The 72,089-nt window shown below is 41.6% G+C and overlaps 2 protein-coding genes across 15 annotated transcripts in view; both read right to left on the reverse strand.

Moving 5' to 3' along the window:
* Positions 1 to 12,057: 12,057 nt before the first annotated feature.
* Positions 12,058 to 55,823, reverse strand: asph (aspartate beta-hydroxylase). 14 transcript variants are annotated; one of them, XM_083782483.1, is made up of 13 exons: positions 42,372 to 42,686; positions 40,976 to 41,137; positions 39,171 to 39,215; positions 38,452 to 38,520; positions 27,376 to 27,456; positions 25,531 to 25,599; positions 24,526 to 24,608; positions 23,920 to 24,024; positions 23,704 to 23,883; positions 19,722 to 20,253; positions 18,949 to 18,990; positions 18,793 to 18,822; positions 12,058 to 16,253 (listed from the first exon to the last, which is right to left on the reverse strand). In XM_083782483.1, the coding sequence occupies exons 1-13, from the start codon at positions 42,457 to 42,459 to the stop codon at positions 16,246 to 16,248; spliced, it is 1,494 nt and encodes a 497-aa protein (XP_083638609.1). In that variant the 5' UTR covers positions 42,460 to 42,686; the 3' UTR covers positions 12,058 to 16,245. The 14 variants fall into 14 exon arrangements, with proteins under 14 accessions (XP_083638609.1, XP_083638610.1, XP_083638602.1 ...); XM_083782484.1 differs by having other exon boundaries at positions 23,704 to 23,805; positions 23,845 to 24,024; XM_083782476.1 differs by having other exon boundaries at positions 23,704 to 23,832; positions 42,372 to 42,685.
* Positions 55,824 to 69,063: 13,240 nt separating this feature from the next.
* Positions 69,064 to 72,089, reverse strand: part of ttpa (tocopherol (alpha) transfer protein) — a gene marked incomplete at both ends in the record, with an annotated part of 6,778 nt that continues 3,752 nt past the window's right edge. Inside the window, 3 exons of the mRNA XM_083781720.1 lie at positions 69,064 to 69,612; positions 70,179 to 70,289; positions 71,558 to 71,751. Coding sequence (XP_083637846.1) covers positions 69,064 to 69,612; positions 70,179 to 70,289; positions 71,558 to 71,751 — 854 coding nt within the window. The remainder of the gene's footprint in view (positions 69,613 to 70,178; positions 70,290 to 71,557; positions 71,752 to 72,089) is intronic.

Raw genomic sequence — 72,089 nt, forward strand, 5'->3', positions numbered from 1 at the left:
CAAATCCTCAAAAATGATGAAAAACGGCGTTCCATAGTATGCCGTACGGTAGGGGCTATAGCCCATGTTCAAAAACGATGAAAAACGAGGATAATTTTTTTTTCAAAACTTCTAAAAACGATGGGCTATAACCCATGTTTTTTGAAATTTTTAATTTTTTTCAAATCCTCAAAAATGATGAAAAACGGCGTGCTATAGTATGCCGTACGGTAGGGGCTATAGCCCATGTTCAAAAACGATGAAAAACGAGGATAACATTTTTTTCAAAAATTAAAAAAACAATGGGCTATAACCCTTTTATTTATTTATATATATATTATTTTTAATCCTCAAAAATGATGAAAAACGGCGTGCTATAGTATGCCGTACGGTAGGGGCTATAGCCCATGTTCAGAAATGATGAAAAACGAGGATAACATTTTTTCCAAAATAAAAAAAACGATGGGCTATAACCCATGTTTTTTTTAATTTTGATTTCTTTTTTCAAATCCTCAAAAATGATGAAAAACGGCGTGCTATAGTATGCCGTACGGTAGGGGCTATAGCCCATGTTCAAAAACGATGAAAAACGAGGATAACATTTTTTTCAAAAATTCAAAAAACGATGGGCTATAACCCATGTTTTTTTAAATTTAGATTTTTTTTCAAATCCTCAAAAATGATGAAAAACGGCGTTCCATAGTATGCCGTACGGTAGGGGCTATAGCCCATGTTCAAAAACGATGAAAAACGAGGATAACATTTTTTTCAAAACTTCTAAAAACGATGGGCTATAACCCATGTTTTTTGAAATTTTGATTTTTTTTCAAATCCTCAAAAATGATGAAAAACGGCGTGCTATAGTATGCCGTACGGTAGGGGCTATAGCCCATGTTCAAAAACGATGAAAAACGAGGATAACATTTTTTTCAAAAATTAAAAAAACGATGGGCTATAACCCTTTTATTTATTTATATATATATATATTTTTTAATCCTCAAAAATGATGAAAAACGGCGTGCTATAGTATGCCGTACGGTAGGGGCTATAGCCCATGTTCAAAAATGATGAAAAACGAGGATAACATTTTTTTCAAAAATTAAAAAAACGATGGGCTATAACCCATGTTTTTTTTTATTTTGATTTCTTTTTTCAAATCCTCAAAAATGATGAAAAACGGCGTGCTATAGTATGCCGTACGGTAGGGGCTATAGCCCATGTTCAAAAACGATGAAAAACGAGGATAACATTTTTTTCAAAAATTCAAAAAACGATGGGCTATAACCCATGTTTTTTATTTTTTTTATTTTTTTTCAAATCCTCAAAAATGATGAAAAACGGCGTGCTATAGTATGCCGTACGGTAGGGGCTATAGCCCATGTTAAAAAATGATGAAAAACGAGGATAACATTTTTTTCAAAAATTCAAAAAACGATGGGCTATAACCCATGTTTTTTTTATTTTGATTTTTTTTTCAAATCCTCAAAAATGATGAAAAACGGCGTGCTATAGTATGCAGTACGGTAGGGGCTATAGTCCATGTTCAAAAACGATGAAAAACGAGGATAATTAATTTTTTCAAAAATTCAAAAAACGATGGGCTATAACCCATGTTTTTTTTTATTTAGATTTTTTTTCAAATCCTCAAAAATGATGAAAAACGGCGTGCTATAGTATGCCGTACGGTAGGGGCTATAGCCCATGTTCAAAAATGATGAAAAACGAGGATAACATTTTTTCCAAAATAAAAAAAACGATGGGCTATAACCCATGTTTTTTTTTATTTTGATTTCTTTTTTCAAATCCTCAAAAATGATGAAAAACGGCGTGCTATAGTATGCCGTACGGTAGGGGCTATAGCCCATGTTCAAAAACGATGAAAAACAAGGATAACATTTTTTTTTCAAAAATTCAAAAAACGATGGGCTATAACCCATGTTTTTTGAAATTTAGAATTTTTTTCAAATCCTCAAAAATGATGAAAAACGGCGTTCCATAGTATGCCGTACGGTAGGGGCTATAGCCCATGTTCAAAAACGATGAAAAACGAGGATAACATTTTTTTCAAAACTTCTAAAAACGATGGGCTATAACCCATGTTTTTTGAATTTTTTAATTTTTTTCAAATCCTCAAAAATGATGAAAAACGGCGTGCTATAGTATGCCGTACGGTAGGGGCTATAGCCCATGTTAAAAAATGATGAAAAACGAGGATAACATTTTTTTCAAAAATTCAAAAAACGATGGGCTATAACCCATGTTTTTTTTATTTTGATTTTTTTTTCAAATCCTCAAAAATGATGAAAAACGGCGTGCTATAGTATGCCGTACGGTAGGGGCTATAGTCCATGTTCAAAAACGATGAAAAACGAGGATAATTAATTTTTTCAAAAATTCAAAAAACGATGGGCTATAACCCATGTTTTTTTTTATTTAGATTTTTTTTCAAATCCTCAAAAATGATGAAAAACGGCGTGCTATAGTATGCCGTACGGTAGGGGCTATAGCCCATGTTCAAAAATGATGAAAAACGAGGATAACATTTTTTCCAAAATAAAAAAAACGATGGGCTATAACCCATGTTTTTTTAAATTTTGATTTCTTTTTTCAAATCCTCAAAAATGATGAAAAACGGCGTGCTATAGTATGCCGTACGGTAGGGGCTATAGCCCATGTTCAAAAATGATGAAAAACGAGGATAACATTTTTTTTTTCAAAAATTCAAAAAACGATGGGCTATAACCCATGTTTTTTTTAATTTAGAATTTTTTTCAAATCCTCAAAAATGATGAAAAACGGCGTTCCATAGTATGCCGTACGGTAGGGGCTATAGCCCATGTTCAAAAACGATGAAAAACGAGGATAACATTTTTTTCAAAACTTCTAAAAACGATGGGCTATAACCCATGTTTTTTGAAATTTTGAATTTTTTTCAAATCCTCAAAAATGATGAAAAACGGCGTGCTATAGTATGCCGTACGGTAGGGGCTATAGCCCATGTTCAAAAACGATGAAAAACGAGGATAACATTTTTTTCAAAAATTAAAAAAACGATGGGCTATAACCCTTTTATTTATTTATATATATATTATTTTTAATCCTCAAAAATGATGAAAAACGGCGTGCTATAGTATGCCGTACGGTAGGGGCTCTAGCCCATGTTCAAAAATGATGAAAAACGAGGATAACATTTTTTCCAAAATAAAAAAAACGATGGGCTATAACCCATGTTTTTTTAAATTTTGATTTCTTTTTTCAAATCCTCAAAAATTATGAAAAACGGCGTGCTATAGTATGCCGTACGGTAGGGGCTATAGCCCATGTTCAAAAACGATGAAAAACGAGGATAACATTTTTTTTTCAAAAATTCAAAAAACGATGGGCTATAACCCATGTTTTTTGAAATTTAGAATTTTTTTCAAATCCTCAAAAATGATGAAAAACGGCGTTCCATAGTATGCCGTACGGTAGGGGCTATAGCCCATGTTCAAAAACGATGAAAAACGAGGATAACATTTTTTTCAAAACTTCTAAAAACGATGGGCAATAACCCATGTTTTTTGAAATTTTGATTTTTTTTCAAATCCTCAAAAATGATGAAAAACGGCGTGCTATAGTATGCCGTACGGTAGGGGCTATAGCCCATGTTCAAAAACGATGAAAAACGAGGATAACATTTTTTTCAAAAATTAAAAAAACGATGGGCTATAACCCTTTTATTTATTTATATATATATATATTTTTTAATCCTAAAAAATGATGAAAAACGGCGTGCTATAGTATGCCGTACGGTAGGGGCTATAGCCCATGTTCAAAAATGATGAAAAACGAGGATAACATTTTTTTCAAAAATTAAAAAAACGATGGGCTATAACCCATGTTTTTTTTTATTTTGATTTCTTTTTTCAAATCCTCAAAAATGATGAAAAACGGCGTGCTATAGTATGCCGTACGGTAGGGGCTATAACCCATGTTCAAAAACGATGAAAAACGAGGATAACATTTTTTTTCAAAAATTCTAAAAACGATGGGCTATAACCCATGTTTTTTTTAATTTTGATTTCTTTTTTCAAATCCTCAAAAATGATGAAAAACGGCGTGCTATAGTATGCCGTACGGTAGGGGCTATAGCCCATGTTCAAAAATGATGAAAAACGAGGATAACATTTTTTTTTCAAAAATTCAAAAAACGATGGGCTATAACCCATGTTTTTTGAAATTTTGAATTTTTTTCAAATCCTCAAAAATGATGAAAAACGGCGTTCCATAGTATGCCGTACGGTAGGGGCTATAGCCCATGTTCAAAAACGATGAAAAACGAGGATAACATTTTTTTCAAAACTTCTAAAAACGATGGGCTATAACCCATGTTTTTTGAAAATTTGATTTTTTTTCAAATCCTCAAAAATGATGAAAAACGGCGTGCTATAGTATGCCGTACGGTAGGGGCTATAGCCCATGTTCAAAAACGATGAAAAACGAGGATAACATTTTTTTCAAAAATTAAAAAAACGATGGGCTATAACCCTTTTATTTATTTATATATATATATTTTTTTTAATCCTCAAAAATGATGAAAAACGGCGTGCTATATTATGCCGTACGGTAGGGGCTATAGCCCATGTTCAAAAATGATGAAAAACGAGGATAACATTTTTTTCAAAAATTAAAAAAACGATGGGCTATAACCCATGTTTTTTTTTTTTTTGATTTATTTTTTCAAATCCTCAAAAATGATGAAAAACGGCGTGCTATAGTATGCCGTACGGTAGGGGCTATAACCCATGTTCAAAAACGATGAAAAACGAGGATAACATTTTTTTTCAAAAATTCAAAAAACGATGGGCTATAACCCATGTTTTTTGAAATTTAGATTTTTTTTCAAATCCTCAAAAATGATGAAAAACGGCGTGCTATAGTATGCCGTACGGTAGGGGCTATAGCCCATGTTCAAAAACGATGAAAAACGAGGATAACATTTTTTTCAAAAATTAAAAAACGATGGGCTATAACCCATGTTTTTTGAAATTTTGAATTTTTTTCAAATCCTCAAAAATGATGAAAAACTGCGTTCTATAGTATGCCGTACGGTAGGGGCTATAGCCCATGTTCAAAAACGATGAAAAACGAGGATAACATTTTTTTCAAAAAATCTAAAAACGATGGGCTATAACCCATGTTTTTTGAAATTTTGAATTTTTTTCAAATCCTCAAAAATGATGAAAAACGGCGTGCTATAGTATGCCGTACGGTAGGGGCTATAGCCCATGTTCAAAAACGATGAAAAACGAGGATAACATTTTTTCAAAAGTTCAAAAAATGATGGGCTATAACCCATGTTTTTTTTTTTTTTTTTTTTTTTTTAATCCTCAAAAATGATGAAAAACGGCGTGCTATAGTATGCCGTACGGTAGGGGCTATAGCCCATGTTCAAAAATGATGAAAAACGAGGATAACACTTTTTTTCAAAAATTCAAAAAACGATGGGCTATAACCCATGTTTTTTTAAATTTAGATTTTTTTTTCAAATCCTCAAAAATGATGAAAAACGGCGTGCTATAGTATGCCGTACGGTAGGGGCTATAGCCCATGTTCAAAAACGATGAAAAACGAGGATAACATTTTTTTTCAAAATTTCAAAAAACGATTAACCCATGTTTTTTGAATTTTTTAATTTTTTTCAAATCCTCAAAAATGATGAAAAACGGCGTGTTATAGTATGCCGTACGGTAGGGGCTATAGACCATGTTCAAAAACGATGAAAAACGAGGATAACATTTTTTTCAAAAATTCAAAAAACGATGGGCTATAACCCATGTTTTTTAGAATTTAGAATTTTTTTCAAATCCTCAAAAATGATGAAAACGATGAAAAACGAGGATAACATTTTTTTCAAAATTTCAAAAAACGATGGGCTATAACCCATGTTTTTTGAATTTTTTAATTTTTTTCAAATCCTCAAAAATGATGAAAAACGGAGTGCTATAGTATGCCGTACGGTAGGGGCTATAGCCCATGTTCAAAAACGATGAAAAACGAGGATAACATTTTTTTCAAAAATTCAAAAAACGATGGGCTACCCATGTTTTTTGAAATTTTGAATTTTTTTCAAATCCTCAAAAATGATGAAAAACGGCGTGCTATAGTATGCCGTACGGTAGGGGCTATAGCCCATGTTCAAAAACGATGAAAAACGAGGATAATTTTTTTTTCAAAAATTTAAAAAACGATGGGCTATAACCCATGTTTTTTTTTAATGAATTTTCAGGGCAAGACCTCGACCTCGCGCGTGCAGACTCGGCCCCCAGCCTGGTACGCTAGTCAAACACTTTCAGTCATAGGTCTGATCTTCTGTGGTGCGTGGAGGCGGAGACCCATCAACCTGTCTGGCCCCCTCGTCACCAGGAGCCAATCCGCGCTCGGAGGACAGACCTGGGAAGACTACTTAGCAGCACCTGTGACAAGCAATCATTGGCAGTGTCTCTCAGTTTCCCCATACTGAGAGCACACTGTCCAGAGGAGCTAGGGAATGCTCAAAGTTTCAGAACTGTGTATAAGCGTAGGCCAGGGGCTAGACCTGTGTGGAGCCCCTGAGCTGATTCTGTGATTCCGTAGGCCAGGGGGCGGGCTATATCTGTGTGGAGCCCCTGAGCTGATTCTGTGACTCTGTTATTTGTGATGCTGAGCTAAAGTTACAATTGATTATAATTATATATATGTAGAGATATATAATATAATGTATGGCGTATGGGAGCGTACTTGTTGTAACTCTTTGTTAGGCAGTAGTTAGTGTAGGCAGCTTAGATAGTTTTGAACTTGTGTAACCCCTCTTTTCCTTTTGTTGGTTAGAGTTAGGTTAGAGGGTTATGTGACACTTTAGCATAGGGCTAGATAGTTTTGATTGTTTCATTTAAGTTGCCCCATACAGCCTGTCTTTCGTTTTGTATTGGAGTTTTGTAATCACTATTCTTTATTATTATATACCTTATCATTCTACCGTTGAATAAACAATTCTCGGTCCAGCCGTGTTGGATCCTCTTCTTATACCCCTAGACATACAAAGGGGAATGTAACACATGGGTTATAGCCCATCGTTTTTTGAAAATTTGAAAAAATTAATTAACCTCGTTTTTCATCTTTTTTTAACATGGGCTATAGCCCATACCGTACGGCATACTATAGCACGCCGTTTTTCATCATTTTTGAGGATTTGAAAAAAATGAGAAAAAAAAAACATGGGTTATAGCCCATCGTTTTTTGAAATTTTGAAAAAGAAATTAACCTTGTTTTTCATCATTTTTGAACATGGGCTATAGCCCATACCGAACGGCATACTATAGCACGCCGTTTTTCATCATTTTTGAGGATTTGAAAAAAATGAGAAAAAAGAAACATGGGTTATAGCCCATCGTTTTTTGAAAATTTGAAAAAAAAAGATTAACCTCGTTTTTCATCATTTTTTAACATGGGCTATAGCATAGCCCATACCGTACGGGATACTATAGCACGCCGTTTTTCATAATTTTTGAGGATTAAAAAAAAAAGAAAAAAAAAAAAACATGGGTTATAGTCCATCATTTTCTGAAATTTTGGAAAAAAAAATTACCTCGTTTTTCAACATTTTTGAACATGGGCTATAGCCCATACCGTACGGCATACTATAGCACGCCATTTTTCATCATTTTTGAGGATTTGAAAAAAAAAAAAAAAAAAAAACATGGGTTATAGCCCATCGTTTTTTGAATTAAAAATAATAATAATTACCTCGTTTTTCATCATTTTTGAACATGGGCTATAGCCCATACCGTACGGCATATTATAGCACGCGGTTTTTCATCATTTTTGAGGATTTGAAAAAAATGAGAAAAAAAAATACATGGGTTATAGCCCATCGTTTTTTGAAATTTTGGAAAAATAAATGTACCTTGTTTTTCATCATTTTTGAACATGGGCTATAGCCCATACCGTACGGCATACTATAGTACGCCGTTTTTCATCATTTTTGAGGATTTGAAAAAAAAAAAAAAAAAAAACATGGGTTATAGCCCATCGTTTTTTGAATTTTTGAAAAAAGAATTAACCTCGTTTTTCATCATTTTTGAGGATTTGAAAAAAATTAGAAAAAAAAACCATGGGTTATAGCCCATACCGTACGGCATACTATAGCACGCCGTTTTTCATCATTTTTGAGGATTTGAAAAAAAAAAACAAAAAAAAAACATGGGTTATAGCCCATCGTTTTTTGAATTTTTGAAAAAAGAATTAACCTCGTTTTTCATCATTTTTGAACATGGGCTATAGCCCATACCGGCGTACGGCATACTATAGCACGTGGTTTTTCATCATTTTTGACGATTTAAAAAAATGAGAAAAAAAAAAACATGGGTTATAGCCCATCGTTTTTTGAAATTTTGAAAAAGAAAATAACCTCGTTTTTCATCATTTTTGAACATGGGCTATAGCCCATACCGAACGGCATACTATAGCACGCCGTTTTTCATCGTTTTTTTTAATTAACCTCGTTTGAAAAGTTGTGCCAAAACGCTGTTCAATTAATTGCCTCTTCTGCTACATTACTAAACATTAAACGTTACTTATACCTGTTATTGAGACTCCTATAGAGCATGTTGACATGGATATCTTGGCTAGTAGTATCTCTGTTAGTTAATGCAGTTTGATTGATTAAATGAATAGCCTATTTTATTAGACAAAAATGTAGAACAGTAGTACAAGTACCGTCAAAACGAAATAATTCACATGCAAGTAAAGGCATGGTGTTGCAAAGCAAAAAAAGGACTGGTACAGTAATAAGTACTATCCAAGCTTCTGCCTGGATATAGGGTCCGAAGCCCTACAGCGCTGTGACCTGCTGACTGCCTCACCTTAGTCCTGTTGTATGTTTACATTAAGTATGCAATGCACTATTTCACTAGAGTGTAAAGACGCTGTGTTCAGATTACCACACCTGAAACCCACTTTATTGTCTACCATACAACAGTAATACAACATCATCATTTGTGAGGTCTCACATTTGTGGGGTCTCACAGACAGTGTGGGGTCTCACAGACAGTGTGGGGTCTCACAGACAGTGTGGGGTCTCACAGACAGTGTGGGGTCTCACAGTCAGTGTCCACTGTGGGGTGGATCCACTACAGACTGTGGAACACGTGATGACCTGCTGCCGCCCCCAAATACCGGCCATCGAATGGGGATCGTGGCTTAATTGACCGTCCTAGACGATGACACACTGGACCGGCTTGCTGCAACGGAGCTGAAGGAAGAAGAAGACTCGGAGTGATTTTCATCTTTTTTTCAAATCCTCGTTTCTCATCCTTTTTGACCATGGGGCTAGCCCATAGCCCATGGTCTCGGACGGCATACTATAGCATGCCGTTTCCGTTTTTCATCATTTTTGAGGATTTGAAAAAAAGACGAAAATCACCCCGAGTCCATGGTCGCGGAGTGATTTTAATATTTCTTTCAAATCCTCGTTTTTCATCCTTTTTGACCATGGGCTGTATATGATCCTCAGGTTGTGGGTTCAAATCCAGACAAGGCTGTTCTATCTGAATCATAGATGGGGGTCTGTGGCCAAATACCTACCTAATATATATCATTTGGGTGTCTTTGACATGAAGATGTTTGAGAATCAGTGTCGATAAGAACCATGGGGAACATATGACCCCATAGCACCAGCATGAGGCTGATTTGAGAAGTTTCAAGTGGCATTTGTTCCTCTGCAATCTGCGGGAATGTGCATTCAAAATGTCACGGAAATATAGAGTAATATAGAGAGTAGACTGTGTACCAATTTGCATGTTTGGACAAAATCTCTAGAGCGTAATGTAAAAAAATGTGTTTTGCAAATATCGGCCTCCTGGTGGCGCTATAACAAGCCCATGTGAAAGATTTGAGGCAGAGGTTCAGCTCTGGCATCCAGCCAGGGAATGTGTGGGCATGGGTTTGGCTGCGATTAAGCCAACAGTGCCAGACATCTTTTTACACCTCTGTCGCTGCTAGTTACTATGCTAAAGTAAAGTTACTATGCTAAAGTATATTTATTTTATGTTTTCAAACCTGGATGGAATAACATAGCCAGTATACTGTCTAAAATATTGTAAAGGATTCTGTTGGACAAGATAAACGAGTACATTGGATCCACAGACAGTTTGGATTCAAACCCAAGCATGGCACTGATCTTTGTATATGCTTTGAAAGTAACTGTAAACAAATATAGAGGGCAAAACTCAACAGTCCTTTTATTGATGAGTCATAGAAAGCTTTTTTATTAAACTAAGCCTAAGAGGGCAGCCTGGGGACATACCGGTAGTTAGGATCTTGGCCTAGAGCGTCGCAGTCCCGCCCCCTACCAGGGCCCAGGACATGATTCTCCGTTCATTTTCCTCATAGACATTTCAAAAAGTATTTATTTAAAGACCTTTTAAGCCTCGTACAAAGCCAACTCTTGTCGTAACAAATCATGACAACAAACATAATTTTTCGGGCTGAACAAATAATTAGAAAGAAGAAACCGGCAGGTTACAACACTTTTTTTATTGTTTTTCTTCTTTGTAATTATTTGTTATTTGTTTGTCGTCATGATTTGTCACGACAAGAGTTGGCTTTGTACGACGCTTATAAGGTCTTTGAATAAATACGTTTTGAAATGTCTATGGGAAAAATGCATTGGGAACTATTTCCTGGGCCTGGCCAAGGACTGTCTAAAGAGGACGGGACGCGAAGACCGTAAGGGAGCCGCCATGTTTCTCACATGGTGCTCCATGGAAGGAAAGAAACATGCGCAGTTGAGACCAAGGAAGCTGAACGCGGAAGTGTTGGCTGCATGTAGCCCACTGCGCATGTTTCTTTCCTTCCATGGAGCAACATGGCGGCGCCCTTACAGTCTTCACGTCTTGTCCTCTTTAGACAGTCCTTGGGCCTGGCGTCGTCATGAAAGGGGGCGGGACTGCAGCTCTCTATTGGTATGCCAACCAGACCATGAGAGTCAAGTGAGGCAATAGTGAATCAGGGCCATTTGGGGTCACCAATGGGGTCAGATAGGGAGGAATTTTGTCGCCTATTATTTTTAATTTATATATGGATGATCTGTCGAAACAGTTGAATGATTGCAACACTGGTTGTATGCTGGGTAATGATCTTGTCAATCATTTGATGTATGCAGATGATTTAGTCATACTGAGCCCAAGTAGCGCTGGACTACACCAGCTGCTCGACATATGTACCGATTATTATTTGTAGAACAAAAGTCAAACATTTCCTGATTTTAAACGATCTTTTAACACGGTGTCTGTAGTAAAGTCAAATATCTTGGACATTTTCTTACAGAACAGTTAACAGATGATGATATACCGACGTATGCACGTAGGATGTATGCACAGGAGAACACCCTCGCAGTTCAGTATGTGTTCAGAAGGAGTTAAGATTTCTCTATTTAGAGCGTACTGTACGCCACTCTACACTGCCCACTTGTGGTCAAGCTACAAAAAAGCAAGTATTCAGAAACTTCAAGTAGCGTATAATGATGCCATGAGAATTTTACTCGAAAAGTCTAGAACTGTAGATGGTGCAGTGCAAGTGAAATGTTTGTGGCTGCAAGAGTCAATACTTTTCAAGCTGTTCTCCGGAACTTAATGCATAGATTCATGTGTTGCTTGGATGAGGTCTGTGAATAGCATCGTCGTCAGTATAAATAATCCTGTCAAAAGTTGCACTAGATAGCCTACTCCTCTAGCCTTAGAAGACATTGGCTTAAAAGCCTTTATTCATAACTGTCACAAATGCCTGTCTAACATGTACACTTGGACTGTTTTTTATTGGATGTATATTGTATTCGTTTTTCTATTCTATGGACCCCGAGTCTGAAATAAAAGGCATTCATTCAAACCCTTCGAGTTAAACTTAAACGTTTGGTCTTTCCTCATTTCCCTTTATCATGTTTAAATTGCTGCACAAAGTCAGTCGGTGCAAAAAAAAGTACTCCCAGTCAACCACCATAAAGAAAAACACAATAGATATAGCTAAAATGACAACAAGGAAAGAAATGGCGGGAGTCGTTGCTGTGTTGTCCCAAACCTTTATTGCAGCTCACAGAACAGAACATTTACAGAGAACTGTGACGGTCCAAATCTCCTCCACAGAATCCATATTACCATTTTCATAATAATTTAATCACCTGCAATATGCCTGTAGACCTTTAAAGGCCATGATACACAGTCAACACTGTAACTCTCTCTCTGGAGACGGGCAGCTTCCAGCGACAGAAGAAAAAAAACAAAACAGCACTTTCAAATTGTTTCCTAAGTTCCTTCCCAATTGGCCATGCACTGACCAGTCAATTTACATTAATTTAGTTACCATGACAACAATTCTTGCCGAGACAGTAGACACTTTTGATGTTGTATGACATTCTGTATGTTGGTTAACCCAGTGGTTCCCAAAGTGGGGTCCTTGAGGGAGTTCCAGGGGGTTCCCAGCTAAATGATAGTTTGGACCCTTATGGGTCTGTAACTGTCAAGAGTTAAATTAACTTAGATTGTACCACATAAATTGGGGTCCCAGAGATAGAAATGCCGTTAAACTGGCCGGGCGGCTGTACCTTAATGCATGTCAAACTGGGGGTCCTTGAAATTTAAACGGTTGAAAGTGACTGCTAGAGCCGTACAAATGGGGGCTAATAAATGTCAATTTGGGGGTCCTTGACATGAAAAGGTTTGGGAACCACTGGGCTAACCGCCATCTCCTTTGGAAGTAACATTGCCCATGTGTATCATGGCCCTTTACAGCATGTAAACGACTTCTGTTCAAAGATGAACCTCATTAACAACGAAAAACAACAAGAACAATCACCTGTCTGTACAGGTTGTGGTGTGGTTGATTTGATCTGTCATTTTATTGCTAGTTATGTTGCATTTCTTTCTTCTTACACAACAAAATTAGCACAGCCGCATGGAAAAAAAACAACTGCCTGTTCACAAACAGCACAGTATATGGCTTTGAAAATAAAATAACTTCTTTTAAAGAATTTTCAGAAAAAGAAATATTAATGTTTTCTTCTAAAATGTTTTTTCTTTTCTTCCCGAAACCTTATTTCTTCCTTTAAAAAAACGAAAAAAAAAAAAAATCTAGAAGATTTCTTCTTTGTAAAGGCTGTAATCTGTAAAATTAACAAGGTTTTAAAATTCACATTGACATAGAAAGTAGTTAGGGAGTAGAAAATAGCGACTAGTAGTGTTTTAGAAAAAGGACAGTAATCTTACTTAATAAATCTACTGCACACCACTGGAATGTGTCACATCCATAGAAATAACCATTTGTTGCGTGGGGGACTGGGGGCAATTCAGCTCACTGGGTCAATAACTCCATGACAACAATTCTGCCACCCGAAATCTTATTAGGGGAGATGCAAAATGGCTGCCATACAACAGGGTTATGATGATCAAGAGAAAGCTGCATGTTCAGAATGTATTCTTTTACAACATTCAAAAATAAAAGACCAAGGAACCTTTAAAAGAAAGAAAAAAGGTTCCATATATTCAACTAATAAAACACACAGACTAAACTATCCAACCATGAACTGACCCCAACCCCGTTGTTTGTGTTCTATCCCTTGAAGTAGTTTTGTGTTGCAGAAAATACCTACAGTATCACGACTCTATCGGTGCAGCCCGTCAGGTCCCCCGATAGAACCACACTATAGAGAACATTAGGCCCTTTTGCCCAAAGCCATCTTAGCAGGAAGACCATCGCCTCTCTCCGTTGCCGAACAACGAGGGATTCACGAGGGATCAGGAAACCTCGTGTTTGTCGTGTCCATCGTTAAATTAAGCCAAAGAGGCCCAAGATGATGTTCGTGCTAAGATGTTAGGGCATCTTGGGAGCCTGCTACCATGGAAAAGATTAAAAGCGGAAATCACACACATATATATATATATAAAAAATTAGAATCCACAAAGAGGAAAGGGAACACAAACTATAAAACAAAACACGTCACTGAGTTTCCTTCGGAGAAAGAAGAAAATATGCCTATCCCTTTCTCTTTTTTTTCTCGAGTGGAAAGAACAAGCCAGTGCAGCTTCACCCTCAACGTTAAAACAACCCTGACAACAAAACAACAACAGCAATAGTAAAAAACAGTCCAAGTGGTGAGTTAGCTGTACGTGTATTCATGACCATTTTAGAACTGACCAACGGGATGGTTAAGCGGCAGGCCTACAGTTAACGGTTAACAAGTTATGGCTGGGTTAGAGACAGGATGTTATGCTAAAACTATCTGAGCCATATCGGGACATTTTGTCCATGTTGAACCAGCACCTGCAATAGATCAGAACTGGATGACTTGGGGTTAAAAGGCCATGTTTTCTGGAAGAGTGGGTAATTTTAGCTTGCTTGGTTAGGGCCAGATAGGGCTGCCACGTCAGTCAGTCAGCTAGGCGTGAATACACAAGACTAATATTGCTGGTGTGCTTGAAAAGGGACTTTAAAACCATAGCGGGGACAGTGGTGCACAGGCAATGGCTTCCATTACATCACAGTACAAGTGTGAGAAATCATATCTTACAAAGTCAAAGTATGAAACAAAGTTTAGACATGAAACTTCACGCAGAAAGCTAATTATGTGGCCCTGGTCACTGTTAAAGGAATTAGACAAAACAAGAGTTCTACAGCACACTAAAACAGAGAAGCTTCTAGGACAGTTGGAGAGGTTCTATAGAACTATGGCAGTCAGAGGTACTGAGAAGTATGAGGTCGCAGATGTTAAAAAAAGGAAAAGGATTGAATCTCCAAAACGTCAAAGAGATGAAATCTACAGCTCCTAGAAGGGACTGATTTGTGAAGCGATATGTCTACGAAGCAGCCTCGCACACATTGCTCTCTCATGTACACAAACTGATGGGAAAAGTGGGCAAATGCGTACTGAAGTCTCACAGTCTGCCTTCCCTCTGAATCTACATGCTAGCACATGGCTCCGTCCTTGCAGAGGTTGGAGTCAACATATACCGATAAGTAAATTGCAGTCGCAAGGTATCACACCAGCTTTGCATACTACCTACAACACTGGAACAGAACAAAACAGAACAGGGCTGAACGGATTTCCACTCCAATGTTTCCTAAAGTCATCTCGGCACCAAGAAAATTGTCTCTTCCCTCAACTTCATTACCCAACATCTATAATATGATGTCTGCCTACTAGTGAGTTGCAAACAACAATTCAAAATCATTTCAGCGTCAAGATGGTGTTGGAAACCACGCAGCCCTGAGTGGAACCGGTCTATGAAGTTCTGAGCAGAATGTCTGGGTTTGGAATGGAAGCTCCGGTCGAGTAGCGATTACGAACGCGACGAGAGGACAGTGGAGCAACAAAGCAACATGTTCGCACCTGAATCTAGCTGGTGGTTGCACACAGGAAAAGGAGAGAGGAAACCAGCGTGTTAAAAGGTAACCTCACTGACCCGGGACTTGTAACCTTCTATCTGAAAGAGTTCTACCAGTGGAACTGCCAAAAAAAGGATACCTGCCAGTTGTTTCCGAATACAATGTTCAATAGCCTTACATTGCTTGGCAACAAACTACAATACCAGCTCAGTGAGCAAAGTCTAGAGACTAACATTACCTTGCAACAAAGTTTAGAACTGAGAATAGAGGAGGAACAATTAACTGGAGGCATTTTTAGACATCCCAGGCTGAATCTTTGCAACTCTTTCAGATACAAGTGTCTGGTCTGGTAATGACCACAGAAGTACAGCATATAGAGAGATTCCATGGCCTGAGTATGTGGCGAAAGACAATACATTTCTATACCACCTAAAAAAAGGAATAGCAGAGGGAAAGAAAGTTAGAATGAATTATCCATTTTCAGAAAACTAAAAATATATAAAATCCAAACTAAACTAAAAGAAAAAAAAAAGAAAAAAAAAATGGGGGAGATTTTGAGCAAAAACAAATGATAGGGAAACAAAAGAGGTCATGTTATTCATAAAGCAAACAATCCATCACTCGTACACAAAACGTACACTAGAAAAGAAAGGGTGTGGAAAGGGTGTGTGTGTGTGTGTGTGTGGGGGGGGTGTATTTTTCATGGAGAATGAGTGTGAAAACAGGGGGGGGGGGGGGAGGGGGAGGGAGACGGCTGTCGTCATGACCACTGCCGCTTCACGGGAGGTGGAGGCGCATCGCTCTGAGCTCACTCGGGGGGTGATGGTGCGATGCCGGTCGGTACTTGCTCCGTCACCGCAATGACTGCAGGCTCTACGTTTCTGTTGGAAAACAAACACACACACACACACACGATGATGATGCCGTTTATCTCACCAATTGCCTAAATTAGTTAATATAAAACACAATAATTGCCATTAAAAAGGCATCAGGCTGCATATAGGACCACCACTGCTGGAAGCCACAGAGAATGGCAGATGGCACATTGCATCTCTACACTTCACCACTAGAGGGAGGCAACTGCTTTGGTTTCAGCATATGGCTTCTAACTTTTTGCGTATACAAACTTAACAAGTAATGAATGCATTAACGGACCTCTAATCAGCATTTATTTTGGGTGATGTAGATCTGTGGTTCTCAAAGTGGGGCCCGTGGACGCCCTGGGGAGTTCCAGGGGTCCCCAGCTAAATGATAGTTAGGAACCAAATGGATCCGACCTTATGGGACTATACCTCTGAGTGTACAAATGGAACCAAATGGACCCCAACAGGTCCATTTGTACACTCTTAAGAGTGCAATTAACATTGACTTTACCATATAAATTGGGGTCCCAGTGATAGAAATGCCATTAAGTTGGGGTCCTTGAAATTAAAATGGTTGAGAGTCACCGCTACAGCTGTAAAAAATCTTCTCTTATGGGGGGCCCTGGCATAGCTTTTCAAATGGGGGGTCCGTGGGCTAATTAGAGTCAATTTGGGGGTCCTTGACATGAAACAGCATTGAGAACCACTGCTGTAGATGGCAATATTAAACTGACCAATGTGCCTCAACAGTAGTGCCTCAAGAGCCTCCCCCAACATTCACATTTCATTTCACAGCATAATTGCATGTCTTGTCATTCAAATGCACAGTGTGGTGTTTAAAAGCAAGCAAACAAAAATGTGCCAGTTGGTACTGGTATGTTGCAGTATTCACAATAGTATGCATTCATGTAGTATTCTTTCAACATTGTCTGCAATCTGTGGTAACAATAACGAATAAAATACATACTTAAAAGTATTAAAGTCTATAAAGTAACGCACTTAGTATTTTTAAGTCACCGTGGATTAACATGTTGTTGCAAAAGTTCTATATAAAAGAAATGGACGTTTGTGGAACAAAACTGCCTTCACAAAAGTTCTATATAAAAAAGGGACGTTTGTGGAACAAAACTGCCTTCACAGACAGAGAGCCTTTTCATTGCACTGAATGACACGCATGTTAAAGAAGCACACGTCAGCCTTAGCACACACGTGCTCGGGGCGTGTTTGTGTGCGTGCGTGTGTGTGCGTGCTCGGGGCATGTTAACCACTGACTGCTCCCTGCTGCAGCAGCAAAGTACACGTCGTCAAGACTAGAGCGGGTGGTTCTCAAAGTGGGGTCCAGGGACCCCCACGGGGTCCTTGAGGGAGTTCCAGGAGGTCCCCAGCTAATTGGACCCTTATGTGTCTGTAATTCTGAGAGCGTACAAATGGAACCAAATGGACCAATGATAGTTAGGAACCAAATGGACCATTATGTATCTGTAACTCAGAGTGTACAAATGGAACCAAATAGACCCATTTGGACAGTTAAATGAACATTGATCTAACAATATAAATTAGGGTCCCAGAGATAGATATGCCATTAAATGGAAGTCTGTAGACTAATGCTAACTAATGTTAAACTGGGGACGGGTCAAATGGGGGTCCGTAGGCTAATAAGTGGGGGTCCTTGACACCACTGATATCATTTTTCCAGACAACTGTTTTAGTTTAGAAGACATTTTGTAGAGTCGGCTTCAGGTCTAAATGGGTGCACAGGTACGATGTAGCAGCCAGAGGTCTCAAAGGTGGTGTATCTTATCAGCGATAGCGGTTTCTACAGAACATGGCTAGCAGAACATACAGAGCAGACCAGCAGGTCTTCCCATGCCTGTCTGAACACATGGAAGCCATATGTAATCTAACCCGAGTCTCTGTTTATTCAGCCATCACAAGATAAGATCTTCTACCGCTGAGTAAATGCAGCCAAAGTACGACTGACAATCGGCGACATGTAGACTTTAACAGCTGGCAATCTTTATTGCAAAACGCTGTACTGTACCGACACAGTATTATGTAATATGAAGGTTGTCGAAGCCCCAAAGGCATGACAAAGTAATTAAAAAATGAATATCTGCATGAATTCTAAGTTCTAACCAAGTTGTTGAAGTCGACTCACTACTACCATGTTACGTTAAAACAAATATATATATATTATGTACAAAAACAATAAGTGCACCATCCTGACATTACATTTCACTGCTTTTTCCAAAGGCTTTGATTCATTTCCTCGCCTTCATGAGGAATGAAAATGACTTAAACCAAATGTGGCAACCAAGTCTTTACCCAAGTCTAGTCTATTTAATGAAAAACACGCTTTTCCCAATACCTTATGCATTCAGTTAAAATGTACTAATATCTTATAAAACAATGTAGAACTTTGCTTGTTTTAACAGAGAACAATTACTTAAATTGTCAATGCATAATGTGTTTGGTATTGCCAGCACCAGTGCGAAGCAATGCCTTCATTTTACAATCTGCTCTCTGCAGCATTATAATAATGAAAATATATAATTACCTGTTGGCTCATCCTGAATCTGTTCCTCTGCTTTGCGTGCACACACATCGACAGAAACGCAAACAGAAAATAGAATTAGAAGATGTTTTGCTCAACACCCTCACAAATGAAAGTGAATATATGGGCCATTGTTACAGTTCTATGTGAGTTACCCACCTGCTTCTGGGATCTCCTCTACCTCATCTGCTACAGTTTCTGCTGTGAATGAAGAACAAAAAAAGAAACGGGTTTAAACAACACACCTGCTACACATGCTGCTGAATTTAGGCCATTCTTTTTTCAGTAATCAATATAATTTTGAAATCTATTAACATTATTGATGAACACACATTAAATCATATACACAGTATTACATACATATCTTTGTAGTGGTTCTCAAAGTGAGGTATACAGGGTTCCAAAAGACACTCACAGGTCTGTTAACTCAAAGAGTGTACAAATGGAATCAAATGGACCCTTATGGCTCAAACCAAATGGACCCTTATGGCTCAATTTGACACTGACAATGTAGATAAAACCGGTTCCAGAAACGATTCAAAATGTGATGGAACCGATTGCGGTTCCTCCGGTTGGAGACCCAGCCCTAGAGAGCACATGCCCCCGTTGACAGCCATGGGACTGCAGGGTGGAGAGGTTCCATGTGGAGTGGACTGCTGTGAAAACCTCTATGGGTGCATGATTTATTTTAGAGGATCCCGATTGGCTGCATGCTAGTGCCATTTGCACTGCTTTTTGTGTGTGCGCCATGGAGACTTTTCACTGCCTACAATAGGGTTTTCACAGTGAGTGTACTCGTAGATCCAAGTGACAACAAACTCTCTGCTCTCTGGTATTGTGCAAGAGACAATGTGAAACCGTTGAACCCATTCATGGTGTACCACAGGTTCTTCTTGTTGTTACACGCACTGCTTTGCTACGCTGCCTCTTACCTTCTACTGGCTCCTCCACGGCCTCCTCCTCAACAGCTTCTTCTGAGGGAGCAGCTTCCTCCTCCACTTCTGCGACAGCCTCCTCTACCGCCTCCTCCTCGACTTCTGGTGCAGCCTCCTCTTCAACAGCTTCTTCTGCAGGGGCAGCTTCCTCCTCGGCCAGGGCCTCCTCCTCCTCTGCAGGGGCAGCCTCCTCTACAACCTCCTCCACGGCCTCTTCTGAGGGAGCGTCCTCCTCTACTGCCTCCTCAACGGCTTCTTCTGAAAGGGCAGCCAGTACTTCCACCTCGACCTCCTCGACAGCGGCCTCCTCCTCAACAGCGAGCTCCTCGACAGCCTCTTCCAAAGGAGCGGCCTCCTCGACTGCCTCCTCGACTGCCTCCTCCAAAGGAGCGGCCTCCTCCTCCTCTACGGCCGCCAATGGCTCCTCCACAACCTCTTCCACAGCCTCCTCAACAGCCTCTTCCAAAGGAGCAGCCTCCTCAACCACCTCCTCCTCCTCCTCCGCTGCTGGCGCCTCCTCAACTGCAGCCTGAATGTTGTAGGATATAATAGATGAGACATTCTGTCCATTTCCTCCTTACACCTGCATGGCAGCAAGCGGCCCACTAAACATAGGTTTGTCAAAATGTGCTAAACAGCTTTTCAAGTCATTTGTAATTCAAGTAATTAACAGTGGATTGTGCCTTCTACCTGCACTATTCATATGTTTCATTTGTCATTTTAATGCCAATAGAAAAATCCGTGACATACAGACTACATCTCATTTTAACACGGCAATCCTATAGTATAACTATATTATAGTCCTGATGGTGGTGGTAACGTCACCATTATGCTGATTTTGACCTAATAGAGCGAATCTGGCGATGTTACTTCCGGTTTAACGAACCATGACATCCGGTAGTAGCTTTGGACTGTGCAGCACTATCAGATGTCCGGGATGCTAAGCGATCATCGTTGATTTTAATAACCAAGTCAAATTAAGCTCTAATCAAGCCCAACATATCGCATTTTACGCAGCGATGCACATAAAGACCGCGTGCGCGCCTGCGAGAGAGTGCACGTGCGGATTTCGGCCAGTTTTAGGTAGATTACATCGGCCGTTAGCCAAACAAGCTAAAAGTTACTATAAGCCCCCGATTACAGGGAATTAAATGATTACGTCAATTAAGTCAGTGGCCATAAGGGATTTATTGATTCATTACGTCAAGGGCCATAGGGGGGTTAAGAGCCATTTTGAGGAAGGCTAATGGAGTGTTTCATGAGTAAAAGTGTCAAACAATGTCACCTGATTAATATCTAGTGAAACGGATATAAAAATGTGTGTCTTGTACCTACTGGCTACTAATCAAAAAGCTGTAAGGTCGCCAACATTCATCATTAGTTGTCGTCTTACATTTTCTTAGGTCTTTTTGACCAACGTATGCCCTTGCCATGGTGATGGGAACTCTTGTCAGTTGAGGGATGAGCATTATCCTTACGCCTATTTTTCAAATTGTATGAGCCATCATATGGCTCTTTTGAAGGATGTCTCGACAGTAAATTACTGTATTTCTGTGTACGACACATGGAATTTACAGTTTTGCTAAGTATAACCTTTAATAGCAGTAGTAAAAGGGTACCAGCTCACTGCCATAAGATTCAGTCATCTCTCTTTTACCAATATTAAATGGGATGATATGTCACAAGTTGCAACTGGCTAGCAAGCCATAAGGCCTCATGCACACGTACCAAACACCACCAATCTAGCATTGTTTGGTCGTTTTTGTTTTTTTGGGCCACCACAATGCTTTTCCAATGGGAGTCATATGGTTTGATCAAACATTTGTGTTGCTGGTGGTGTTCTGCCCCTCCCCCTCAAACAAAAATGTTTGGTCAAACCATGTGACTCCCATTGGAAAAGCATTGTAGTGGCCCCAAAAAAACAACCAAACATTTGCTTGATTGGTGTTTGGTACGTGTGAATGAGGCCTATAAGGCTAAGCAACAGATTGAGGGATGACTAGCTACTAAACGCAGCTGCCTGCTACTAGCCAACTACATTGCAAAGCAAAAGCAAACTAAGCAAACCTCTGAAATACAATTAAACTGTGCGTCACTAACTGCATTTCATTTTCACACAAAACCTACTAACCTCAGTAACAAACACACTGTTAAGCCGTAGCCAAATGTCCTCCAGCATTGAGTGCCAGCTGTTGCATAACTTTTTAAAAGAAACCAATTACTACAGGGGAATTGGGGGGGGGGGGGGGGGGGGGGAGACTAATATTTAGACTAAAATGTTAAGGAGGGACTAGTGGACAAGGGATCAAGTTTCATGCTAGGTTTCATGCTGAAAATAGCAGATCTACAAGCTTGTAGATCTGCTATTTTCAACATGCAACCAAAGTGTAAAATCTGCCATTACAACGATATCAAGGCCTGTCAAAGCACATTTTAGTCGACTGTACCTTTACTGTGCCGTTTTCCTTTTTATATTGTCTAATAAAATATTCAATCAATCAATCAAAAGCCTACTAAAGACAAATGCACTCCCTAGGCACGACGCCACCGACAGTACAGTACTCTAGTAGCTAGTCCACCACTAGCTGTGTCATCCATTGAACAATCAGTGGGCCAACATTGAGTTATACAAAAAGGAACACTGCTTGCTAGCTACCTAGCTACCTACCCACCCATCTTGGTTTTTTTTACATGGACACTTGCTCAAGTGGGAACATGATGTAAACGACACCAAACCGACCCACCCACCCATGCATACACTACGATACAATGCTGCGAAGAATACGTGCACGTGAACTAAACAAGGAGGAGCATGTCTACCTTCTGCACGGTGGAAAGCAGGGGCTCGCAACTCACTTTATGATGCTCCAAACTTTATTTAGCGACAGGCAGGCAAAAAGTACAACATTTCGACCTTACGGTCTTTGTCAAGTATATGTGTATATGTATGTTGTCAAGTATGTGTATATGTATGTTGTCAAGTATATGTGTATGCATGTTGTCAAGTATATGTGTATATGTATGTTGTCAAGTATATTCAAATAAAGTTTGGAGCATCATAAAGTGAGTTGCGAAGCCCCTGCTTTTCTTTCCACCGTGCAGAAGGTAGACATGATCCTCCTTGTTAAGTTCGCGTGCACGTATTCTTCGCAGCATTGTTCACCGTTTCTACAGTTTTGGCTCAGCACCAACGGAGGATGTGCGTTACTTTTCGTACCATGTGCACGGTGCCATTTTCATTTTTAAATCACGCATTCGCCATACATTTGATTTGACTGTGCCCTCCGGTTAGTTGACCTGTACAGCAGGGTTCCCCAATAAATTTTCCTCAAGGGCCATATTTTGACTAGCGTACCAGGCTGGGGGCCGAGTCTGCACGCGCGAGGTCGAGGTCTTGCCCTGAAAATTCATTTTCAGGGCAAGACCCCATTTGAAAAGGATGCCCAGTTTGACATGCATAGGCTACTGACCCCCATTTAATGCCATTTATATCTGGGACCCTTAAAAAAAAAGAAAAAACATTAATTTTTTTCTTTTTGAAATTCTTTCATGGGCCACAAGGGGGCCCTCTGTGGGCCGCAAATGGCCCGCGGGCCGCCTATTGGGGAACCCTGCTGTACAGGGTATCCCTCTTCGACAACATTGGTAACATTAACCCATTTAGGACGGGAACGTTGCTTTAGCGTGTAACCACTTTAACAATTATTTTAAAACTTTAGCTGTTGAAAAATAGCAGATCTACAAGCTCATAGCGAGTGCTGCACTATGAGCTTTATCGTGAAAATGTGGCACCGAATCTTTGAATATATATTATTTCACAGCGAAATACAGATAATATTTGGGGTCCTTGACATGAAATAGTTTGCGAAACACTGACATAGAAACATAGGAGTTTTTCAGAAAACTGTCATACAAAGACATTTTGTAGAATCTGGTCTCAGGTCCAAATGCATTAAAGCAGATTATGAATCACACACACCTCCTCCACTGCCTCCTCCACAACCTCCACCTCCTCAATGGCCTCCTCAATGGCCTCCTCAAAGGCCTCCTCAATGGCCTCCTCAATGGCCTCCTCAACGGCCTCCTCAATGGCCTCGGGCTCGGCCACCTCGGCCTCGACCACCTCGGGCTCGGCCTCGACCGCCTCGGGCTCGGCCGCCTCGGGCTCGGCCTCGACCAACTCGGGCTCGGCCACCTCGGGCTCGGCCTCGACCACCTCGGGCTCGGCCTCGATCACCTCAGGCTCGGCCTCCTCCTCCTCGAACACCTCCTCCAGAACCTCGGGCTCCTCCTCAATAATCTGGACATTTATGTGTATGTATATGTACGTTTATTATTATTATTATGGCTGTCAAAATACGTAAAATTGAAAAGTGAAAGTGAAAAAGTGAAAGTGAAATTGAAAAGTGAAATTGAAAAGTGAAATTGAAAAGTGAAAGTGGAAATTAATTATATAAAACTTTTTAACTAAATTAATGCATGCATGATTTGGACATAGATTGAATGGTGATGAATCATGATTAAATTATTTTTTAAAGCTGTAATGGTTTGACAGCCCTATTTTCTTTTTAACTACATAAGAGAGGATGATTTTCATCGATTGATTGATTGATTGATTGATTCCATTCATTCTACAACATGCCATGCTGCGACTGGAGAGTCGGGACGGGCCTCATGCAGAAACACAACCCTGATTGATTGATTGATTTCATTCATTCATTCTACAACATTCCCTCCATGCTGCGACTGGGCACGGGCCTCATGCAGAAAACGGAACCCAGCCCCGCTCGTCTCTACTGACCTCCTCAGGCTCTGGTTCAGGTTCTGGCTCGTCCTCCGGCTCGAGTTCGGGTTCCGCCTCAAGAAGTTCCTCAAGCTCAGGTTCTAGGAGAGAGACAGAGAACATCAGTGGACTGTGAGTAGGGGGGAGAGATGTGAGCGAGGGGGGGGGGGGGTTGAGAGAGACAGAGCTACGTATGTAAGGCAGGGGTGGTACACTTTGAAGATTGAGAGGGCCACTATATTTCCACATATTTGCTACAGTATATTTGAATTGAAATCGTGAATTATATATTATTTTTATTTTATTTCAAATGCATTTAGTTATACTTATGTTAACTGAAGTAATTCCAGCGAGTCATGTTTGGAATTGTAACAGCTGAAATCAGTAATATATCAGTATTCCGATATTAACCTGAGGGCCACATTAAGTGAAGGTGAGGGCCGCACGTGGCCCCCAGTTGCCCATGCATGAAACAAGGAGCAGAATTAAATGGTATGGCAATGGACGCCCATTTGAAAGGATTTTGTGACAGGGACCCCCATAAGAGAACAATAATTTTGTTGGTCAAATGTTTTCCAACAATGATTCTGAAATTCGCAAGAAAAACAGTTTCAAAGTAGTAGATCTACCATCTCACAACGCATGAAAAATAAATAAAACAAGTGTTTTAACTGTTCCTCATTTAGCTGGGAACCTCTTCAAGTATGCTTTATCCCTTTGTTTGGGAATCAGAGGTAAGCTGGATGATGAAAATGTTATTTATTTATACATCATTGTGCTGTAAAAGTCAAAGGGCCCCATGCGGGTCACCAGACTCCAGTTTGAGAACCAGTGCTGTAAAACATTATTGCTGGTTATTACATTTAGTTTTACTTTATTCATATATTAGATGATTTTTAACTGGACGGGACATAAAGGGCAGATGGAACAATATCCATCTGTTGGCATTATTTATGGCCAATTTGTTTTATATTTGCACATGCACGCAGGCACGCACAGTCGCACACAGACACACACCCCTACCTGGCGGCGGTGCAACCTCCTCCTCTTCGAAAGCAGCTTCAATCACTTCCTCAAGCACTGGCTCCGGTTCTAGAGAAGGTTAGGACGAGACAGAGAGGAAGCCAAGGATTTCATATCACAGTAGTGGCAATAATATACTGACACTGTTACCTCTGGAATGTGATCAAACAAAAGGATACTGTGCATGTTGTGTACTAGTAGAGGTGTCTGTTTTGGGGGTGGGTGTAATTTAAAGTTGTGAGATTTTGGCCTGGGCCGGCTTAGCGGTACAGGCACCTTGGCTGGTAATCCAGCATGACAGTGTGTTGCGGGTTTGAGTCCTGACAAACTTTGCTGTGTCTACCTACTGTAAATCTATCAATAAAAGCAAAAAAAGCCCCAGAAATATCTTTAAAAAAAGAATAGTGACTGAGATTTTTCATCTGAAGGGCCTCGGCGGCTGATGGATCGTTACATTTCCACCAAGCTGACATTCAGGACGTCATGGAAACTCTTTTCCACGTCCACGTTTAGACTAACCAATGAGACTTCCGGTTATTTTGGGCTCGTGTTATAACCGCTATATTTTTGCTGAAATATCAATCACTAAGATGTTATTTTATTTGTTTAACCTATTTTGATTATAGGGTTCCTTGAATTGAAATGGGTAAGATGTTGCTAGTTAGTCCAATAATTTAAGCAGAACAGAACAGAACAGAACAAAGCCTGAAAAAGAATATATGTGTGTTGTTTTACAACAGCCAAAAACCTTCTTTTTTTTTGCACGTGCCATATGCTGCACTGTTGCACAATACCTGGTCACTGTTGTACTTTACCTGTCAAAATGTACTCTGCATGTAATATTTAACTAAGGACACCAGATAGCTGCACTATACAGAATGGATAACATATAGCCCCAGCCCCACTAAGTGACCATATGCGTGCACATACTCATGTACTGTATAATGTCTTGGACCGGCTCCGATGATAAGACGACTCATTTGTGGAAAGTAACATTGAATGACAAATAGTCTAGTCCCCGATTATAATACAACCCTGATATTTCCATTTTGAAAGAAAGAAAAAAAACTTAGTCTTATATTCAGACCAATGGGGGGGGGGGGGGGGGGGTGGGTGTGTGTGTGTGTGTGTGTGTGTGTGTGTGTGTGTGTGACTGTGTATATGTTTTTTTACGATAAAAATAAGTTACTTTTTCAGTCACAAAACTTCTGAACCTTTATCTTCAGAAGTCACACGACTGAGGAAATGTTTTGCCAGCTAATATGAGGCAGAGGTTGATGTGTTGTGGAGGGAGGGAGGGGGGGACCCCCATTCACACAAGAATGCATAATATATCTGAGTATATATATGAGTAATATAGAGTATATCTGCATGTGCCCATATACGCTTGCATGTCATGAATATATAATCTGTATTGACATCACATGTACAACTTTCTTTTAACTTGTGCATGTCAGTGTTGATTTTGACAGCAAATTTAGATTTTTAGTCAAGAGTCTCTTGAATAGTTCATCTAGTGTTAGTGACATTTTAGTCACCTAAAATGTGTTAGTGTGTTACACTTGCTGAATAGCCGATCTACAAGCTCACAACGAGTCATACCGTGACGCGTTGTGAGCTTGTAGATGTGCCATTTTCAGCATGCAACGCAAGTGTAAAATGACTTATACTGGATCTCTTGTCCACTGTCCACTAGTCTAGTTTTTATTTGTTGATGAAATTGTCAATATATTTAGTCATCCTAGTTTTGTCAGTGAAAAAAGGTAGTCTCGTCATAGTATTAGTCGACGGAATAAACACTGGTGCACGTACGTACATGTTCATCTGCATGAATGAGTGTCATACCTTCAAATGCAGGTGCTTCGACGGGGATGGCGCTCTCTGGCATGGGAGGTGGCACGACAACGGTGGCCTTCTCTTTGAGTCCTACATGATGGGACGATGCATAGGCGTGTTGGCATGACAACGAAACAGTGAGCGGAATCCACCGTGCCGCCTTGGTGACCAACAAGGCCTGGTGGCACCAAGGAATTACGTGGCTTATGATGATACACGAAAACACTGTACACATTACATTACACATGTAACACTGACGCAACATCCACAGCTAATAATAGCACAGAGAGTGTGTGAGTGTACAGTACGGATGTGCCATTTCCAACTCTTCACGCTTTCCTGATCTTTCCCTGAAGATTATCTTTCTGGTTTAATTCACCAATTAGCCTAATGCTAATTCTACTGCTTTGCTACTGAGAAGAAGTGTCCAACAGATTAACTCTTATCAATTCAGGGAAATCTGAATAGAATGAACAATGAACACCTTTTATAACATGATTTTGTGTATGCAGTGACATTCAATCTATTGAATTGTTCTGTTTCTGTCAATGGAGTGACATTCAATATATTTAATTGTTCTGTTTCTGTCAATGCAGTGACATTCAATATATTTAATTGTTCTGTTTCTGTCACTGCAGTGACATTCAATCTATTGAATTGTTATTTTTCTGTCAATGCAATGACATTCAATATATTTAATTGTTCCGTTTCTGTCAATGCAGCAGTGACATTCAATCTATTTAATTGCCAATGGCAAGACAATTGTGAAGTTCTCAAATGGCACATCTGCACATGTCAGAGTACATGTCAGATCATATTTAAGACACTCATAACAATATATGAAAAAATAAAGGCATTTTTATATAGGTGAAAAAGACATGGGTTTTCTGTTGCTGTTGACTCTTGGAGGTTGCACACCTGCGGTTGTCATGGTTTGATTGGCTAGGGTCTGACTGAATTAACAAATAGAACGATTTGCCTGCCCTGAACACTTTCTTTTTAACCAGATCTGATGGCATGTCCATGTTTAAGCAATTACATGTTCTGATCTTGCTCACATATGGTTATAATTAGAAACTGATTTTATGCTCCTGCTGTGTAAATGCAACCTTTGTTCGACTTGGTTTGGAGCCCTAAAGGCCAATGACAAGGTCTGCTGGACAGAGGTCAGTGAAGATAGAAGAAGTGCAAAGTGGAAAAGAGATCAATTACAGCCTGTACAAGTGTAGTAATGTTAAAAAGGTGCCTGTTTTTCCTTCCCATTAATTTCCCCAAGATCCACCTATTGAAAGTCATACAGTGTTTAATTAATCAAAACATGGCTGTATGCACTCCCCTTTCGCTCGCACCAACACACATTCAATCACACGCAACGCAATTCCCATCGCTTTCAACTTCACAACCTGATGGACCCAGTCAATGTAAATTATCCAACAACACACACACCAACAAAAAACTGGAAAACCAATCACTTTATTGACAATGAAGAAAATGCATTTACAGTGCAGGCAAAATTTCAACCATGAACCACGTCTGACAAAGTTTCAAAAGCAACCAACTCGTCACATCATGTGGAGACATGAACGCTGAACTGTATTCATTCCTTCCGTCTCCTGGTTCATTATTAAACCCCTCCCTCTGTTCCAATCCTTTCTCCTCTCATCCTCCCCTCGGCTGGCTTCTTTCCCCCAACTCATGTTGCTTATTTGAGAGGAAAAAGGGTATGTTTATGTCTGACGGGCGAGGATTGGCTAAAAACATTATGGGCTTCATGCACATGGATGTTTTTCCACCTCATATTAGCCATGGGTGGTGGTTCCCCTTGGCTGGGCTCCACATACGCACACCACACCAGTGTAAAAATGTACCATTACAGGTCTATTTTGACACGGACTCAAATTAAAACCGAAGAGGTTTCAGTGCACTGGGGAAATGTGACTTCCTGTGTGAGGAGTCATTATATAAACTACAGATCGAACTCCCTGCAACTTCATTTCTTGCCCCCTTTGCCCTTTTTTGTTTTCTCTTTGTCAGGCTCTTTCCCTTTACTCCTGTCCTCCTTCTCGGCTTTCTTCCCCTCCCCCTCTCCCTTCTTCTCCTCCTTCTCGCCGCCCTTCTTTGATTTCTTCCCTCCCTCCTCCTCCTCCTGCCCCTTCTCCTCCTCTCCCTTCTTCTTCTTCTCCTCCTCTTCCTCCTCGGCCCTGGCTTTCACCAGAGCTTTCTCCAACTCCTCCTCCCTGGCTTTCACCAGAGCTTTCTCCATCTCCTCCCTCACCATTTTCTCCTCCTCTTCCAGCAACCGGGCGGCTACTCGCTCCTTGGCCTTGGCCGCTATCTCCTCCCTCCTCAGCCCCAGCACCATCTGCGCATCCTCCTTGGCGAGGATCTTCCTGACCTCGGCCAGGGCCATCTTGGCGAGTTTCTTGGCCTCCACGCGTTCGTGGATGACGACTAGCTGCTGCCTCAGGGCCTCTCTGAGCTTCACGCCCGTGTCCCTGATCAGAGTGTTCTCTGAGGTGGACGTATAGGGACAACAGCGGTGGTTTTAGACGGGTTTACAAGTCGTACATCTAGTTATGGGAAGCAGGCCAGGCTGTTATTGTTCGTCGCTAGTCATCCACGGCAGGGAAGGGCAAAGCTTAGTACTGGTATTTCAAGATACCGGGAGGCCTGTTAAAGCCCTGCTGGCTGTTGAGTCAGGTTCAGTGTCAATGGGAGGAAGGCCATGCTACGCTATAGGCTCTGAAGAGCATTAGAGCAATGAGAGCAGGCTACAAAAAAGAAAATCCAGACTAGTTCAGGCCTCGGATCAGTTTGTGTAGATAAGGCTAGACAGAAGTCATGCCATTCTCAACATTAGCTAAGTTTAATCAATTGCTGCCACACAGCAAAGTCCATTAGTACCATATTAACCACGTAAGACACATTTTATACATGGGATATTTTCAAAAAAAACTTTTGAAAATGCTTCCCCAATATAGTCACGCTAGGGTTAAAGTGGTTAAAGTCTCCAGTGTCATGAAACCAAACCCTCATGCCAACAGCACTCCTCAGTCAACCTTGTAAATATGTACGGCAAGATTCATCTCCTACAGTACATTAAAGGCTCGCCAGATATTTTCTCAACATCATTCAACAAGTTAATGTTGACTCGCTCTTATTAGTTGAGCTGTAAAATGTTAAAAACAGCAGTCCACTCAGATGCGTTACCAACGCCACTAATGTGTTTAGAATGGGAAGTATACATATGGTTTACTAAACAAGTGTTAACACTCAATCAGGTATGTCACTACTGTAACAGCACCATCATGACTCTGTTATGTCACTACTGTAACAGCACACAGCTCCATGCATCGTACTGGTACCTTTCTTAGCTCCACTCGTGGCCTCATCTCCTGGTTTCTCATCTAATGTTACACAGAAACAGGACAATGGTGAACCTCACTGGAACTGTCGACCGGCTCGGATGGAATTGCCATGCACTGCACTTCCCAATTAGAATTGCACGCATGCACACATCATTACATTTCTAGCCGCAACAAAACCTTATAAATTACACAAATAAAAAAAGGAGCCTTGGAAGCGAAGTTGCTTGGAAAAAATATATGCAAATCTGGCTTTAAATGTATCCGTGTTGACAAAATAAACAGTTTTTTTTTAGCTAAAGCTCTCTCCAAGCCATCAGAATGTGAAGCCACCTGTAATGGTGTGTCTAACAAGTGTCAAACATAATGACAAATTATTCTTGTTTTCCCTGGCTTTTCTTTACGTATCTCTCAGCTCTCTTATCCTTACTGGCAGCAGCCATGTTGGGTCTTTCCGAGCTCTATGCTGAAGCTGAATTCATTCAAAGATCCATACTTTACCATGACACGCCATCCCACGCCACTATAGGTACAAATAAGTACAAGTGGCCATGGTTGCCTCTCCCCATACCGCAGAAATGTTACGTCCTTAACCCATTTTGACCCGAGATCAGATTCTACAAATGTCTTCTACATCCTGACAGTTTTCTGAAAAATCTACGTTTCCATGCCAGTCGTTCTTCGATTTTTCAAAAATAGCAGACCTACACCAAAAGGGGTTCCTGCCCAAAATGGGTTAAGTTCCTTGGAGCCTTTATTCGCAATGTTTGCATTGCAAGATGTTTTTTAATTGAATTGACGCCCATTTGAATGAGTACCAAGGAGAGTGACATTAACATCACTAATATGGATTGGACTTTGCATTGATCGTGGTCCTGCATGGCATTGAACTCACCATCCCACTTGGTGAGTTCAAGGCAATATCTGTGAACATTGCACGCTTTTGGTCTCCTAAATGTCACACAGACCAAGATGGCTAGTCTTGGTTTCCCCATTATCGTCATGTACTCATTCATGGCAGAAACAACATGGCAGAAAGTACATCAATTCCTAGCTCACAGACTACAATCTAATGCACCTACAGAGGCCTGGTACAGATGCTGCTCTGATGCCAGTCAGATACACAGTACCTCCTCTCTCCTGAAACAGAGACTGATGGCTCTGGACAGACAGACCAACACAAACTACCTCTGGAAGAATGTTTTCTCTGCAACATAACAGCTGAGGTGGGGCTCCGTGACCCAAGCAATTTCATTCCCGATTTCCCATTGGTTTCAATGGAGAGTTTTAGCATCACGAGGCCTAAAGTTGACTCACGGACATACCATCAATGTGGATGGACACTGACCTTATTAGGCATGCTTGCTAAAAAAAATCCCAAGACTGAAAACGATTTTTTGCACTGATCTCATTAAATGACCCCTATGAAATCCTCAGGACTGAAATCCATCCCCAGGACTGAGAACTTTAAGCCCTGAAAAAAGGCAGAGAAGCCATATTTGGTCACCCACATCGCCAGCTTTGGTTTTGCATAAAAGTAGTCTATGCACTTCTATATACCAACGTGTAAATTATTTACTGAAAACAAACGGTATTCTGTATTACTATTTATAATTCATAAGGGCTAAGCTATGTCTGAGCTCCTGTCAACAATGAAAAAAATCTTCTTACACTTTACTATTTTCAACTTTTCGCCGTCTCACCAACACCCTGTGACTAAAGCCAGAAAACCCACAAATGTGTGGAAAAACTTCAGCTGGAAAGATTTGCAGGCTTGTGACTGATACAGTATCACAAGTTTAAATCCCCAGCCCAGACCGACTATACTCTGTGAGTCTGGAGGAAGTTAATGGGCATTATCTGCTCTGCCTTCCACCTGCACTTGCATGCCGTCATCTCTGCAACACTGCGAAATACTGACTGTTAGTTGTACCCAGGATTTGTTTACGTTTTGTTTATCAGGTTATAAATTATATGACACTTTAGAAGTAAAAATAAATCTGCATCTCCAGCCAAATTAAACGATAAGGAATGGGCATGCCACATGCAGGACCACGTGCTCATCAATGCAAAGTCCAATCCATATTAGTGATGTTAATGTCACTCTCCTTCCATGGTACTCATTCAAATGTGTGTCAATTCCATAAAAGAAAACATCTTGCAACCATGCCCATCTCACTTATTGCAAATAAAGTAACACTTCTGCTAAGAGTTCTAAGAGAGTAGTGTGAAGTCAGTGCATTAATTGCCAGTTACAGAATGAGTCCGACTTAACCCATTCTGACCTGAGATCAGATTCTAAAAATGTCTATTACATCCTGACAGTTTCATTATTAACCCATTCTGACCTGAGATTAGATTAGATTCTAAAAGTGTCTTTGATTTTTCAAAAATAGCAGACCTACAAGCTCGTAGCGCGCCACTTGGTGGCGCGCTATGAGCTTGTAGATCTGCTATTTTTAAATAGCTAAAGCATAACATGATGCCAACACCAAAATGGGTGCCCGGTCAGAATGGGTTAATTCTGCGATGTCACATTTTTGACTTATGGTTTAAAGTGTAGGTGTGATGTGACATATTAATCTTCAGTCTTAATAAATGGGCTTTACAATGCCAATAACCACCTGGTGGCACGAGTGTGGCAGAAACCATTAGAGCCGATAAGTGACTGTGCCTTTGACGGCGGTACGGAGACCATTAGCATACAAATCAGTAGATTACAGACGTGCTTCAAACAAACCAGTCTGTTCAGGATGTAGTTTAAGCAAATCCATTCAGAAATAGAAATTTGCATCAGTTCCACACCAAGACAAGAAGAACATTCTGCCATTATCAGTGCAACGCAGAGAAACAGGCGCCTCTCGGAGGTTAATGAGTTTTGTTTTTGTTTTTACGAGTACACCACGGCTACAAAACATTGCTCTGCCAAAACTTGAAGAACAAGAAACAGCTACGCAATGTTTGGTCATTTCAGTCCTGCTATGCTAGGTCTATATTAAGGTATCTTCAGCAACAGAAAAGTACATTTCAATATAAAATGTAAGGCCTTTTTACCAAAGAAAAATGTGATTGTCCTTTTAAAATCAGAAATAGTGTTTAGATTTGATGCACCAGATATTTAGCAGCGAAGACAGCCAGACTGTATTTTGATTCACCCCATATTATAATTCGTACGACAGTGTCGCGCTGCAAAAATAGTCCATCCACAAGCGTGTGTGAGTGTTTAAGATATTATTATAATTAGCTTATAATGCCATGCCCAAAATGGGGCCCAAAATGTGGTTGTCATTATGTTGAAAGAGGTTAAAAGTTGAGAAAAAATGAATGTACGTTTGTTTTTTGTTTGTTTTCTTTTGCTCCACCCCTATAGAAACCAGTGCATCAGGTTCAGTGTAGCATGCACTTCCAAGTTCCAATTCCTTCTAATTGGAATTCCTAAAATCCACTGCCCTCAGCTCTCGTTTCTCTGGCCTTTGGGTCATGAAAAGTGCTAAAAATCCACTGCCCTCCCTTCTAGCTTCTGTGGCCTTTGGGTCATGAAAAGGTCTAAAAGTCCAATTCCCTTGCCTCTGGCTTCTCTGACCTTTGAGTCACAAACCTATAGCCTACTAACTGGAATTCCGGTGATCTACTACGCCCTACATTCTACAGCACAGGGCCCCGTGGAGGAGGAGACACTTCCAATGTCACTCATAGGCACTCCTAAGAATGGTTGCTGGGATCAACTCTGTGGCAGACGGTACACTACCACACAGACAAGAAATGGCTTCTTTAACCACCAGGCCATCTTGATCCCCAACACACCTCTACACAACCACATAGTATTGGAAAATGTACCAGTCTTAGAAAGGAATATAATTATAGAGACCTCAACTTAGCCAGTTATGGATAAAGGGTTGATAAGGCTTTTTATTGAGTTTTTTTTTTAGGGATTGATGATAATGGTGAAGAGGCTATGATGAAATGGGACATATACTTGACAAAGAAAGCAGGGGAAAGGAATGGCAAAGAACTACAGACAGGATAGAAACGGAATTAAACTTAACACCTGTAATGACACCAATGCGCTAATCTATGTAAACAACCAAGTATTACTCAAACAAAAAAAGTTGTGAAACCATATATTGATCGATGCCTAATTCACCTAGGACTTCAAGAAAGACACCGGCGGTCTTTACAAAAGTACAAAACACATGCCGATACTTCACCTTACAGTGTTAAGATCAAGGTTATGTTTCCATGGCATGCATCAGTAAAAGTGGATAGAAACTCAAGAAGAGGAAGGGACAACCAACAGTTGTCCATGTGCAAATAGTCTTCGCGTAAAATAGTCGGCTCATATCGCTGTTGGCTGCTGCTGACAGTTCGTTGCGGAAACAGTCTATGAATACAATTCTAGAAAAGAGAATCAGAGAAATTCACATGATTGTTTTTTTTAAATTATCCCAAGGGGCGGAACATCCTCATCTCAGTAAAGTTTAGCAACCATTCCAGTTGCAGTTCCCCCCGTGTCATTTTGGCACATCTCTGCGACTGGGGAGAAGCCAGTTTTGTCCATCTGAGACATCCGAGACATTAATTTAGCCTTGGGCTTCTTAACGGTGTTTTCTCCCTCCCAAACACATGGTTGAACTCCAATGGTGGATAACCATGCACACAGAAGTGGCATTAGTCCTCAAACAATTCCAGAGAAACCGGTATCCAAGCTACAGGCTAGTCTGTCAAAAGCCTCGTCAAAGTCTTCCCAAGTGCACCGTAATGTAGTATAGGCTAATTGGTAGCTTCCGACACGCTGTGCCATCTATGAGATATCAGGCTCAATCCGTCTTCGTTGTGAGATATTTATAAAATTACTGGGATGGTATAAGGGGGGGGGGGGGGGACCATGTTCATCACACGGCGGCCATTTTGCCCTTACCTCATACTCAGGGGGTATGAAGTAAAAGCAAAATGGCTGCCGTGTGGATAGGTCTATTGGGCTGTGGTGTGTGGTTGGAGCTAGCTGGCCTGTGGCTACTGGTTATGTAGTCCCACTATGACAATCTTCTGGCCCTGATCTCGGCTCTGAGCTCTCCTGACTACTTCCTCTTCCTCATCATCATCCTCCTCCTCATCCAGCTCCTCCATGGCTCCTGTGGGACTGTGCTCCTCCTCCTCCGGGGGATCGAGGGGGTTTATCAGACCATACAGGAAAGTGAAGAAGCCGTTTAGCCAATCAGAGCCGCCCTCCTCCACTTCCGCTAACCAATCCAGAATCTCGGATTCTCCCTGACCACCAACTTCACTGGTCAGGCCTACGCAGACGAGAGGGAGGGATGGATGGATGGATGGACGGACGGACGGATTGGCGGAAAAAAGAAGAGGGAGGAATATGCATGGTAGAGAGAGAGGAAATGGGAAGAAAGGTAGGAAGAATGAGTGAAGGAGACAGACAATGGGTGAAGGAGACAGACAAAGGGGCAGCAAATGACTTGAAGGGAGGATCAACAGGAAGAGGAGAGATGAAAGGATGAGGGGGGGGGGATGATGCAAGAGTAGAGGGGGAGAAAAAGAAACGAGAGGAAAAGATGGAGAAGTTTTAAGCTAAGGTTAGGCAGTAAGGGAACCAGTAAAGCTCTATACCAGACAGTTAGAATTATAGTGTTAGGCAGAGAGACAATGAGGGGGGGGGGGGTGTAGATCAAGATATATGTTTTAGAGAGCCAGAGAAAGAGCAGAAGGTGAAGAGTTAAATAGAAGTCTAAAAAGGCACTTTACAGCGTCTAGCAGCCTCGACAGACAGCAGCATGCAGCGGACGATTACGTTCTGTAGAGCCTCCAGCTTGAGGTATTAGAGCTAATGTCTACATTAGACGAGAGTAAACCTCTATATGAAGGAGAATATAAGGAGGATTTAAAAAGAAAAGAGTGAGAAAGCACACTACGGTATATGAAGCCCAGATGGGATCATGCAGCGTTGAGCTAAGGTGGAGCTGAAGCAGCAGTGATAGGCTCTCTTGCCAACAGGCATAACGTTGTAGCTTGATTGAAAGCGTGAGAGAGAGTGAGACAGATAGAAGAAATAAATAGACGGGCAGTACTGAAAAAACACCTCTTTTGTGTGGCACAGAGAGAGCACGGAGTGTGACAAAACGTTGAATTCTTTGCCGTTTCGTGTTAGTAAGGGCTCTTCAAAATAATCCCAACTCCTCTACAGATGCAGAGCACTGCTATATGGCATCGAACGCTATATTCTCATTATGCAAAGTTCTGAAAACAAAAATAATAATAAACCCCTAGAACCAACTAGAGTCAATGTAGTGACTTTAGAGATAGTGAGCCTATTTCAGCATTACTGTACTGATGAGAAAATACCTGTTAATTCCCATGCAAAGGGAAGCCTGGGTCTCCATGTTAAACCATGCTATCAACTCAACAACTGATGCTTCTATGGTGGTTCTATTAAAAAACGCCAGAGAACATTTAGCACAAAAAATGGTAATCTCTTTACGGGCAAGAGGAACTTTTTTTTTAAATATATTAGGTATATATATATAATTATTATTGTCCATAAAACCTCTTTTGCTGCATTCTTCACAACCTGTTTTTTGTTGGCAAATGTGTTGTGTGTCTGGAAGACAAGTGTGATGTAGTTTACACTGTGATTTGTGTTGGACTAGTGCACTTCCGACAGAAAGCAGGATGGATTCTGTCCTCCCATGTGATCATGCAACATGCAGAAGATTTTTTCACAAACCCGAGTGTATTCAAGGCAACTGGGAAGTTTCTCGCCTCCAAGCCAGCAGGATGAATAAGGAGAGGATTGCAGTGTCATCACAAGAGTCTGAACATGTAATATACCCCCCCCCCCCCCCCCCCCCCCCCCCGTTTAGAACCACACACACACGCACGGACGCACCACTGCCTTCTCCGTGGGCTGGAAAGTTCACAGTTGTCATGAACACCGTCTTTGAGCATCACACAGAGCAGAGGTGCTACCCAAAAAAATTACCACTTGAAATCGGCAACCACGGCTCACAGAATTAAATGATAGATAAATGAACAATTAACATAACAGAATAAACACTTAGTCATCCGTATGACTGGTGTGTTCAGTCGGGCAGGTTTGGGGTGAAATCTACTTTGATAGCAATCGAAATATATATTTTTTAAATAAACCGCAAATATTCCAAAACCCATGTTTTAAACTTACCAAGGCTATATGGCTATATGTCAACTTTTGAATTTACTTTTTAATTACAACCCAAACCTGAGAGCTAGTTTGTTCTTCAATCTGGGATCAAGGCACATCATGTCCTTGTTACTATTGCAGCAGTTTGTCCCAGGCTGTCTTGGCCTATAAAAAAGGGGTCCGTTTGTCTTGCTCGTTTTCTACTACTCAAATTAGTTTTTTGTCATTCAGCAATAAGTTATTGGAATCAAACCACCTCAAGTCAACAACAACAACAACACAAGAGTAAGTCATGCAAGAGAAAACCCAAATCAAACATTTCCTTTGACACACATTATGCACACACTGCATCAGCGGCCTGCAGAAACCACTCCTTTCAGATTTTGTCATTTATCTGCAAATATGCAGCTTCTCATCTGTAAAATATGTTTTGTGGTATAGAGCACAAAAGAGTTCAAAAGTCGTCTTTTTGTGTCAACTCCTCTACTGCAGGACACTGATGATGTCAGAACAAAACATTTGTTATAATTCCAGATGAATCAAACTTGCCTAGGAGAACCTTAGCATCCTCCACATCAAAATCACCATCGCCGTCAGTATCGTACGCCACGAGTTTACCTACAGCAGGGTAGCCAGGAACATGTAAAACATTTAACATTAGTTTTAACAGTTACCACTAATGGACTAAAGTCTAAAGTCCATCGTTTGACATGATTAACTATGGAATGGGATGAGATGAGTTGGGATACCCGTTGTGTTTGTTAAGTCATCAATTTTTTTGTCAGGCACTTTATGCCACATCAAGTTTCAACGTGTCTGAAGAGTATAGTTTTGGGGAAACCTAAGCCAAATTCCTTCCCAATAACCGAATCTGCAACTACTTTGAAGGGCTAGAAAATGCCAGTTCAGTTCACTGAACTTCTAACATAATACCCTACATTTCTAAATATGATGGAATTACAATCTAGGGAGTAAAATAGATGATATGTTGGGCACTGTCGGGTACAGTTATTACGGGATACTGTGGGATATAGAAGGTCTACTTGTGAATCTTGAATAGAACAACATTACTAATTTTAGACTACTACTACGGAACTCATTGAGGACTTGAAAATAAACTTTTAAATCTAATTTGGAAACTAGTCAATCTAATTTGTAGCCGTGCTACAGCTTGGCAACTGCCGTACAAGCTAGAGTAGAGGAATTAGACCACGGAGGAGGATGACGGTGGACATGACATGAGACATTGAGACAGGAGCCCTTTTTACCTTGCAAAGCTTCGGACAGGTTAATTTGTAAGTCCTTAGCCTTGTCTGCATGCAGCATTCAGAGAGAAAACAAAACAGACATATTGGAATTGAAGCAAATAGGAAAACACGAAACAAAAGATTGATAATTCAGAGGATAAACAGTAGATTACGAAAACACAGAACGTCATTCTGAACCAATTGATAGGCGTTAATTGTGACAATACCGTAGGCATGACACTCACATGCAACAGAAGAACTACTACGCATTGACGTAGGTAAAACGTTTCAGTAGTACATTGAAGGATGAAGTGAGAGACCAAGTTGCCGTAAACAATGCAAACATATTTAACAGAAAACAGTGACACAAAGCATCTAGCTCCAACATAATCCATTGTCAAAGAAGAACAACGTGTTTGTAGATATATGTGGATTTAAGAAGAGATGCAGCAGCTTTTCATCTCATTTCTATGACATGGCAGTTTTGCATCTGCAGCCATTTCACGGTGGCCATTTTGATTCCATTTTCTTTCCAGCAATAGATTTGGTTCAAATGGAAACACAAATGGCACGATAGCAGCTTATTTCAGTAATAATATAGCTATCAAGGCACCACCACAGAGTGAAGCTGGAATCACATCGATGAGGCAGAAAATAGTGGAACATCGAGTCTTGCCAGGCCAGTCTGACAGGACTACATGTTCACTTTGATAATTTGTCTGTCAGCTAAAAAGTGTTAGTGTGGTGAAACTGGTTGTCAATCAGCAATAACTGATGACTAATAAATCAGCCAAGACTGTGGTGAAACTGGTTGTCAATCAGCAATAACTGATGACTAATAAATCAGCCAAGACTGTGGTGAAACTGGTTGTCAATCAGCAATAACTGATGACTAATAAATCAGCCAAGACTGTGCGTCTGTTCTTGTAGGATAGTTGGTAGATGAATACTTAATGAGGACACACCGACAGCAGGGCTGGACGATATGGACAAAATCTAATATTTTTAACCAAATACCACAATGTCGTTATTGCAACGATAATATCAATAATGAATTGAATCGTGAGGTTAGTCTCATATCACACCTACAACGATGCAGTTTGCACTTGAGCTTTTCTGCACTTCTAGGTAATTTAGACACAGATCATATTTAATTTGACACCGAGTCTTTATTAACATCTTTACTCTTGAGACTGTGCTGTGGCTGCCGTGTTGGTTTTCAGCGCACAGTGAATTTCACGTGCCTTTTAAAGTTTAAAGACAAATAAAGTTGAACCTTGAACTATCGACGTATCGATTTATTGCCCAGCCCTGTCTGATAGTTTGTCAAGTTCACATTGAAGCTCTCTGGGTTACCTGCACAGCTCTATGATGGGCAACATTACCCCCATTCATCATATTCATCATAATGCATGCGTCTGTCTTTGTCCATGTAAACAGCTGTGCGTCTCCTTTTATTATGCACTGCAGCTGCAGATAACTCCCACGGTCCCACCTAGGTTGAACGGGTCCACGCGCCCATCTGGTGTGTGTGCACACACACACACACACTGAAGGGGGTTACAGTTGTTCCGATACCAATACCAGCATCGGAAAAGCTGCTATTATTTTACTAACTACACTACATTTATTCCTAGATCAGTGGTTCTCAAAACTTCTTAATTTCAAGGACCAACATGACTCAGTGTGTACAAACACTCTCTGAGTTACAGACCTGTATAAAGGGTCCATTGTTTTGAGAGCCCCTTCTATCGAGAAAGGGGGGGGGAGAAAAATGATATCAGTACATCTCTAATATTAATACATATCTAACATGGTGTACTCACCAAGGACCCCCTGGTAGTCCACCAGGTCAAAGTAGACCACGGCTACGGACGTCCACACTCCGAGCAGAGCCAGCACCATGAACCAGGTGAAGAAGCTTCCTCCTCCAGCTCCACCCTCAGACTTCTTTCCATTCTTATTGGTTACCGGTGGCTTGGCGGCATCTGGGGAGACAGAGACAAGAAACGGTGTTAAAAAAAGGAAATCCTGTTCCGTTTGTTAGGTGGTTGCCTTTTTGTGCTTGTTTGTTCAGTCCTTTGAAAAAGATAGTCCTATGTTCTGTTGCACGACAAAACTCAATTCATTCAAGTTTGTAATACTGGAATGAATGGTAGCAAAACATAGCAGACTAATAAGAAACAGTGATGAAAATATACTCGTGGTCCATTTGCATTTACATTGCTTCAGACTGTTCCTGTACATCTTTTGTTCCTATAGTATAGGAGATTGGAATTAGATCTGACTTGGCTATGGGTAGAGGCAACGGAGGAGAAATATAGAGAATATAGGACTTAGACAAGAGCAATGGATGGGCGAGGAGTTATTCTGGGTGCCGTTGACAAGCATTGTGGGTAGAAATAGTGTCGAGATCGCATGAACAGGTGTTGGAGAAGTCCGCTGCGTGGTGCGAGGTCAAAACCAGCTAAGGCACAAACACAGTGTCACACACACACACCACAATTCACAGCTCAAAATGCTCACAGTCAGTATTGTATGGCGTGCAGTGCCCATAACACGCATACTGTACACACACACACACACAGCACATGCCAAGTTGAATTAGCAGCAGTTATAAAAATACTAACATCTCAGGTTGCTCTTAGAAGTAAAAGGTTGACTTCCATTTTAAGCATTGTAGTAGTGTAACAAGTTCGTTTACATAAAAATGTATTAGAATGCATTCACGGACGACAACAATGACCACCATTGTACATGTTCCACATACTGTATCAAGACTAAAAGGTCTACAGGGGCTAATAAATCAGCCTCGAACCCTGAAGGCGGTTTCGTCCACATTCTGGTCCGTGAGGCTACGGTCTCTAGACGTTAGTCTCCTCCAGGCATACGCATGAAGCCGTTACACCATGCGCTGAGCAACAGCCATGTATATTAATGTGATGAACAACAAGGCCCCAACATTACTGCTACTATCTATGCTCACTGGAATATGTCCAATATGCCAGTGTCACTAAACGAAACAAAAACCAAAAGCATAAAGCAGAGCCATTATAGTTTAGTCAAATTAGTTTTTACCACCACGACTAAAACTGTGATCAAGGGAGGCTGGAAAGGTCACAGGCTTCCAGAGCTACCGATCCACGCCGGGTTACGATGGCCTCTTGTCCTTGTTCTGCGCTGGTCTAGAGCTGGTCAAGATGACCAAACCGCCATTCTCACCTTCGGTGGCTGCTGCGATCACCGAGTGGATCTGCGTTATGACGGGTTGGCTGGTGGTGGATTCGACCAGTGTCATTGGATCACCCATCCCTGCCGACGAGTGAACACCAACACACTGCCCGCGGCTTACCGACTGACCCACAAGGACACCGGCTGCACCAGCCAATGGAGGAAGAGTCCAGCCTGGTGGGTCCACCGTCTAGGCGTAATTCTATTTCCTGTGACCCTCCCTCTGGTCTCTCTCCTGTATATATGTACGTCTGCCAAGACAACCTCTCTCTGTCTGTCTGCTACTTCCCACCTGGTCTCCCTTTGTAAGCCCGATATGGCACTGGATGTTGAATATGAACTATTTATAGAACTGTTCGAGCAGCTGGCCCTGACACAGAGAGAGAGAGAGATGTCAACATCAATGGCCTCAGCCGGTTCAATTCCTCTTTGTCCAATCTACACTGTGCCTAGCTCCATTACATGTCCTCTTTTTTCCCCACAGAGCCGGCCAGCAAGCCATTGGCATACAGTGCCAAATCGGCATCGTCTGGCAAGCAAATCAACGCCGTGGTTAGGCACGTGCCATGAAGCCGAATGTCTACACAACTAACTGCACACTGGGCTTCAATGTAAAAATAATCACACCTGTGTGAACTGAGTGGTGCAACTCCCCTCTCCCCCTGCCCCTGCCTCTCTCTCTCTCTCTCTCTAATTAGCACTAGGCAACAGTGCAACACTATCTCTCTCTCTCGGTTTCTGGCACAACAGCGCCACTTTTGCCCATACTGGTACTCAGAGCCACACACAGTCACATAGGTTAACAGTCACGGACATTGCTGTTCTTTGGAGTGGTTGCACCTTGGAGTGGTTGCACCGCTCAAAAACAAAGTCTAAGACATGCAGGCAACTCTTGAGTCTTGGGGGCATTCTCACTGCTCACTTAACATGCAGTGAATGAAGAGCAGGTCGGCGTCATAGAACTCATTACAGAATAAAGGTTCCATGTGGCCTCAACATTAATAGTAATAATATTACTCAAGTCAAAATGGTTGCCTTGGCCCCTTGGTGTCGACATCTTTACATAGACCTTTCTAATGGATAGACAAACATCCATTGTCACGGCGCAGTGACATTTATAGGTTCCTGCCATTCAACTGCTTAGCAAATCAAATCAATGTCAGGCATTTTCACGGCCCCCCCCCTTTTAGCCTGTGGCATCACAACACGTCCTCTCTGGTCTAGGCCTAGTGACACACAGAGCAGGAAAGTGGGGGGGGGGGGAAGAGAGAGAGAGAGAGAGCATGCGAAGGATTTCATGCCCACCGTACCTCCGCCTGTCACAGCCACATAATTGATTGAAGCACATTTTACAGAGGTAAAGAGAGACTCCCATGACTCGTGAAGATGTGAGGTTGTGTCGAAATGGCACCAAGGACTTTCATTTGTACACCCATAGGTCCACACTCTCTGTTATAGAATCACTCAATATACAAGCACTGATTTCAACCAGGGCAGAACTACAAAATGCATGCAAATAAGATTCAAGGAGTCGGACACAGGGTTTCATAGTGCTGTATTTGTCATGCCGTTTACAACGGCAGTGTTTGAACTGACAAGTACAAATGAAGGAAGCCCCACCATTCGCGTTTTTTTCGTTTACTTATTTCTTGCACAAAGAGCAAAAAAGGGTTTTGGGACTTCCATTCCTGCTACAAAAAACGCGTATCAGATATGACATGTAGCCTAAAGGCGTCTTCAGATTTGATGTGTTATTATATAATAAGTAGTTTAATGGGCAAGGTAATTCTTTAGTGTCAACACAGGAAAGGTAGGTTCATAAAAAGGGTTGGCTGATGTCAGTTATCTAATGTTTCAATCAGTTAAATGGAATTATAAGCATCGTATATCCTTGTATAACAGCCTCATATGCAGGTGAGGGGGGTGGGGAGGCCAGGGCTGTATTTTGAGCATTGGAATTAGATTTAACACTCATATCAAGCTTTTAAATCTTATGACAAATATTGATATCGTTGATCTATACGATAACAAAGCCTATACGGGATTCTTTGTAGTCATATAGGCATGGGGATAAAAACAGGAATAGCAAGTTCGTCACCCCACGCTGAACAAAAGAACCTTTCTTCATTCTGCGTTTTAGTTTTTCCCTTTAGATATTACATGCATTTCCTATGTTTGTATAATGGAACATTTGGAATCCCCTAAAATATACTTTAGCATGTTAATCCTCCCCGGGATCTTGAATCTCAAAAAAAAACATTTGACAAAAAAAACATTCTGCTCCACTCCAGGTGGACATTCTAACATGTGGTACTATGGAAATCTGCATCATCTAATGCTAACCATGCCATGTTCCTCACATCCACGAGAGACAACACATTGATTACACACAATACCATCACCGAGGCCCCCATAGTGGTCCTCAAAACACCCCACAGAACACAATGGCTTATAGCTATACAACAGTACACGTGTACAAGTTGGAAGTGGGTGTGCCAGTCTCTCTCATATGCTCGAAAACTATCAAACTACTTTCAGGATGCACACACACACACACACAAGCATTTCTTTGCACTAAAATACAAAAACACACGGAAGACACGTACCGATTGTTGTACCGTTCGTTTCAACTGTAGGTTCCATGCTTGCAGCTTGAATCACACTTGCGTAGAATGTATGTCCTTTTCTCAAAAAATTGTAACTGGAAACTTTTTCGGTTTGTCCCTCCCTCTCCCTGAAGCCTCTCTCTACCTCTCTCTCTCTCTCTCTCTCCCTCTTCAGTACACATTGTTCAGTTGCTCTCCTTCTTATATAAGGGCTGCTGTTGTGGAGGAATGCCATTGCTTCAGCAGGCTCAAACTCACAACTTGCCCATCTGGATTTGATCACGTGCACACACACGCCCACATTTACATATAGGCTACCTACCCCCCAAAGCCCCCGAAACTAGTTTACTTGCGAGTGGGCCTATTCCACTCACATACAAACAATCAATAACCATTGCAGTACATTGTTCAAGGCTGCTGCAGTGAGACCCAAGATGGCTGACCCCCCAAATTGGGGGTCAGCAAAAAAGCCCCTGCTTTGAAAGATGTTCACGCGGGCACAGTTGCGCACACACACACACACCCACACAGCTGTAGGCCATTTTCATGGAATCCTGACAAACTAGAGTGTGTTCAGCGAGCCTAAACACGGCCCCACTTCTATATGCTTGCAAAATGCTGAGGGTTCATTAATTTCACTTCATCAGCACAATGAGCACATCGATACAGATGTGAGGAATAGATGCCGTTGATGACCTCTGCCTGCGTTTTGCATTGCGGCTACAGTACAGACAGCCAGAGACAAACAGCGAGGCGGAGGAGAGCGAGACATACCAGGCCATTGGGGGGTTTAGTATACGGATGACCTGGAATGCCACAGCAGAGTGAGTGGACCATGGCAAATCACACAAGCCACTAGTCTCAACTCTCTGGACAACAAAAGGCTCTGAACAGAACTGAACTACGCCTCTCACTCTGCAGTTCTTCTACACAACATGGCACGGTGCTGTACTCTTTAACCTACACTCCATAGCATGGTGCTGTACTCTTTAATGTCTAATTTTCTTTTGTGGGTAGTATATATATATATAAGTATAGACCACCAGACGAGTGGCTGCATTCCTTCCGGATCAGCATTTTCAACCTTCCTACCATAATATATTTATACATAATGATTACTTCAAATGTCCCATTTCAAATGTGATTATATGGACAAGAGAGAAAAAAAGTATATTCCTTTTATAAATACATTTTACCTCTGGTATTCCTCTTTCATTAATGCATTTCACTGCCGGTGTCTCTGTAGGAAATCTAAATCTAAAAGAAACGATAAGATGACTAGAATTGCATGATCAGCAAAAGGGCCTTTCTGTGTGACAGCGTGGAGTTTGCATGTTCCCCACGTGTCCCCTAGGGCAGTGGCTCTCAAAGTTAAGTGGAGTACAGGGACCACCCCAGGGGTCCTTGAGGGACGTTCCAAGGGGTCCCCAGCTAAATGATAGATAGTCAGGAATAGGAACCAAATGGACACACATGAAAGAAATCTGACCCGTCTGAAGTGAGTGGTGTAATTGTACTGTACTGTACTGCTGTGATGTGCTGTACAAGCCCTCCTCCCTTGCCTGTGTGTGTCTTGGTGGTGAACAAACGCTATAACGCTATTTTCGTGCTCGGACACAGCCAGGGACAGACCCAGCCACACACATAGCCGTCTATAGGAGTGGTTTCACCACTCAAAAGGTTTAAGAACCACTACCCTAGGGTAGGTAACCTCACACAAAACATGCAGTAATCCTGGTCTCTATGGCCAGCCGGGGCACCTGATGGAGTGGAAAAGGAACTGGTTGGAATAACGTGTTCCTTCCACACTCTACGTCCATTCGTCCAACCGAGGAAACTCCCCCTGTCGGGTTAACCCATTTTGGACTGAAGCCGATTCTAAAAAGCCTTCTAAATCCTGACCTACGTTTTCTGAAAAACTTCAAATATTTATATAGCAGCATCAATTTCTTGTCATTCTTTTAATACTGTACATATTGTACAGAACCCCAAGAGGGGTTTCCGTCCAGAATGGGTTAAAAGAAGCAGCTTGGCCTCCCCATGCATTGAATGAAGCATGGTGAGGTTAGTCCGTTTCTCTCCCCAGGTTTTCAGAGGGAGTGTAGCGCCCAGAAGAAATGTGGGATAAAGAAAAAGTAGAAAGAAAAATAAATGTTTTCCCAATTAATGAAATCACAGTACAGAAAGACAGGATAACTGTGAGTAAAGTTCCCAGCCAGGCAGCAGAGGCTGCTAGAGAGTGCTCTGCCTTAGGACAGTCCACTCTCACCACAGCACTCCAAATGTGGGAGTTTCTGGCTGCAGACCACTACAAATGTCAGCTCAATCCATTATCATCATCACCATACTATAATCATCATACTATAATTCACTCAATGTCTGTCTGTTCACTCAATGTATGAAACACTGTCGTAGCTCCTCAGTGCCTGCACCAATCGCCAATGCACCAATTGACTTTTCTTCAAACCACACTTTTTGTTCTTCCACCTACAGCTTTTGTACAAATCTCACACAAAACGGCACACATGATCTCTGGACCTATCCGATTAAAACACCACAGGCAGAATTGTCATTGTTCCTTATCGTTAGGCTGTAATCGGCGTCCAATGTTAGTGGGAGCCTGGGAGGGGCCTGTTTTACACAAAATGACACAAAATCCACCCCAAATTTCATTCACATGTCGAGGGTGGTTTAATCAACAGAGAGCCCAAAGCAATTCCATTTTCATCCATAGGGGGCACCGCAAATGCAGCATTTTAAAACTCTTATTTATTGCAAAAACATGCTTTTTGGGGGATAAATCCACTATGTTTGCGATAGCGTAGCCTACGTGCGCTATAACGAGACAGGACAATTTCCTCCCAATCAGTAATGTGATCTATTGCATAATACCCACACTACATAATTTATTGCATAATACCCACACTGTACATCATTTGGTGTTCAGAATCATATATTCAGAACAGGTCATTCTGACTCCTCAGCAGAAAAGTGTTCCTCAAAAGAATGCTTCTGCAGGCCTTTGGGCTATACGTCAAGATACCATGCTGCCAAGGGATTCAATGATGTTGCAGAGCTACTTTATATCACTATGCTAAATGCCAAAACATGGATCGTCTTCTGAGTCAACAGACTGTTCAAACACAGCACGACCACAGACACAACCAGTTCAACATTAATAAATGCTCGACAACCTTAAGTCATAGCTTGCCTTTAACAACACAACACACCACACAAGTAGAAGATGCAAGTTTGTCCGTGAATTCAGTTGAATACAATACAGCACCCGTGCTTACTAGTGCCGTGATGGTTATGGAAAATAGGGGCTACTAGTACCACATTACTAGGCCTGGCTACTGTAGACAAATTGGCCGCAACTAGACCTACTTCACTTTAAAATCACTTCTGGGGTTGTTTTCACATCCACTTTTGCTTGCGCGTAGCCGTGTACCCCAGACAGTTTTTAAGTTCCTTGAACCAATGTTTAGACCCTTCACTTTAGCCCACTGGACTACAAACACGGTAAGACTCACGTTCCTGCTTCTGGTGACTGATATTGTCCTCCTTCTAGTTCGAATGAATGTGTTCAATTACTTTATTTTTCCAAAGAATATACCGGTATATAAAGAATAAATAATAAAAAAAAGGTAATAGAAATAGCACAGACAGTATTAGGACAATATCAGCCACCAGAACCAAGAACAGATGATCAATGGGTTTGTATATGAAGGGGGCGTGGCAGGTAAAATGTAATACAACATATTTAAATACTAAATCAAGCAACTTAAAAAACTATCTGGGTGTTCACAAAAGCCTCAGTACACGATAAAATGAACCAAAATATACATATGAAAGTGAAAAATGTATTCTACTTATGAGGGCAAAACAAATTCTGCCAATGCATTTTAACCGATTCAGGACAGCACAAAGGTGTTCCCACCTTTGTGTTTTAAGGATTATGTTATACTTTAGCTGTTGAAAAATAGCAGATCTACAAGCTCATAGCACGGCACTCTGCCACGCTATGAGCTTGTAGATCTGCTATTTTAGAAAAATCGTGAAAATGTGGCGCAAATCTTTGAATACATTCTTTCAGAGCAAACGTTTTTAACTCAAATCTTTGCTTCTGGGGGGGGGTCCCTGGAACAACATATTTTCAGATGGGGTCAGTGGCCAATTACATATATTTTTGGGGGTCCTTGACATGCAAACATGAACGACAACTGTTTTTTGGCCCATTGAAAATAATGCATTGGCAGAATGCGCCATCATAGGTAGAATAAAAGTGCAGTGTGATCGTTCCCTAAAGATTTACTTTCATTCAGGAAATATAATTGAATTTGATGATGTATTTTCTCAATCTTGCATCATTGGGCAGGTTAATTTGTAGTATACCGTATCAGCCCATGTTAAAGTCAAGCCACGCAAAGCCCCATCACTCACACACATGCACAAACCAATAGGGGTGCAGAAATGCATCGATTGATGGCAATTCAAAAGCATCGATTAAAGATATAATTTTGGCCTCAGTAAGGTTGAACAAAATATGCCACTTAAATACATAAATGAGATGGGAACTTGAAGCGTGGTGTAACATCTGTATTGCCTATATGCCAATCATATATCAATCAAATGTGTACTGTAAATTCAACCAAATGATGCATTGAGATTAATTCACATTATTAAAATAGTCAAATCGCTCCATGTTGAGCTTAGCCGTCATGATACCTTGAATAATGCATTAACAACATTTAAGGTGCAGTAAGTGATATTCAACAAGCATAGTATTCAACTTTGCTGTACCACTGTAGCAGTGTGGTGGTGTTGGGGTTTATCTGCAGAAATACATTGCCTTCTGGCTGCATTTTGGTTGGTTTGTTTTGGTAGACAGGGATATCTTTTTGGAGCTATCAAAACAAACATTGAAAACTCCAAAACACAGTGAGAGCCAGGTGTGTGTGTGTGTGTGTGTGTGTGTGTGTGTGTGTGTGTGTGTGTGTGTGTGTGTGTGTGTGTGTGTGGCTGATGACTGCTGTGGTGGAAAATGTTTTTGTTTTGTTATGTAAACCAGGGGTTTTCAACTGATTGTGAACCAGGGACCACCACCTTGACTAAGGATCAACCTGGGGACCACTATTGTGTTGTATGTAATGGGATATGGGCTAAGATTAGTGCTTTCGTAACACTTGTTATGGAATGCATCTCATGTCTTATACTGTTTCTCAAACGATGGTCCACGGACTTAACTGATATGCAGTACTGACACATGTGGCCCTATATCTTGTTCTTGGCCCTATAACCTTTATCCCTAAACTTTTTTTTCTCCATATTTTACTATCTTGAAGCAGATCTACATCCATACAGGCTATTTGAACTATTTTAATCATAGTAATATATATATATATATATATATATAGTAAAAATGGCAAATACGTGCAAGATATAGCACATGATGACATGATTATATGGGCACATTTCCTAATAATGATGACTCAATCAGGCAAGCTGGTACACTTCTTGAGATTCTAACTGCCTTTTCTGTGGAATTTCTTAACCTCAGATTTCCCAGTAATTCTGATAAACATTGACGCACTTCCACGGAACAGTGAGTGCACAGATGTTTAGTGCACTGTTCCGTGGAAGAAAATACAAAATCTTCACTTTGCTACATTACTAAATGCATGGTCAGGGACCACATGCAATACCTCCACGGACCACCAGTGGTCCACGGACCACCTGTTGAAAATCCCTGATGTAAACTCAGGGCCTCAATTAAATACTATGCCTTTATAAAAAATAAAACAAACAATGAGTGTTAAATACTAAATAGCTGTGCTGTATAACTATATTCCGATTCTGTAAAATCATTGCTATAGTCTGTTATAGGTGGGTAGGGGTACAGGGTACAAGTTACGACATACTAACAGTCCGACATTAGTCCAGACACCCTACCCCAAACCCTAACCGCAAGCACGACGCAACGCATGTCGGACCAACGCGTGATTTGCGCACGTCGGACTTTGTGTGTCGGATAAGCGTGTGCGTGCACCCCCTACCTAAAGGTACACCCCTACAACCATATGCATGTATAGTAGTACTAACAGATATATAAACTCATGAAGGTGCATGGTGGCATTACTGGCAATAGGGTTTAGTTCACCACAGTGACCACACACATGCAACCATGGGTAGCACATACTGCAGGACAGGCAAGGCTGTTACCCCTTTAGTTCTGTGGACTGCAGCAAGGAGGGAGAGGACGAGGCCTGGGGGAGTCAAATCATAACATGATATGGAAAATAAGAAAGCTTCACTTGACAATACATAAAGCAATAATACAAATGCAATATGAGCAAATGATAATACACACTACACAGCAATAACACTGACAAACAGAACAGAAACATTGTGGATGGGTTGTGCATTTATGGGAAAATATGACAAGATAACTTTGCTGGTTATTAAAGCCATTATCAGCATCAAGAAAACCATCCAAAAATAATACAGATGGAAATGGTGCAGACGGATGCAAATAGTAAACATTCCGATGAGACACCCAAGAGGAAGGGCTGCTTAATAGTCAGAAAAAATGTAAACGACACGTGTTCCAAGCACTGAAAGGAATACCAATCCCAAAAGACTTCCTATTGCCTTATCAGTAATGATTAACTGTACACAGTAAAGTCCAGAGTGATCATTTAACTCCGAGTACGAGTGTCCATTTATAGACTCATGTAAATTAACACTAGCACTCATCATTATCACTCAATTATGTGACTCGATCACTTTAACCTGGCAGATTAAAAAAGCCGTCTTCCACGCTAAATAGCTTCTAAACCTCCAATGATGTGTTTTAGAACAACTCTTGTGCAATTCAGTGTGTTTAACAATTGCTAGCAATCCCCCTAGGACTGTGCCAAATTAAATATTTGATAAGCAAGCGCCAAGTCAAATAATATACGGACAAGGCAGGGAAGACACCACAACGACAATAGAAAGACTCAATGGAATAACTAGGCACTGACACATTGGCAACGGAGTCCTTTGAACAGCATACAGTACTCAGTACTGTCTAATAAGAGTGGCAAGAATAACTATTTATTAATGAATGTGCCAATGGTGCTTTTAAGATATCATATAAGGCGGTGGTTCCCAAACTTTTTCATGTCAAGGACCCCCAAATTGACACTCATTAGCCCACGGACCCCCCCCCCCTTTGAAAATATATGCCGAGGACCCCCCATAAGAGAAGATTTTCACGGTTCTAGCAGCGATTATCAACCCCAGTTTGACCTGAATTAGGCTACGTTCCCCTAGTAAAATCAACGTTAATTTAACTCTGAGAGTGTACAAATGTACACAACATTTGTAAGCTATCATTTTAGCCGGGGACCCCTGGAACTCCCTCAAGGACCCCTAGGGGTCCCCAGACCATGGAAATAATGGCAACCACGGCGGCACGGTTAGGCCCACAGTGTTGTAGATAACATGCATTCAGGTCAAAGGTCCGTTCTCTGGTTTACGGGAAAACGTAACACCTACTCTGAATATCTTCTTGATTATCGGCATGGCCTGACATTATCGGCATGGCCTGCAAACTATAACTACCTTAACTAATTTTTAACAAAACAGCTCTCTTTAAGCCACAAATCACACGAATGATTTTAAACTAAGACAAACTCTTGGCCTCTTCAAGCTGCCATTGTAGCTTTATCAAATGTCAAGGCTTGGCTTTGTAGTACTACTTAAACTCAGGAGTACTATTGATGAAGCTGCGTGCACTATGTGTGAACATCTGAACATCCATTCTTTCACTGATCTCATCTTAACCAACACTGTAGACTGTACCGTAAAGTAAACCTGCTGCTGGTACTATATCTAATTTCTTTGTAAACTGCCTATAGCCACAAAGACAACAACATACTGTAGACCCTGTGGTCAGTTGCACAGACACGACATCGCTCAATATGTTCAAGAGTTGGAAACTAATTAAGCAATAGCAGATCTACAAGCTCGTAGCACGGAGTGCCGCGCTACGAGCTTGTAGATCTGCCATCTTTTTAAATCAAAATGTAGCTCAAATATTTAAGTATATATTCTTTCAGAGCGAACGTTTTTAACTAAAATCTTTGCTTCAGGTGGGGGTCCCCTGGAGGCTGCAACTACATATTTTCAGATGGTGGTCGCGGCCAATTTCATATAATTCTGGGTGCTCTTGACATGAAAAAAGTTTGATAACCTCTGACACAGAAACCAAGGTTTAACTGTCAGGGTTTAGAAGCTTTGAAGATTTGTAGAATCAGCCTCAGGTCTAAATATCTTAAAAATGCTTATGTAGAGCAACTGAAAATAATGAAGGGAGAGCGACAGATGCGATAGAGAGAAATGTCACACGTGTGTGCAGGGGTGTGTGTGCAAGCTAGCAGCAGCAGCACACTTACAGAACAACTGTAGCCTTCCATACGCTGTGTAGGGGGCGGGGTCACAGAAGTGAAAAAGTACAATAAGAGCTGAACATTTTGTTCCCTGACTGAGCCTTTCCTACAGTGAAACCTCCGTGAGATGTGCCAAAAAGCACACACTCAAAAACACACCCCGAGCTAATAACGCAATCAATTACAACGACCAGAACGAACCCCGTGGCTTTTTTTTTTGTTTAAAAACGAGATGATGAGCTGTATCGGCGGCGCTTTCAGAGTAGAGTGCGCTCACAAAATGTTGGAGCTGTCGCTCGGATCCACGTGCGCACCAACGGTCTCTACTACTTCATGCTAACGGTGTAATAACTACACTGCTACTAGTTCAAGTTCAATAGCCAATGTCGACGACGTGAAATCGGGAAATAATAACAACAATCAATCAATCACACCAGCTTTGCAAAGTATAAGAAACGTAGCAATGCAATGGGCACCATTAGAACCATTTAGGTGTCCCGCTTGCTAATAACAATGCATTGTGTACACAAGGAGGAGGAAGGGGGGGAGGGTGTGTGTGTAGCATGCGTATGAGAACACAGAGTACCCGAGCTAGCATCAAACCTTCCCTCCTCTAACGACCCCCCCTCCTCAACATTTATTTACTATAAACACCAGAAAGCCTGGCTGGAACTGGGCTGATCTGCACCCTGTGCATAGCCAGTTAGCCACGTGTCACTATAGTGTGTGTGTGTGTGTGTGTGTGTGTGTGTGTGTGGGGGGAGGGGGGGGGGCAGTGGGGACACTGTAGAAGTTTAGGGGTGACGTTTACATTAAACCTGGACCATCTGTGATGATGATGATCTTGAGTGACCGCGAAACGCAACGTTCATTAATCACAATCAATCATAATAACAAATCGATCATCATCAACATGAAAACAATTGCTGAGAGCTTTAATTAATGTTCATAAGGAGTTCCACAAATCATGAACCAACGCTCAGTCTTTTGGCGATGACGTCAGTGTATTATTTCTACAACAGATAACGATAAAGTTCAAAGTGCAAGTCTAGCTAGCAGCTTCATCGTCTACTTCATCTCTTTATTACGAATACAAAATAATAAGCTGGGGGGGGGGTCCCTCCCTGGGTGAAAAGGAGAACGGGGACCCCCCCAGGAGCCACGTATATACCCCCCCCCCTCTCTCTCTCAATGACACGTGAGCATAAGCATTTTGGAAAAGTGACTAGGCTAAAGAGTAGTGGGAGGGGTGATGGGATGGTGGAGGGGGGTAGGGTAGGAGCATGTCGTCCCACGACGAGATCCCATCATCCCATCCTTGATCCACACACACACGCACGCACCCGCACAGCCTTGATGTCTGCGTCAGCGTAAAACGCCTCACAACCTCATTAAACGGTGCGATAATCGTCCATAGCAGGAGGATAAGCTAAGCTGCAGGCAGCAGGCCTGTAGTACAACACGGTGCTGTCTGTCTGTGTTGCACCGGCCGCGGGCGCTTCATCTCGGGCCAAGAGGCTTGACAGTAAACCGGTCCAACGGCCCTTTTGGGTGGGTGGGTAGGTGGATGCCCGGGCACAGCGCTCGCGGCCCCGGCGGAGTCGCCAGGGGCAACCCGGAGACCCGGACACTTTGTATGCAGCCAGGCGTGCGTTAACATAACAACCGATGCAATGCAAGTGTACACACGTAGTACTGCCTCCCCAATGACAACCGGCTGTTTAACACTCACAGCTACTACATTATAGTACAGGTGCCTACGGGCACAAAGAAACCATATGGATTGTTGGTTGCTTTGAAACGTTTAACAAATAACACTAATAATAACCAAGAATAATAAAGTAACTTCAAACGCTTTGCAAAGCGCAGCGTTAATACTAGTCAACGCTTAAAGTGTCGTTATGCAACATGGAGTGGCGCCCCCGGAAACCATGGATCATGATGTATGGATACTATTAGTGGTGAAATGTGCTTTGTAAACACAGAAGTATAAGGATTTAGAAGAAGGCCTATGTGGTCTAGACTAGTCTACTATGCAGAACATCATTCTAGAATAAAGCTATAAGTGGGGGGATGTTGGGGGGGGGGTGGGTGAATGAAATAGACGCTCGGTTAACTTTGAAAAGGCCTCGTTCAGTTCAGTGGATGGAGGTTGCAGTGCATCTGCTGCTAGGGTGGGTGGGGGAGGTGGGGGGACAATAACAAAAGAATCTACGCACCTTTGGCTTTTACGTGCGTTCTGGCGTTTTTCCTCGGAGCCATGCTGCTGTCTGTGTGTCTCGGCGGTGCTGTGAGGAGTGAAAAGGGAAATGTCTAGACCTGGAATGAGTATTTCTATCTAGCCGAGAGAGACAGTAGACGAAGGGGGGAAGGAAGGCGGTCCGGTTGGTCGGTCGGGTACAAATCAAAATCTCCCCTCCTTTGCCTCATAAAAAGCCCAAGTCCATAGCAACCCTGTCCGTTGTTTTTTTTGATTGGCAGCGCCCTCCGCCAATGGCCGGGCCCGCTGCGCAAAAGTGGGCGGAGAGACGGGCAATCCTGGAGCAATGGGGCCGGGGATCTCACTGGCTTATTCAATCGTGTGGATAGCCATGGTGTTTGGACCCGCCTCCTCCCTCCCCTCCCCCCTACCAACAGACCACGCCCCCACGCTCTCTGGAACGTGGCAAAGATGGTAGATATGGCAGATTCACCGCTGCGCTGCTATCGCGTTGCTTGAGCTACGTTGACGCTCTCTTATTCAAGATAACGCCAGAAGAAGTCGGAACATATTTATTTTATATAGCAAAAGGTTAACTCAACAATAAACCATCGACTGGTGAACCTACGACTGTACCTACTACCTAATATTCATTGCAGGCCAATCATTGTGGGGAGTGTGTGTCTCTAAATGGGATGAGTTGTAAGTAAATATACTTTGCAGCTTGGTGGAGATGAGTGACACAACCCTGGCATCGCGAGATGTGGTGGCATGTTTATTGGTTTATTGAAGAGAGGACTGAGCTTGAATGTATTGCATAACAGTCAGTAATCTCCGAACAGCGTTTGCCTTTTTAACTCGCATATTGCTCGCAAAGGCACCGTGCATTTGTACGCCACGGGGGAAAAGGTGTGTGCAAAGCATAGTTTGTTCCACTATCTTTCTCGTATTGTTAAAATCATCCAACTCTTCAAGGCAGCATTGTCTGCGTCTTGCCTTCAAGCTGTGCAGACTGCGCACGCGCATTATTACAGACAAAAGACTGGGTGTTTTTCGTAGTAGCAATTACATATGCAAAAATATATATGTATGAATCAATGCTACTTCTGTATTTCTATGCTACTTCTGTATTTCTACATGGAAGCTAAGAGATGAAAGTCTTCATGTAACATAATATTTCTGTGATATTTTGGAGATGTAAAGTGTAACACATATGGTTATTAAACTGCCACACTCCCCCCCCCCGCCCCCCCAAAAAAACTCCTCCTCGGGGGTCAGAATGAGCTGCTCTGGCTTCTCTAGGGCCACATCATCCTTATAGGCTACCATGATGGTTAACATGTTTACCTCCAACCACCCACGTAGTCTACATAGGCTACTGTATGATGTGATTTGTCTTGGGGCATCACACACAGGAACCAACAATTTACATAGAAATAATAATGATTAGTAGGCCTATTATTATTATTATAGGGGAAGGTTAATTGAATGTCACCCTGAAAAGGCTTGGGAACCACACCAGACACCAGTGAGCTGAACTCAAACCAGCTGGTCAATGATTTGGGTTTAATGGGGACGTGTCAAAGTCATTCATTCACTGAGCTGAAGTCAAAAGTCTTTTCACACCGGTCTGCTGCTTAAACATGAAATTCAAACAACTTGGCAAGTCGTTTCCTGACAAGCTTGCTATCCTGGGGTTCTATCTACTGACCAGGTGGTTCTGCCAGGCACGGCAGAGCTCCATATATCATTTCATCTCCCCCTAGTACCTGTAACCTCCTACACAAAATACATGAAAAATGAGTTATTAAAAGGTGAAATGATTACACTGACACAACTGAACAGATGCAAAGTCAACCTGTCATCAAGAGAAGCGACCCAAACAATATCTATCTACACTCTCAGATATTCACTGATTGTATATTTGTACATCTTTAAATGTTCTGATGAATTGAAAATGGAGGACCCTGCTGTAAACAATTAAGTCTTAGTGCTTTTTCTGGTTTTATCCTCGTAGCAGATTTTGTATTGACCTGTACTTTCTTTTCAACTGTGCCCATTCCATTATATAATCTGTGAATAAGAATTTAAATCAATCATGTAATATGAAAATATTTGTTCCCTTCACTATAAATCCTTTTTTGTCTTTCTTTTTTTTTCTTTTTTCGGGGGGTATAGCACTGGGATAGAATGTGAGCAAGTCTTAAACAACGGTGGGAACAAATTGTACCATATGTAGCATGTATGTTAAAAGTAAGCCTTGTGAAACCTGCCCTGAGGTCTTATCTATTAGGGCCTCAGTGCATGGAAACCTGACATATGTGCAGTGTGTACAAGGTCATGCACCACCACCACCACCATGGTTGGTGGGAGGACTCCGAGATAATGATCAATGGGGAGGTGATTCATCATTCAATATCCATATTTAGCAGTGGACAGTTCAGTTCCACTCTCCGGCCCTTTCACAGTCACACAGCGACACACCGCCTGAGTGTCACACACATTTGGCGCTCTTCTTATATAAACACATGCCCAACTCAGACAATAGAGCTGCAGGCTCTCTCTGTCTCTCTCTCTCTCTCTCTCTCTCTCTGTGTGTGTGTATTGTGTGTGTGTGTGTGTGTGTGTGTGTGTGTGTGTGTGTGTGTGTGTGTGTGTGTGTGTGTGTGTGTGTGTGTGTGTGTGTGTGTGTGTGTGTGTGTGTGTGTGTGTGTGACGTGTGTGTGAGAGAGAGAGAGAGAGATAGCTGGGGTACTAGGACAGTAGTTCTCACACACATACAGTACGTATGGTTGGATGATTGAGATGACAACAGGATCCAAGATAAACAAGACTTTGAATTGACTTAATCCCCCTAGCTGTTAGCGTGTGTGTGTGTGTGTGTGTGTGTGTGTGTGTGTGTGTGTGTGTGTGTGTGTGTGTGTGTGTGTGTGTGTGTGTGACATAGACAGAGATGGGGATCTCTCTGTCTGCCCTAACAGCAATGATCTAATCATTTGGATGGAATGTGGTGCCTTTTGAATGGTCAAACATTTTGATTGGCTGAAGTATTTATCTATATTGAAACTATGTGTCTCCCTCTGCTGGTTATGACAGGCATGGTTACTGCTGCGGTACCAGAACCAATGCTATTATACAGAACATGGTATGCATGTTTTCAAAGGGAACAATGGAACATTGTACTGTGGATAATAATAGCGGATACATATTATGGTGAATAATGACTCACCTGATCATCACTGTTTTCCACCTCTGTAGATCAGTGATATGTTTTTTTTTGCACCACTGGACTATCAAATGTGCATTAGTTTTTATACAGAGGTGGACAGTAACTAAGAACATCTACTTAATATAAGTACTGTATACCTAAGTTCAATTTAGAGGTATTTGTACTTTACTTGAGTACGGTATGTTAAATCTTCAGTACGTTTTACTTCTACTCCACCTCATTTCAGAGGCAAATATTGTACTTTTACTCCACTACAATTATTTGAAAACTTTAGTTACTAGTTACTTTGGAGATTTTCATTTAGATTAGAAAGCACATACATACAGCAGATCTACAAGCACACAATGTGTCGCATCGCAACACATTGTGAGCTTGTAGATCGGCTATTTTCAAAATATTTTGTACACATTTTAAACTTGTGAAATGGGACATTCTGCAATACGAGTACTTTTTTTAACTGTTTGATGCCGTACTTTTGTACTTTTACTTGAGTACATTTTTAATACGGGACTTGTACTTGTAACGGAGTATCGATCTACATTGCAGTATTTATACTTTTACTTAAGTGAAACATTTGAGTACTTTTCCCACCACTGCATATATAGGCCTCACTCACAATTATGCTTGTTGTATGAGATGTATAGCTGATGCAAGCTCGCAATGCATTTCCAATGGGAGTCACATGGTTTGACACAACATTTGTGTTGTATGAGGGGGAGGGGGGCAGTCAAAACACAGCTGAAAGCCATACAACAGCTTGTAGTCCAAAATGTTGTATCAAACCATGTGACTTCCATTGGAAATGCATTGGGCCATGACACTTACATCTAGCATGCATCAATGTTGTATGCTAGATCGAAAGGTGTGAGTGAGGCCATAGTTGTCAATGGACCATTCTTGCTGACACAGTCTCTGATGACGTCCTGCACTGGCATAGAGGCCTACCTACCATACGGGTACTACTCAGTCAGCTCTTCTGTGTTTCCTTGCACATATAGCATTAATGCACGAGCATCATTGAATTACCTGATGTCTTTCCCATAGATCTACACAGACAGAGATGTCGATTTTTGGCACTGTTCCTATAGAGAGTATGCACATGCATGAGTTTCCCATCAGGACACGACCCCCTCATCTGGACTGAGTGGCAAAACATTGAGCAGCATGGCGTGTTGGGAGTTTGGAAGCGCTCGTTGGAAATCACTCAACCGCCCTGCGGTACTACCTGTTTCTAAATATCACATAATGCAGGAGGCAGCAAAATGTTGTGTTATTAAAAACAAGCACTTCCAAACACTGACACAAAAATAATCAAATGCAGGGCAATTCTTGACAAACTCATAACGTTTCTACAGTGGATTTTCATGAAACAAAAACTGTGCAGATAGAAAGAGGATAATTCAAGCTTTTCGTTCAGCTGCAATGTTGGTGAGTTTAACATTGTTTAATGCAATCAGACAGGACTTTTCTGTTTGGATGAATGGGCTGTCATGGACAGAAAGTACTTTTTTGCCACTCAGTGGGCGTTCCCACATAACTTCCAGGTACGATGATGTCACACGCATACATCAGCCACTTGGACAGTCTTTGTGGCTGAAACTCCTTCCACCCACAATAATGAACCCTGTTTCCTAGTCACTCAGAACTTTTCTCCTGTCATTTTAATCCAAAATCGAGGTCAACTTGCATGGGTCTGCTCAGCATTTCTGTATAGCCTATATATGTCCTATGCCACGTACAAAACAAAGCATGGTCAAATGTTAATTGCCGAGTACTACAGACAAAAAACAGTTTAAGTCCAAATTTTATTCTGACCCCTCCACGGAAAGTCCTCGTTGTCCTGACCCCTTATCCATCATTTATACATTATGGATAATTAGTGTGGACTTAAACTGTTTTTCGTCTGTAGTACTGCAGTGCATGCACAAATGTTTTCTATAATGATTCTCCACTCATGCAGGTTTTTGTTTATGTCACCCTTTTGTATTAATTTAACCTCACATAAGTCTGTCCCTGCAATTGCAAGACAATTTTGAGACAATGTAGGCCTATAGGGTGCTGCGTTCCGAATTATGCTATGCTATAATACAGCCACAAGGTGTCGCTTAAGTAACATCTGGTGCTAAACAATGTTGTAACTGGTTTGCTGGCCATTGGTAATAAACAGACAGCAACATAACTAGATAAAAGGGGAAGTAGATTATACTAATTTGTTTAACAATAATTCTTATTTTTTCCAGCGGATTGAGCTGGCCTCCTCTGTCATACCTCTGGTGGTCTAGTTCTAGTAGAGGGTGTGTGTGTGTGTGTGTGTGTGTGTGTGTGTGTGTGTGTGTGTGTGTGTGTGTGTGTGTGTGTGTGTGTGTGTGTGTGTGTGTGTGTGTGTGTGTGTGTGTGTGTGTCCGTGGGTGAGTTAGTGATACATAGGCCTATAGACAGAGATGGGGATCTCTCTGTCTGCCCTAAAAGCAATGATCTAATCATTCGGATGGAATGTGGTGTCATTTGAATGATCATACATTTGATACATAAACTGATAACAAATGTAACTATTGTCTAATGATCATTGATCAGAGTAGATCAGACACTGTCAGAATAACCTTACATCAAGCTGGCCATTACAATAATATGACCGTAGTTTAACCTCTGAACATTCAACAGTTTATCTTACACATGCTATACTGTCTCACACTTAACTGCACAAAATATGTTTGTACTGAAATTATTTAACAATTAAATAGTCTTTTTTCTTTTTTCCTTGCTTGGCTGCATTTCACCACTAAACCCCTCATCCCTAAACCTCTTTGCCTTTTTTTTTTACTATTTTGCTAAACATTTTTGAATAGTTAAAATGGACAGTGTACAAGCTCACAACGTGTCAATGTAGATTCAAAAATGTTTTTCAAAATAGTAAAACAAGGCAAAGAAGTTTAGGGATAAGGAGTTTAGCAGAGACAAAAATGGAGCCCTACGTCTTCTATTCCCTGCCAGGAGAAACCTGTCTTTCCTGGGGTTTTGTGGAAAGTTACACAAGGTGTCCAGTGACACAAGGTGCCATGCACAGACTGGCATAGACAAGATGAGTCACAAACACAGACCTTTGTGCTAGGTAGAGCATGAGGAAGCACTAACTGAAATGCGTTGTTCACGTCATTTTGCATTTAACATCCTTGTTTGCACAAGCCTATTGTTTTTTATGCAGTGAGTGTGCAGTTACTACAGCATCACAATCATTTGTGGCTAATTTTGAGTTGTTATGGGTTCAGATTATATCACTGAATACACAAGTATAGCCTACCAGGATATACTGAATTATGTAAGAACACTTGAGCACACTTCATTTACTGTCCTTAAGGAGGAGACAAGTCTCCTGTGGAGAATCTTGAATGTAAACCTGGGCGTTGTTCTCTCCCACTACAGCTTTTTTACATGAATCTTGACCGACATAATGACGTGCTAAGCTTTTTCACTTTACTATTAACATATTTCATAGTTTTCTGAACACACTGGGATCTTATAAATGGAGATAATAAATATAGTATCATTATTGTCTCCACCAGGCCGAAGGCATGTGGGGAGAGTATGTTTTGCACTCCGTCCGTCCGTGTGTCCGTCCGTGTGTCCGTGTGTCCGTCCGTCCGTTAGCAGCTAATCTCTGCCACCGTTAACCCGGTCGATGCCAAATTTTGCACACACACTCCCTGGATGCCAACGATGAACCTCTGCCCCAAACTTTCCAGAACGGCCTGTTATAGCGCCACCAGGAGGCCGCTTTGTGCAAAACAAGTTTTTGCACAGTACACCTACAGATTTTGTCCAAACATCACGCAAATTGGTACACAGTCTCTCTAGAGCCATTCAACGAAACGGGTCTTTCAGATTTCTCAGACTCCATCCTGATTGGTTAAGATTGGCTTCCAAAGTTCACAGGAGTGCTCAAAAAAACAAAATGCTGCAAATCATGAACACATCGCATGATTTCCTTGAAATTGTGCACCCACATTCCCACTAGGCCGAGGACGAAATGCCACATGAACAATTTCAACTCAGCCTCAAGGTGGCGCTATAACTGGCCGAAAAGTGTTTTTACCTCTAACTGCACAATCTGTGGATCACTTTGTATGCCAACTCCCTAGAGGCCAAGGAAAAACCTTTGTCTGGAATTTTTCACATCTGCTCTTTATAGCGCCACCAGGAGGCCCACATATGTAAAACACATTTTCTATTATTACTCCTTCAGATTTTATCCAAATTTCACGCAAATCGGTACACATGATCTCCATAGTCATGTGATCAACACAGGTTTGTTTGATTTCTCATATTCCAAAATGATTGGCCACGATTGGCTCCTACAGTTTTCAGGAGTAGCAAATGGCCACAACTCCTCACGAGTCAACGCAGCGTCCGATTGCGATGAAACTGTGCACGCATATTCCCACTAGGCTGAGGAAGAATCCTGGTGGAGACCTGTGCCGATTGGCACTTTATCTAGTTACCTTATATTAGACTCACAGGGGAAATTCAGTTTGTCAGCTTCACCTAGCTGATGGCTGCTCAGATGGTTATAAAGAGCATTTAGGGGGGGTTACTGTATGTGTCTGGTTCAGGGACACTTCAACACATAGACCAGGGCCGGGAGGCGAACCGGTGAAAATATGACAGCATTAGTTTTGCACGAAGAACACTCATTGGGCTAAAGACAGCCATAGCTGTCGTCACAAATGTGATGAGGTCATGGCAGAGTGTTTTTCGTGCAAAACGAATGTTGGAATGGGTTCAGAATCATGAAACCCCCCTAGTTTGATAAGTCACATGCTACTTAAAGCATAATGGAATTTTGAAAACGTTGCCATATTGTAAATGGTATGGACACGTATACTGTAAGTGGCGATAACTGCATTAAGTTACTGAATTGGAAGATGTATCATACCAAAATCTAAACTAGAGACCTGTAGGAATAAAAATAAAAACACTCACCTTAAAGGTTTTATGACATTCATTTTCATTTATTTTTCTTTTTTCTTTTAGGTTTTATGACCTCAATTACACCCAAAAAACCTGAACTTTGAACATTCAGTGGATTTTCTGTGGTCTGAAGTTTTCTTTGGGTTTTTTTGGGCCTTTTGAGCTACAATGAAAACAGGCAACGCAGTGACATCTGCTGGCAAATCCCATTGACATATATGGGATTTGCAGTAAGTGATGTCACTTACTGCTGGCAAATCAGAGCACCTGTTTGAGCCAGAAAACCCCAGATCACAGAAAATCTACTGAATGTTAAAAGTTCATGTTTTTTGAGTGCAATTGAGATTAGAAAACCAAACAATTCCAAAACCTTTTTTTTAAATGTCACAATCCCTTTAAGTGGTACCAATTTGTGAAAATATCAGTGTTGGCCTCTGCACTAATACAGAAATATACAAAATACAACTATAGGAGTCACACATCAGAGACAGACGTCCCTATAGGGGGTCATACCTATGTTCCCTCAGCTCTATGTTCCCTCAGCCCCGAGGTGCGCTGCGGGTCGGGAGAGGGTTGCGGTTAGGTTTAGGTGTCTGCCCCGGGGGTGCACTGCGGGTCGGGAGAGGGTTGCGGTTAGGTTTAGGTGTCTGCCCCGGGGGAGGTTAGGGTTAGGGTGAGGGAGGAGGTAGGTTGTCGTAGGCTGAGGGAACATAGAGCTGAGGGAACATAGGTACGGTCCCATCTATAGAAGCCTAGCCAAGTAGCCATGAAGATGGAGGAACAATGAACACAGTTTTGCTTTAATTGGAACCACACCTGTTTTCACACAACATAATGAAGGTGTGAGATGCAAGGTGTGAAGATAACTGCATAACCACGGGGTCCCTGCAGGTTATTACATTCTGAATAGGCCTTTCCCCTCAACACCTCCCAGCCTCAACAGAGATTCATATGCTCTAGTCTAGTTAGTAGGGTCTAACCCCAAAGAAACTAGGCGGTTTAACTTCAAGTTAAATTATGTGTTGGTGTTTTTAGAATTGAAGTGCAGTTGGAAGTGGACAAATAGAACTTAACTCAATAACTGTTCTTTCTGCTCAATCCATTTCCATAACGTGATCTAATGAAATCCCGGAAACTGACGAAAGAATTTAGACTGTTGATTAACGTCTTGCACCAACACCACAGTTTTCATCACAGCTGCCTTCTGAAACATGTTCAAACACACTCCCAAGTTAAATATGGTACACTGCTACTGGTCTGGACCGGATGATTAGGTAGTAATAACAATACATTTACCAAAACTAGCTCAGGAGGATACAAGTAGCCTAAACGGCTGTGGTCAATCACTAAATTCGCCATAATCCCACACCAATTGTTCTAAAGTTAAACCACCATAGCATATGGAACTTGACAGGTCCGGTGGCCATATGACACAAGCACTGTGCACATACATTCTGATAAGAGATACATAATGTACATAATAGTGAGTGAGAGTTAGTACAATGAGTGATTATTTTGTTTTCTTTCTTTCTTTTTTAGATAACCAGATCCCTTTGAGCTTCGAGTGAATTTCATTGAGGGGATCAATAAAGTGGAATCTATTCTAATCTAGTACTCCCTCCAGCAATGTCTGGGGAGCTGAACAAATTAAGTATTCTTTTAATATATGTCTCTGCACACAACATGCAACAAATAAATAAAGAACCTTAAATCTTGAGCTGATTGACAAGTGTCCATTTCCCCCCCCAACCAATATGTGTCAAGTTTTAGTATGTTGGTTAAGCCTTAACCAACATACTAAAACTTGACACATTAACCTTAACCGTTAAGGTGACCCACATAATATGCAATGTTAAAGCTTCCCTACTGGCTTCACACCTGTGTTGTATGTCTTGCCTGCCCACAGTTTCCTGTCCTCATAATAATACTGCCATTGTACGATACATCATCATTCTACAGTATCTACATTGAAATAAAAATGGACTACCCTTTCCATCAATGTGTCAATGCCGTCTATGTCATTCCATTCTATGCATGACTGTTCAATATGGAGCACAGACTATACCTAGTCTGCACTAGGGTGTCCAAACTCCAAACCTTTTTCAAAGGGGGCCATATTAGAAAACACCCAAGGGCCAACTACATCTCCTGACATAACTTCGGACTGTAACAAATTATCATACATATGCAACACATTTAAACGATTCTATTTAACTATCAATATTTAATATTAATGTTGTTTTGTCAGGTGTGTGCTGTGAACAAAAAGTGTAATTCAGCCCCTTTTCACATAAAATGTAACCAGACGAGCAAGGTAAAAAACAGAAAAAAAAACGGCAAAACGCATTCGTTGTTGTGCTGTCTGCTTTGCAGCATACCATACCTACATGATAAAACAATAAAGTGCCTTAAAGGAATTGGTATTCTCTTGTTTAAACGTTACTTCCTCGACCATGCACTCGGTAAAATGCTCAGAGAGATTGAGACAAATTGGAGTCATGCATACTTCCTTGATTTAGATGCGTGTGATAACGAAAACTAATTTCTGGGCTTGACAGCCCATACATCCAAACAGAAAAGTCCTATCTGATTGTATTAAATTACATTAAACTCACTTTTTTGAGGGGCAGGCAGTAGGCTGACAGGAAATGGGGGAAAGAGATGGGGGAGTGACATGCAGTGAAGGCCGTCGGGATCGGGAGTCGAACCCGCGGCACACTGCCAGACTCAGGCTACCGGCAAAGGTGCCTGGACCGCTGAGCCACGGCCCAGGCCACTTGGGCACTCACTTTATGCATGCACATAAGGTATGAAGCCCTATAACATTTGTCCCAGGGCCGCATTTGGCCAGCGGGCCACACTTTGGACACTCCTGACCTAGTGGCTTCAAGGAATACACATGCAAAGAATAGTTGGTCACATTGAGCATTTTGTATTAGCCAATCAGCATTGTGTACACATGTAAAGTGATGTAGTTTCCAAACATCTGTGTCAACACTTCCCCCATGCTTAACTGCAAAGACATGTTAATCAGCTGGTCAGAGACATGCAAAGGGTAGCCTTCATTGACCCTATATAACTGGAGTCAAATGAGCTAGACATTATTGTAGTTTTTAGCAATGAAGGAATATAAAACTAAATACTCTTCTGCTGTCCTTTAACATGATACAAATCAAAAGGTGATTTTAAAATATGTTGCACTCTTTGTTGAGGGTATTATACATACTGTATATTTTAAGGCATATTTCTTCTTTGGTATATATAGCAAACAGGGACAAAGGTTGTGTGTTGCACTAGAATCAGTAATGTCGTGTGTACCAAATGACAATAAATGCTTCTGTTGATTACATTAAGCAATGATAGACATGAGTCCCCAGTCCCATGTGTCCTACTGTCCTTACATTACAACATAGTGATGGTTCTAAAGTACGTTAAGCTAGTTGAATGAAGAACTACAATGTCTTTATAAGCATTGAAAGGTAGACATACTGTATAGCTCTCACTTTCAACCCAGAGTGGCTGTATATTTGGGCACCAGGTGAAAATGATCAAAAATAGTTAATCTACAAGATAGGCTATTTTCATGGCATGACAGCGTCGTACGATGCATTATAAAATAAGGCATGTTGGTTTTAATGGAGTGTTGCAGAGTAGAAAACATTAACAGCACCAGATAGGGTCTGGCAGAGCAGACGACAGGCTACTGACCAAGGTTTGAGCAATAGAGGGTACGTGTGTGATCATCATCAAACCCGGAAGTCATGCAAGAACGCCTACTGAGTGGCAAAAAACTACTTTGACAGCCCATGCATCTAAACAGAAAAGTCCTATCTGATTGCATTAAACAACATTAAACAATGTTAAACTCACTTTGCATGTTGCTTTGCCACTCGATGTGCCATTCACTTTAAGCATGCGCATACCATCTAGTCTATAGGAAGAGATACAAGGAGTGAAGAATAAACAATGGAGAGAGGGAGAAATAAAAAGTGTCATTATGTAGTAAAGCAGATTAACTAGTGAGATTCAATATGTCTATGTAAAATGAAGGTCAATTAAGACATTGGTGTACAGTATACACTGTGAAATATATTCAGGGATTTTTAGTTCATTTTATTTTCAGTTATAGTCTCGCCCTGTGATATTAAAGAACTTCACAAATCTATTGACTTTCTGTTCACTTTAATTTAAAGTTTTAAAGGTTTACTCAAGAGATATAATCAGAATCCATACTAATGCCAAATGGAAGAAAGAAAACATGTTAAAAAAGTGGACATCTTGTCTTTGACAATACAAACTTCACAATAGCAATTTGTTAATACAAAATATACACATTCTTTGCTAATACTTTCTGATGACTAACCTTGCTGTATCCTAGCGTCAGCATAGAAATAGGCACACTAGAACACAGCTACGGTCATAGCTATACGCCTGTAAACATTTCAGTTAAAAAAGGCACATGATCTTCAATTAAATCTCTTAATTTTCCATAAAAGTGCAAAAACTAGTAATACTGCTGAGTAAAAAAAGAAGAAAAGAAAAGAAAAGAAAAGAAAAGAAAAGAAAAGAAAAGAAAAGAAAAGAAAAGAAAAGAAAAGAAAAGAAAAGAAAAGAAAAGAAAAGAAAAGAACATCCTCCGCCACAAACGGGAACAATAGCTATGTTAAAAATATGATTATGCTTCTGTAAAAGTACAGATAGCTGGATGGATGGTTAGGTTTGGATGGATGGATGGATGGAGTAAGGACAGAGAAAACAGGACAGGACAGGACAGGACAGGACAGGCTGTTACTGCAACCATCAGCTCATTCAGCTGTGTCCTTTGGGAGTGAAACGTTTTTCATGTGATCCCCTCTCTTCTCGTCACAGTACATTTCTAGCCTCTCTCTACAGTGTGATCACTACAACATTGCACCACATGACAGCCGTGTGTGCACAAGACCACTTAAGGACAAAATATTGTGTGAAGCGTGGTTGAGTGAGTCCATTCTGTGGCGTTAACATCAGCCTAAAGAACTTACATTACTGTATAGCCTCGGTACCAGGCTTTCATTGGCGGCGGCGCAAAAAATGGAAGCCTGGAGGAACGCATTGGCCTCTCTGGTCAGTCGGGGGTGACTGACAGATCGGTGAGATCCAATCAGGGCGTGTGCAAATCTCTGCCGTGACCCGCCCCCTCTATAGACCATAAACCTAACACTTTAGCTCAGGCTACCGTATATATGCACAAGTGCATGGCCACCACCAGCTACCCATCAGACACTGGGATCTGTGAACTATGGGAGGAGACTGTGGCGTCTCTGCTTGCGTCGTTGGGATGATGTAACAGTGAACTATGGGAGGGGACTGTGGCGTCTTTGCTTGTGTCGTTGGGATGATGCAACAGTGAACTATGGGAGGAGACTGTGGCGTCTCTGCTTGTTTCGTTGGGATGATGTAACAGTGAACTATGGGAGGAGACTGTGGCGTCTTTGCTTGTTTCGTTGGGATGATGTAACAGTGAACTATGGGAGGAGACTGTGGCGTCTTTGCTTGTGTCGTTGGGATGGCACGGTGAACTGGAGGAGGAGACGGTGGCGTCGTTGGGATGGTGGAACAGGTTGGGAGACTCGGCGACGTCGCCCGTGGCGTGCACAGCGATCTGCTCCAGGAGACTCTCGAACTGAAGGAGCTGATTGGTCCACTCCCGACACGTGTCCACGATGCCGGGGCCGTCCCCGCCCAGTTCCGGAGGTAAGAGGGACATGGCGAAGTAATCTGTCAGTGTGTCAACGAAGCCGCGTCCATGCATATGGATCTATAGAGGGAGAGCCACAGAATCTAGAGCAGGGGTACCACCTCAGAAAACATCTGTTTCTCCAAGTACCACCATAATCATTCGAAACCCACCCCTTTTCCCCTCACTGTATATGTTTTGACCTCTTTTATGATGATTTCCTGTTTTTGGCTATATAGAAGTGTATATTTGTACGTCTCTAAATGTTATGATGAATTGAAAACGGTGGACCCTCTTGTAAACAAGTGCAATGCTTTATGGTGTCGTCCACTCACAGTTAACAGTTTTTGTATTGAGTTGTGCTTGAAATGTACTGTAATTCTGCAAACTGATAATAAATACTGCAATCAATCAAATCAATCAATAATAACTCTAACTAATGTTAAAATACAGGAGCGTAGACCTGCCCCATCCTATTCAGCTATGCGCAGTTAACACAGGAGGGGAATTTAATTTATTCCTTGAATTGTTTTGTGTTTGCCAATAATGCTGCTGCTCATCGGTAATATTACCACCAGTGGTACCGGTGGTACTAGTACCACCAGTACTTGGATGAACATCATCAGTGATTGACAGCCCACACTGACCCTGGATCTGATCTTGTCTGAGAGGAAGGGGCGGAGCATGGCGAAGACCGGCTGGAAGAACATCGGCTCGTTGATCAAGTGGATCCCTCTCACCTTCAGAGGGAAGGAGTCCTGGAGAAAGCACGCACACGCACACGCACACGCGCACACACACGCACACACGCACACACACACACACACACACACACACACACACACACACACACACACACACACACACACACACACACACACACACACACACACACACACACAAACACACTTAAATTCAGAACGTAACCCACTAAAACCGTCTGTGTTGCATCTGTGAAGCATCAGAGTGTTACATTGGACATTTCAAAAATAGCAGACGTACAAGCCCACAGCTCATCGCTTCGTGTCACTCTGCGAGCTTATACATCTGCTATTTTGGAACATTTTTGAAACATCTTCAAAGTGTGATGACAGTTGATAATAAGTGTTAAAACAGTCACATTACACCAACTAACTAATCACCTGACGGGTTGTATCAAGGTTCCGTTGGTTCGACACCAGGCATTATAACTAACCCTAACCTAAGCACCGTTTTGGGTTATTGCGTTACCGTCAGACTAATGTAACGGGCAGCCCCCCCTGTAACAGTCCATGTCCATCGATCAATTACCACAGACACAGATACCGTATAAAAACCGTCATATTTCCTAAGTAACAAAAATGTGGAGTTAGTGATCATACACAGCTGGTTAGCGCGCCATAACATGAGTACACTCTGGTTAGTTAGCCGGGTACTCCGTGGATCTTGCATAATTTAATTTGCTGCGGTTTGCCTTCACACTGTCATCCGCAGCAATTGGAAACGCAGCAGCGGGGACCCTTTATCAATGTGTTCCATTCATAAATAGCCCTACACAGTTAAATCTATGGTGATAAAATTCTACTCATAACGTGCATGTGTCGTGCCGTCTGGGACTGGATCATTTCATTTCATCATTTTCAGGGCTTCGGTCTCCTCATTCGACCACGTCTATCCACGGTAACGGGACATCTTTGCGCTGCGTAAAATATGCCTACTGTCGTAGGAAAAATAGCAGCTCTACAAGCTCAAAACGCATCGAACTGCGATACATTTTGAGCTATTTATAAAACCTAAAAAAGACAACATTTTAATACTACCCATTAAGCTACTAATTTAGACTAAAGTAATTAAAGCGAGTCATGTTTGCAAAGCAAGTCATATTTGCATCTTAGAAACTAACAGCTGAAATCAATATTATATCAGTTTTCCGAAATTATACTACGGGCCGCATTAAGTGAAGGTGGGGGCCGTATGCGGCCCCCGGCCCGCCAGTTGCCCACGTGTGGCGCCGTAGTCAATAGTACACTATGGTTAGTAGCGTTACCATGAGCACAGAGGATATCTTCCTGGCGAGGGAGGGGTTAAACTGGATGGCGTGACTGAAGCTCCACCCCTCCAGGTCAAATATGACCTTTAGGCCCCGCCTCTGGGTCTCTGCCTCCCTGGAGATGAGCTCTGATGTCATCATGCTGATGCTGAACACCTGGAAGGCTGACCACTCTTTGGGGTTCCACTTACCTATAGAGACACGCACGCACGTTCACACGCACGCACGCACACACACACACACACACACACACACACACACACACGCACGCACGCACGCACGCACACACACACACACACACACACACACACACACACACACACACACACACACACACACACACACACACACACACACACACACACACACACACACACACACACACACACACACACACACACACACACACACACACACACACACACACACACACACACACACACACACACACACACACACACACACACACACACACACACACACACACACACACACACACACACACACACAGATAAATATTATCTGTGGA

Source organism: Protomyctophum parallelum, assembly GCF_964188405.1.
Source record: "Protomyctophum parallelum genome assembly, chromosome: 14".
In the NCBI taxonomy this organism is placed as follows: domain Eukaryota; kingdom Metazoa; phylum Chordata; class Actinopteri; order Myctophiformes; family Myctophidae; genus Protomyctophum; species Protomyctophum parallelum.

Bases quoted from the DNA above. Each gene is read 5' to 3' on its own strand.
- asph (XM_083782473.1), bottom strand. From the start codon at position 42,459: ATGGGTGATCCAATGACACTGGTCGAATCCACCACCAGCCAACCCGTC. The intron at 27,457-38,451 runs GCAAGTTTGATT...CCCATCATGTAG, and splicing joins GGATGCTAAGGTTCTCCTAG to GACTCAAAGAGAAGGCCACC. The intron at 24,025-24,525 runs GTCAGTAGAGAC...ATAAATGTCCAG, and splicing joins CTGAACCAGAGCCTGAGGAG to ATTATTGAGGAGGAGCCCGA.